At 38.8% G+C, this 60,948-nt stretch overlaps 2 protein-coding genes across 4 annotated transcripts in view; both read left to right on the forward strand.

Moving 5' to 3' along the window:
- Positions 1 to 3,894, forward strand: part of vwa1 (von Willebrand factor A domain containing 1) — a 27,025-nt gene extending 23,131 nt beyond the window's left edge. For all 3 annotated transcript variants that reach the window (XM_077614221.1, XM_077614211.1, XM_077614227.1), the window contains 3 exons: positions 1 to 102; positions 1,895 to 2,164; positions 3,264 to 3,894. The exon at positions 1 to 102 is cut by the window's left edge and continues 174 nt beyond it. In XM_077614221.1, coding sequence (XP_077470347.1) covers positions 1 to 102; positions 1,895 to 2,164; positions 3,264 to 3,292 — 401 coding nt within the window. In that variant the 3' untranslated portion in view covers positions 3,293 to 3,894. The remainder of the gene's footprint in view (positions 103 to 1,894; positions 2,165 to 3,263) is intronic.
- A 16,836-nt stretch (positions 3,895 to 20,730) lies between these two features.
- ctnnbl1 (catenin, beta like 1) lies at positions 20,731 to 60,231 on the forward strand. Its single transcript, XM_077614200.1, has 16 exons — positions 20,731 to 20,898; positions 21,732 to 21,938; positions 25,533 to 25,639; positions 25,764 to 25,903; positions 26,338 to 26,435; positions 29,251 to 29,344; positions 33,742 to 33,833; positions 34,148 to 34,220; positions 35,627 to 35,685; positions 35,823 to 35,971; positions 37,860 to 38,041; positions 43,659 to 43,756; positions 45,056 to 45,136; positions 54,040 to 54,177; positions 54,847 to 54,919; positions 59,590 to 60,231. Exons 1-16 carry the CDS (start codon positions 20,773 to 20,775, stop codon positions 59,685 to 59,687), a joined length of 1,815 nt encoding a protein of 604 aa, XP_077470326.1. The 5' UTR covers positions 20,731 to 20,772; the 3' UTR covers positions 59,688 to 60,231.
- Positions 60,232 to 60,948: the final 717 nt, after the last annotated feature.

The following is a 60,948-nucleotide window of genomic DNA, read 5'->3' on the forward strand; positions in this document are numbered from 1 at the left end:
TCAAGAACCTTCAGGCAGATAGCACCTACTTGGTCACCGTTACCGCCAGGCATTCGTCGGGGAAAGAGAAAGCCATGTCGGTCAAAGTCTGCACGCAGGAAGGTGGGCAACCATTTACTCCCTCTTCATTATGCATTTTCTGGCTGGTGTGACTTAAAGTGCGAAAAATACACTAATAGAATTTAGGTTTTAAACGTAAATCAGTACTCCAGAATATGTTTATGGATCCTCCTTCCACTGTTAGCTAATCAATCACATACCTGTCAACCTCAGCCAATTGCGCCCCTTATTAATGATTGCAATTCCCTGGTATTAAGCGATAATAAAGCATACAAACGCATCATGGCACATATTTACTCATATAGGGCTTAAAAGTCTAAAATTTCCCCCGAAGTGGAGGGGATGCCCAATCAGTCGGTGCGCCTTTTGTATGCACTACATTGAATATTCTGTAGATGTCGCTGTATGACGCTGACAGCCTGACTGTCTGGGCACATTGCTTGCTGACACGCTATATTTATATATAAATGATTGCATACCTGTCAACTTAAACGTTTTTTTCGTATTTTATACGTTTTTGATCCTTTCAAATTGTGTACGCCGTATAACAACTTTTGTAAGGGATTTTTTAGTACATTTTCTGTAAAACCCATCTCGTTTTACCCATTTCGGCTCTAATCCGGATCGTCTCGATCACTGGTAGCAGACAAAAACATTGACTACGGATATTGTCATGCTTTAAGCATGTTACCTCAGTCACTTTTCACTATATAAATATAGCGTGTCAGCAAGCAATGTACCCAGTCAGTCAAGCTGTCAGTGTCATACAGCGACATCTACAGAATATTTAATGTAGTGCATACAAAAGGCGCACCGACTGATTGGGCGCCCCGTCCACTTTAGGGGAAATTTTAGACTTTTAAGCCCTAAATGAGTAAATATGTGCCATGATGTGTTTGTACGCTTTACAATCGCTTAATACCAGGGAATTGCAATCATTAATAAGGGGCGCAATTGGCCGAGGTTGACAGGTATGTGATTGATTAGCTAACAGTGGAAGGAGGATCCATAAACATATTCTGGAGTACTGATTTACATTTAAAACCTAAATTCTATTAGTGTATTTTTCGCACTTTAGGTCACACCAGCCAGAAAATGCATAATGAAGTCGCACATTTGGGAAAGCAGTTTTTATTTAATCATAAACCAAGAACAAAGATATGTTAAAGTAACAATATAAACATGGAGAACAACAGGCTAAATAAGCACTTTTTTTAAAAACATAACAGTCACTGGTCTGAGTGAAAAAAAGTCGAAGTTGAGTATTAGTCACAGGCCCAGCCAAGTTATGAAAAAGTGAAAAAATACTGTATTTTTTAGAAATTGCTTTCATTTATTCTGAATATTAATATTCAGAATACACAGCATTTTTCGTTGGTGCACTCAAGTGGTGTTTTTGTCCATTCAGATTACAGCCGATTTGTTGGTCCAGTGGAAATTTGATTTCCCTGCCATTTTCAATTATTTAAATAAATAAATCATACATAAAGATAGTGGGCAACAGCCCATTGATTAAAAAAAACGACTTCAGAGCTCAGATTAGCAATTGTTAGAGAAGCCAATGGCCTCAAATTAAAATCAATATGTGAACATATGTTATCTTGCCAAGAAACTTTAGCATCTTAATATACAGTATGCATTTTGCAAAGGATAAGTGAACTTCCCTAATTGTGTCAGACAGATATGCACCAGTTAGATCATCTGATTGACAGGCTTTCGAGCTGCAAATATTATTTGTGTGTGTTCATAATGTTGAGGCCGAGGGGGCGAGACAAAGTGTATTAAAGTCAGCTGTAAATGCATTTTTTGGTCAAATTTGATGTGTTTTTTGCAGCAACTCCTGCCTTGGCTGACCTGCAGCTGACGACAGTGGACAGCCACTCGGTGCAGGTGGACTGGAAGGGCGGCTTTGACGGCTTAAAGGGATACTGGCTCACCTGGGAGGGGCGACAAAGAGCGGACCAGCGTTCATCTTTCTACTTGCCGCCCAGTTCTCTGTCGACACGGCTCGCTGACCTCCCCCCTTCGGCGAGGGTGTGTGTGTCACCCATTTATAAGACGGCGCGGGGAGAAGGATTGTGCTGCACGGCCACATTTTCCTCAGGTGAGCCACATCAGTACCGGACTTAAATTAGATTAGATTCGATTAGAGAATTTTATTCGTCCAGTATTCGGCTAATTTCATTGTCACAGTAGCAAGAGGGTGAGAATACAGACAGACATTTTAGACATAAATGGATAGGTAATAAATACGTTAATAAATAAATAAATACATCAATAAATACACAAATAAATATATAAATGATTTAATTAATAAATAAATAAATATATAAATAAATGAATATATAAAACATTTAATACAAATAAATAAATATATAAATAAATGAATATATAAATAATTTAATACAAATAAATAAATATATAAATAAATGTATATATATATATAATTTAATACCAATAAATAAATATATAAATAATTTATCACTGAATATATAAATAATTTATTCCAAATAAATCAATATAAAAAATAATAAATAAACATATGAATAAATATATAAATAATTTATTACAAAGAAATAAATATACAAATTAATTAATACATAAATATATTATTTATTTTTTACTTTTATATTTTTTATTTGATGAATATTGTATTTTTATTATTTATTTATATATTAAATGTTGATTTATTTATTTAAAATAAAAATTACACTAGATACTTCGATATCCCCTAGGGCAAGTTTATTTTATTTTTTATTTTTTTAGTAGAGTCGTGATATAAGGCAGGGGTCCCCAAACACCGAGCCGAGGCCCGGTACCGGTTCGAGAGCCACGTGGTGCTGGTCCGTCAGAGAAATAAAAATGAACATTTTCAATTTTGCCCTCCTACTTGAAATTAGAAAAGCTGTTAAAATAATATAAAATAATTGCTATCATGCATTGGACTTGTTTTTTGCCGCGGTGGACGTCGTGCGTGGAAAATATCGGCGGGTTGTGGGATAGGCTCCAGCACCCCCCACGACACTTGTGAGGATAAAGCGGTTCAGAAAATGAATGAATATTATAATTGAGAATGCAGGAGGCAGGACGACTTCAAAAAGGAGCATTTTTTTTTGCTTGTTTGTTTTTTTGTTGCTGCTCTTATGTTTGCACTCCATTCTTTGTTTTATTGTTAATGTTGTTTGTTTTATTGTGTTCTCTAGACGCAGCCACATACGGCTACCAATCATAGCGCCGCAGAAGAGTCGGTACACCCAACAAGAAGGAACAATGCTGACTTTTCTTTCATAGTAATTCTTTCCTATGATTTTCCTCCCTATGTGGATATCATCCAGGAATTACATTCGCGTTACTCGGCATTCTGAGCGCTAGTGTGGAAACCTCAGACATTCAAGAGTGGTTTGCTACAATGCGGCTTTATGCTCTCTGCCAAAATTTGGAAAACAAAAATACCATAGTACTTGGGTTACTAATTGCACTTGTTTGACCAGTTGAAATGCAGAGATTCAGTTTTATGATGTTTATTGAAGCCTGTAGACTTCTCAGAAATGGTTTTTTTCTTAATAAATCCATAAAATAGTCTAAAACTCTCTACTACAGTGGTACCTTGACATATGATCTTAATCCGTTCCGGGACTGAGATCGTATGTCGAGCTTTTCGTAACTCGAGCGGACGGTTCCCATTGAAATTAATTGAAAACAAATTAATTCGTTCCAACCCTCTGAAAAAACACCAAAAACAGGATATTGGATTGGAAAAAAATGTTTTATTTCTTCTAATTCGCCATCTATTAACAAAGTAACACATAACTAGTGGTTTAATAGTAATAAAATGTGTTTAATAGAAGTAAAATGAGCCGCATTTCGCGGAGGGTAGAGCGACATACACGGAAGTGGAGGGGGGGGGGGTGTTGGGGGGGGGCTTTATCCACGGCACTCGTAAACGAACAAACAAATTTAAATTAACTTGGATTAATATATACAGACACACTCAAACATACGTTTAATGTAACTTTACACAAAACCGAATTCTAGTTTTGTCTTAATCTTTTGTTACCTTTGTTTTCCGTGTTAGCGGTTTGCCACGCCTCCACCCTCACGTTCGCTATCGATTTGTTGTTGTATTTCCTTCAAAATATTCCGAAAATGATGCACACAAATGTCCTCACAATAGGATAACGCACGACCACTTGCCAACGAGAAGTAGTCTTGAATGAGCGATCGCGGGAGCTAACAGGCTAAGGAAGGAATAACAGCCTACCCACGTATTGATTGTGGGTAATGAAGTTTTATTCTGAGAAAGGGTGCCATTGGCTATCGGTGTTGTGTGCACGAGTATACTTCATTACCCAGAAAGCCCTCTTTTTGCGCATTGTGCGTTTCCTGGTCGAAACTCATCTGAATAAATCGTTCAGTGCTCGTAGATATCTGTTATACACGAAAGAGATGCGGCAAAAAAAGACAGTGCGCTACAATGATAAACAGCCTCTCATGTCATGGCCACCTGGCTTGGTCGCATCTCGAAATTTTGACCGTATCGCGGGCGAATTATTCGATCAAAATTTTCATCGTCCCTCGAGCATGTTGTGGTAGAGCTGATCGTAGGTCGAGGTACCACTGTATTTTGGAGTTTGAACATTGCCAAACAGGATTACGGGTGACCTCGAGCCTATCCGGTTAAAAGTTATTATCATTTCAAATTCACATAGGAGTTCATTAAAATTGATATTATAAAATAACAATTTTTTAAAGGTCATGTGCAAATGTTTTATTGTATTTTAAAATGTAGATATGATTGAATTATAGATTGACAGGTGGTAATTTACATATTGCCACACCAAGAATTTTTCTTTTTAGTGGTACATTATAATCTCTGGTCATTTTTATTTTATTTTTTTTGGCTTGTTTAGGAGATTCTCAAACCCAAAACTGTTCTTATAAAGAAAAATGTATGCCACAAGAGAAAACTTCTGTCCAATCTTTATAACTACTACTACAAAAAACATAATATTTAGTCATTTTTAAATGGCAATGTTTTGTAATATGAGTCAATTGACCAATCCAATATACTACAAATGTGGCAAATAATGTTAGAATATCATCATACATATGTATTCATCTAATATAATGAGCTTGATTAATAGTGTATGTACAATAGTACACTTTTTATATTTCAAGGCTGTTACTGACCTCGTCTTTGTCGCCATCTACCGGCAGAATCTATATTTTTAGTATGAGCGTATTATACAGGCTGAAGGTTGTGATGGAGAGCACGGCTGCCCTCTGCTGGCTAACTAAATATACATCCGCAATTAATTTATCAATTTATCGCTAAAATAATGGCAATATGAACCGATGCGTAAAATATACCTGACAATTTGACAAGTAATAATCCTACCAAAATCTAATTTGTATCAATTTGCAATAAACTCATTTGATGGTTTTGTTACCAAATAGTCCGTTTCTTTTGTTTATTCCTCATTTTCAGTGCCTCTTTTATATGCCAAAACAATTTTCTCATCTAATTTTCTGAACTGCTTTATCCTCACTAGGATTGCGGGGGTGCTGGAGCCTACCCCATCTGACAGAGGCGGGGGGACACCCTGAATTTTGGTGGCCAGCCAATCGCAAGGGACAAGGAGACCATTCATGCTCACATTCATACCTAGGATGGGTCCTAATCTGGATTTGAACCCTTCCAATGTGAAGCGACAACCACTTTTTCTCCTCGTTTATATATAGGCGTGCAGCGCTAGTGTTGTCCACTTGGGGTCACTGTCGTCGCAGAAAGAACGTTGTATCCTTCATGGCTGACCAACCAGATTTTTTTTTTCGTGTATTAAACCTCTCCCGCACTCAGAATGGCCTCGTCGGCCGATTTGAGCCAAGTTTGGAATACGTAATGCGACTAAACTCATCTAACAGTCGCTATGTGGATTAAAAATGTCGAATTTGACCCTGTCTGAGACAGTGATCAGCATCTCACCACTATTCCAAAGTTGACACTTTAACCTTTGATAGAGCAAGTGATTACTGTTGGTAATTCAAAATAAAATAAACCTAAATATTGCCAATTATTTTAGATTCAAATAAAAATATTCATTGTTATTGTTTTTTGTTTTTTTAATCATGATAACAGTTGAGTGAGTGGTTAGTGCGCTGGCTTCACATTTCTGGGGTCGAGGGTTTGATCCCACCCCAGGTGGGTCCCCACTGTGTAGAGATTTCATGTTCTCTCTTGGCTCGTGTGGGTTTTCTCTGGGTACAGTTTCCTCCCACATTCCAAAAACGTGTATGCTAGGCTAGTTGATCACTCTAAATTAACCCCTAGGTATCATTGGTTGTCCGTCTTCCTGTGCCTTGTGATTGGCTGCATGTCCCCCGCCTGGTGCCTGTAGTTAGCTGGGATAGACTCCGGCACCCCCTGCGACCTTTGTGAGGATAAAGCATTTCAGAAAATACTTGAACGAATGACAAACGCTCGCATTCATTTTCTATGATGCTTATGCTTACAATGGTTACGGGGGTGCTGGAGCCTGTACCAGCTAACACGAGCAATAGAAATTAGCTGCCAAGCTTTCCCATTTGAGATGGATTGGATATCGATTGGGTGACCCGGTGGATGAGTGGGTAGCTCGTCGGCCTCACAGTTCTTGGGCCCTGGGTTCAAATCCAGGTCGGTCCACCTGTATGGAGTTAACATGTTCTCCCCGGGCCTGCATGGGTATTCTCCAGGTACTCCGGTTCCCTCCCACATTCCAAAACAATGCATGCTAGGCTAATTGGATGCTATTTTTTTCCTCGCTATGAGTGATTGGTTGTTTGTCTCCTTGTGCCCCGCGATTGACTAGCCACCAATTCAGGGTGTCCTCCACCTCGTGCACAAAGTCCACTGGGATAGGCTCCGGCACCCCCCGCACCCCAATGCCAATATAACATTAACTGCCAGCCACCTTGATACCTATTAACCCGTGTGCGGTCGATTGGTCGCCGGTCTTTTGGTCGCCGTCTTTTGGTCGCGGTCTTTTGGTCGCCCGGACCGCGATAACGGGCGACCAAAAGACCGGCGACCAAAAGACCGGCGACCAAAAGACCGACGACCAAAAAAACGGCGACAAAACAAGGTAAAACAACACGGTCTACGCATCAATAAAAGCCAACAATGGCCATGTGCAGTTTCACTGAGCTGACGTGTGAGTGTAGAAGAGTGTATGTACATGCGTTGTCCCTTTAAGAAGCGACGTCAGTCAGGGTCTTAACAAGTTCTCCAACAAAAAACAATAAAAGTCCGGGAAATTTTGAGCTTTTCTTTAGCCTAATAATTACTAGGGCATTAAGTATGACTAAATAGTCATTCACAGTTTGTATTTAGGGAATTTGAGCAACGATTTAAATGGTATTAATCAATAACCTTCCGGGCGACCAAAAGACCAGCGACCAAAAGATCGGTGACCAAAAGACCGGCGACCAATCGACCGTGTACCCTATTAACCACTCTTAATGGCGGCCTGCGACTAAGTAGAAGTGGTGACCAATCCAAGGTATGATCAACTTTTTGGCTGTTAAGTGGTGGCGGAAGCAGTCAAAAGAACGTGCGCACACCTCATTGTATTCTACTCATAGGGCGTTTTAGCGGGTGGATGATTTCCAGGCACGAATGTCGATGCGAACAGCTTGCGATGTCACCTGAGTGTCAGGCCAACGCGGGCGATAATCAGACTGCACGCTCGCTGATTTTCAGACAAATTAAACGTCAGGGAAAAGCAGCTAGCGCGACCACAGAGAACGCTTTGAAAAGCTAAGCCCATCATAAATTATTAATAGACTCCTCCTCCCCCAGCACACACATACACAAGCACACGTCATCCATCTTTTCTGCCCAACCAATGTTAATTACACTTCTTATTCTCTTCAGCCACTTTCGCTTGGATTGGTGAAAAATCTTCTTCAATTCTCTTCCATGTCAATCACCCCCCAATTTTCTGGCCCCTCTCTTATCACACACATTATCTTATACTTGTTTTCCCTTGTTGGCTTCACCTTCCATCACCCCTCCTTTGAAACTGTCACGTTTTGTTGGTTTTTTTGGGGTGGATGTGTGCGGTTTTTTACCTTGTGTGTACTGTCCGTCTGATTGTGTGCTTTTCGCCTCCTGTGTCCCTCCAGGCTCCCCTTATGTGGTCAGGTGTGTGTGATTGGTAATCAGCCCTTGTGTGTGTATTTAAACCCCTGTGTCTGTTTCGTTTGATCTCGTTCATGTAAGTCATGTTTTTGCCTCTTCTTCGGTGTGTCCCACAGTCTAGTCGCCATTTTGGTCACTGATCATCAGTGGTCATGGGGGTGCTGGAGCCTATCCCAGCTAACGACCAGCACGAGGTGGTGGACACCCTGAATCGGTGGCCAGCCAATTGCGGTACTCGGACATTTCGTCGAAAGACGTTTGGTCCCCGGACGTTTGGTCGACCGGACGTTTGGTCGACCGGACGTTTGGTCGACCGGACGTTTGGTCGACCGGACGTTTGGTCGACCGGACGTTTGGTTGACCGGACGTTTGGTCGACCGGACGTTTGGTCGACCGGACGTTTGGTCGACCGGACGTTTGGTCGACCGGACGTTTGGTCGACCGGACGTTTGGTCGACCGGACGTTTGGTCGACCGGACGTTTGGTCGACCGGACGTTTGGTCGACCGGACGTTTGGTCGACCGGACGTTTGGTCGACCGGACGTTTGGTCGACCGGACGTTTGGTCGACCGGACGTTTGGTCGACCGGACGTTTGGTCGACCGGACGTTTGGTCGACCGGACGTTTGGTCGACCGGACGTTTGGTCGACCGGACGTTTGGTCGACCGGACGTCCGGACGTTTGGTCGACCGGACGTTTGGTCGACCGGACGTTTGGTCGACCGGACGTCCGGACGTTTGGTCGACCGGACGTTTGGTCGACCGGACGTTTGGTCGACCGGACGTTTGGTCGACCGGACGTTTGGTCGACCGGACGTTTGGTCGACCGGACGTTTGGTCGACCGGACGTTTGGTCGACCGGACGTTTGGTCGACCGGACGTTTGGTCGACCGGACGTTTGGTCGACCGGACGTTTGGTCGACCGGACGTTTGGTCGACCGGACGTTTGGTCGACCGGACGTTTGGTCGACCGGACGTTTGGTCGACCGGACGTTTGGTCGAACGGACGTTTGGTACAACGGACGTTTGGTAGAACGGACGTTTGGTAGAACGGACGTTTGGTACAACGGACGTTTGGTAGAACGGACGTTTGGTAGAACGGACGTTTGGTAGAACGGACGTTTGGTAGAACGGACGTTTGGTAGAACGGACGTTTGGTAGAACGGACGTTTGGTAGAACGGACGCTTGGTCGCCGGGTTGTTACTGTTGAAACCAGCTCTCAAAATTATAATCATGAGAGAGAGTGAGTTTAATATCTAAATATCTAATATCAAAATATCAACAGTAAACTCTCTGTCATAATTTGACAGCGAGCGAACCTGGTGACCAAACGTCCGTTCTACCAAACGTCCGCTCGACCAAATGTCCGATCGACCAAACGTCCGGGGACCAAACGTCCGGGGACCAAACGTCTTTCGACGAAACGTCCGGTCACGACCAATCGCAGCGTACAGGAAGACAAACGAAAACCAATAATATATATATAGGGGCAATTTCGAGTAGGAAGTCTGCTCCAGCGCCTCGCAACCCTGCGCTGTTGAAATTGACTGTTCACTCGCCCGACGGCTGAGTGGTTAGCATGTCGGTCTCACAGTTCTGGGGTCCCGGGTTCGAATCCAGGTTGCTCCACCTGTGTAGAGTTTGCATGTTCTCCCCGGGCCTGCGTGGGTTTTCTCCGGGTACTCCGGTTTCCTCCTACATTCCAAAAAACATGCATGGTAGGCTGATTGGACACTCTAAATTGCTCCTAAGTACGAGTGAGGGATTCAATGGCTGTCTGTCTCCTCGTGCCCTGTGATTGGCTGACCCGAAGACCAGCTGGGATGGGCTCCAGCACCCACCGTGACCCTAGTGGGGACAAACTGGTTCATAAAATTGAATGAATAAATTGCTTAACTCATTCACTCAGTATTTCCTGGAAATTGATATTGAAAACACCCATTAACACGTCCAATTCATTTGAAGAGGGAGGAGCTAACGCGCACAAAAGCTACATTTTCTTTACTCTACTATGATATTTTTGGACGATCGTTTGGACATGTGTGCATTTCATCCTCCTCAAAGGAGTTTGGTCGGTATCCCACAACACTGCTCACTCACTTCCTGAACAATTTGGCTCTTTCCCATATTTCTAGAAATGATTTCCAAACACTATTCATGATTACCAGTGCCCCCAAAAGATAAAGTATGCCCTTAATGTCCTCATCATTAGTCTGTCCCCCCTCGACCGCAAACCACTTTATGGAGCGATCATTTTCCAAAGGGCAGCGGCCAAACAAGATGCACTGTGAATCTCTATTGGCGTTACCATGGCAACGTGTCTACTGCAGAGCGTGCATCGCCCGTGCCCGTATTTACGTCTACGTGCATATGACGGCCATTAATGACATCTTAAATCTTTATTACAAGACTGAGAGATCACTACAAATAATTTTGTAATGAAGTCGGGCCTAAATATGATATCTAAATATATATTTTTTTGTTTTTTGTGTGGTTTGTGTGTCCTCAAATGTCAACATTTAACTTGGTTTTTATCAAATTAAAGGATGCAGATGACGACGTATGGCTCATCATGAATACACACTATAGTACTGTTTTGTAAAATAACATGCTTTTTTCACTTGAATATAGTGTTATAATCACTTGTTTTAGATGGACTGTAATTATTTTCTGTTTAAAAATTGAATTTGCTGTTCAAAAAGTCTTTTGTCGTTCTTGACTCTTTAAAAAAAGGGTGTCGTCTTATATTCGGGCCAATACGGTAGATTGGTGTATACGCATTGGAGATGCAAAAATGTATTCCTAATCCTATTTCCGCATTAAATTCCTATTCTTTTTTAAATTGGCCTTCCATACATCAAAAGATGGTGGACCGCATCATTATTGTGAATTATATGATGGTGCTTTTTGCTAATTTCAGGTTATCGGTCGTTAAGAAATGACCAAATTAAAAAGTAAAAAACAAATATAGGAGTTGTTAATGCATTTTCAGACACAAATTATTGTGGAATAATTATCGTTCATCTGATTGACGTCCTCGTTTGAGAGAATGCGGCGCACTCTTTTGTTCCCCTTTATGTTCTATTGTTTTGTATTCTGTGGCTTTATTTGTCTTTCGTTCTTTTCCCAGTGGGCCTCCACGAAAGCACTCTATTGTTTTGGAATCAGGGGAGCTTTGATTCCTGCCGCTACTGTAGGTTTAGGCAGAAAATTAAACACTTTTTTTCACTCATTTTTCTTGTTGCTCGTGGTAACAAAATGCATGTAGCGTGAAATTAAAGCTAACCACTCCCCAATGATGATGAAGTTGGAGTTTGTTTGTTTTTTACTTTAATGAAAAACAAAAACAAACAATCTGAAATGAAGACTTGGCTGAATAAAATGTTATTTTTATTCTCTAGGAAATGTAACTAAGAGAGAGACAAAAATTGGCCATTTGATTGGTGGGTTGTTACATCCCTTAAATATGAATTTTAGCTAACATATTGCCCCATTTTATAACTTTTTCAAGGTTTCCTCGGGTCAGAATTTGGAGACGCGTCTCATTACCGACAGAGGGTGCCGAAATGAAGCTGTTCAACATCAAAGTAAGCACTTAACAAGCAGCTGTGACGGGTCATTTATATTAGCCGAGGCTTTCGGCACCACGCTTGGAGCTTGACCTTAACGATTGTTAAACGAGATATCTCATCTCATTTTCTGAACCGCTTTATCCTCATTAGGGTCGCGGGGGGTGCTGGAGCCAATCCCAGGTGTCTCTGGGCCAGAGGCAGGGGACACAAGGAGACAAAGGACAACCATGCACACTCACACCCATATCTAGGGGCAATATAGAGTGTCCAATCAGCCTACCATGCATGTTTTTGGAAATGTGGGCGGAAACTGGAGTACCCAGAGGAAACCCACGCAGGCCCGAGGAGAACATGCAAACTCCACACAGGTGCACCAACCCTGGATTTGAACCCAGGACCCCAGAGCTGTGAGGCCGACTCGATAACCACTCACGCCACCGGGCCGCCCGTTAAACGAGATATGCAAGTTAAAAAAATAAGTAAGTATTGCGATGTTGAGCTTCCCTTCCTCTTGTAAACAGCTGCTTGTGATTTGGTAATCAGCCCTTGTCTGTCTATTTAAACCCGTGTGTTTGTTAGTCATTGTCAGATCGTCTACTTTGTTTGATTCATGCCAAGTTCCTCGTTACCCCATGTCTTTCCACGTCAGGTTGGATTTTGTTATTTGATGCTCAGCCCTTGTTATTTTCAGGATACCCTTGCCACGTTTTAAAAGTTTTGTGAGAGGACTTGGGTCCAACTACGTTCCACGTTAGACGCCACACTTGCGTAACGTGTATTGTACTGCCCTGACAATTTATTTAAAATCTTGGACTTATTAGTATTTAATCCCCAGCACCTTTCTTATCTGCAGTTTTCACACGGTGACTATAAAATTTTAAGCGCAGTGATTGTCTCCATCACTGCAAGTTAAAAACAGTGCTGTTGCTTTTCGGCATCGAAGCCCACAGTGTTTTGTCAAGGGCAGTTTCGGCATTCTAGCCTTCGCCACTGACTTCTTCAAATCATCGACTTTAACGCCACTTCAATCTTTGCCCATGAGAATTCTCAGCTCAGTAACTCCACCGGAAATTAGCCATTCATCGGCCCGTTGGTCCCTTTAGCCGAGGTGCCTTTCCAGTCCACTCATATTCATCCAGCGCCGCTCTAATTGCCCGATTAAAGTCGCGAGCCAACGCGGCTGACGGAATCGTTAAGCTGCGACACGGTCGTGTCGCAAAATGGCCGAATGCACTTTGACGCATTCTGAAATCGTTGTATTGGGCGGCTAATTAATTGCCGAGATGTCTGTCTATCGATCTTTTTGACCTTATCGCTATTTCATACCAGACTGATGAATAGGAATAACGATAACGCCATAACAATCTGTTGGGGGAAAAAACGTTAAGCAAAGATGGAAGTAAGGCTCACAGAAATGTGTATAAAATTAATAAATGGTTCATGAAAAATGGTAATAAATACTGGGCAAAATGAACTGTATTTTGTCATAGTGAATCCTTAAAAATAGGAGTTCATTGAAAAATAATGCTTTTGAAAAATTCAACTCTCTTGTTTTGCTGTCCAGAAACTGTTCTTGCTCGCGTAATATATTGGGGTGCTGGAGCCTTTCCCAGCTAACTAGGTGGAAGACACCTTGAATCGGTAGCCAGCCAATCACGAGGCACGAGGAGAGAAATGACAACCAATCATACCTAGGAGCAATTTCAGGTGCTCAGTTTGCCTAGCATGCATGTTCTTGGGATGTGGGAGGAAACTGGAGCACCCAGAGAAAACCCATGCAAGCTTGGGGAGGACATATGAACTCCACACAGTCAGGACCTACCTGGGATTGAACCCTCGACCCCAGAACTGCGAGACCGAAGCACTAACCACTCGTACACCGGACGCCTAACTGCGTTATTTTTTTCCATTCATTTTCTGAACCGCTTTATCCTCACTAGGGTTATTATGAAAAATGTTTCTCATTGAACGTCCCTTCGCCCGCCAAGCAGTTACTAGTTATCTGTGTACCCAACTCCCAAGGGAACCCCCACAGATGGTGAGGGGTCCCTCATTTCCTTTCCAGGCAGTGGTCCCATGGGCGCAAGATGAGCCAGAAGACGCAAGACAACATCCTCCACTTCTGAGCTAAATTTGCTAACTTGCAATCTGTGAAATAATTTATTGGATTGGATGTAGAAAGATGTTAAATTTGAATCAAATCTCGCTGAATTCTAGTGAAAAGTGGCCTCGTTCATCTCACAAATTCACTATTAACTTTTTATTCATTCATTTTCTGAGCTGCTTTATCCTCACAATGGTCGCGGGGGGTGCTGGAGCCTATCCCAGCTGATTTTGGACACCCTGAATTGGCCAGCCAATCGCAGAGCACAAGGAGACCAAGGACAACCAATCACAGCGAGTGTCCAATCAGCCTACCATGCATGTTTTTGCATTGTGGGAGGAAACCGGAGCACCCGGAAAAAACCCATGCAGGCCCAGAGGGGATATGCAAACTTCCCACAGGTGGACTGACCTGGATTCAAACCCTGTGAGGTCGACGCTCTAACCCACGTGTCAAAGTGGCGGCCCGGGGGCCAAATCTAGCCCGCCGTATCATTTTGTGTGGCCCGGGAAAGTAAATCATGAGTGCCGACTTTCTGTTTTAGGATCAAATTCAAATGAAGAGTATAGATGTATATTAAATTTCCTGATTTTCCCCCTTTTTAAATCAATAATTGTAATTTTCAATCCATTTTTTCTGTGTTTTTAGTTCAAAAATCATTTTGTAAAATCTAAAAATATTTTAAAAAGCTAAAATAAACATTATTTTAGATCTATACAAAATGGAATATTCAGGGCTTTTAATCCAGTTCTTTTAATCCATTTATTAAAAAAAATCTAAATACTATATCTAAAATGGTCCGGCCCTCATGAAATCGAGTTGACGTTAACGCGGCCCGCGAACCAACCAGAGTCTGACACCCCTGTTCTAGGCAATCCCTTCTAGGGCACATGTGTCAAAGTGGCGGCCCGGGGGCCATATCTGGCCCGTCGCATCATTTTGTGTGGCCCGGGAAAGTAAATCATGAGTGCCAACTTTCTGTTTTAGGATCAAATTAAAATGAAGAGTATAGATGTATATTAAATTTCCTGATTTTCCCCCTTTTAAATAAATAATTTGAATTTTTTAATCAATTTTTTCTGTGTTTTTAGTTCAAAAATCATTTTGTAAAATCTAAAAATATGTGAAAAAAAGCTAAAATAAACATTGTTTTAGATCTATAAAATACTGAATATTCAAGGCTTTTAATCCAGTTCTTTTAATCCATTTATTTAAAAAAATCTAAATATTATATCTAAAATTGTCCGGCCCACGTGGAATCAAGTGGACGTTAAAGCGGCCCACGAACCAACCCAAGTCTGACACCCCTGTTCTAACCACTCATCCACCGGACCGCTAGTATTAGCTTTTTTATTTATCTATTTTTTTTTTTTTTAACTTTGGGCTCAGCAGGTAGCTGTGTTCATTGAGATAAATTATATTTAGCGAGGGAGGCGTTGTTCGTCAGACCCTTTCTGCATGCAAAGTAAGAAAAAAATATGCAGGAGGCAAAAGGGGATGAGAAAAAAAAGGAAATTGTGAGAGACAGAGAGTGTTGCGGATATTGGTTACCATGCCAACAGCCTTATAAAGTGGTAACGCTACCTCTCTCCTTGTGCGCAGTGATTTAATCAGCTTACCCAGCCAGCAATGCATCATCATCAGGCTGAGTTAGAAAACACCTTCCTAACAATGCAATCCACATCCTGCTTGTCCAATACATTTGTGTTCACATTTTAGCCTTTATTAGCGTTTGTTGTTAAATGGAAATTGAATGCCACTTTATCCACTGAGTAGTAGTGAATAAAATACACATACCAATATGAATACTTCAACTTTTTGGCATGTTTTTTTAAAATTATATTTTAGTTGACTCTTATATTTGCTTTGGAAGCGTCACCGTAGTTCACAAAATCTTCCAACACAAAGCTCCTCCTCCCACTGCAAGATTTTGTACAAAAATATTCCTACACATCAACAAGGGCTGGCTCTATAGGTGACTGTGTAATTCCCTTCAAAAACTTGGAACGCAATACCAATTAGCTCTTGGCCAATCATCTTAAAGCCTGGATGTTAGACGAACAAAATTGTGATCACAATGCTTAAAATTTGCTACGTGCTAGATGTATATTAAATTTCCTGATTACCCCCCTTTTAAATCAATAATTGTAATTTTTTAATCATTTTTTTCTGTTTTTAGTTCAAAAATCCTTTTGGAAAATCTAAAAATATATAAGAAAGCTAAAATAAACATTGTTTTAGATCTATAAAAATTGAATATTCAGGGCTTTTAATCCAGTTCTTTTAATCCATTTATTTAAAAAAAACTAAATATTATATCTAAAATCCTCCCCTGCAAGATTTTGAACAAAATTGCGATCACAATGCTTAAAACTTTGCTACGTGTGTGTGTGTGGGTGTGTGTGCGTGTGTGTGTGGGTGGGTGTGTGGGTATGTGTCATCGTTTACCTTCAACCTGCACAAGGGGCAAAAGATGGAAATTAGCCTTCGGCTACAATCTTACATATTTATGTTCATTAACATCAATAGGAATATGTTCATTAATGTTATGTCCCGTATTAAATAAATCAAACTCATTGTTTTCACCAAAATTCAGTGTCTCCTAACGTTAGCCATTACATGCTAATGCTAATTTGGGGAAATTATTTCAATGTAGAAGCCACCATGTAATACACAGGTGTCAAAGTGGCGGCCCGGGGGCCAAATCTGGCCCGCCGCATCATTTTGTGCGGCCCGAGAAAGTAAATCATGAGCGCCGGCTTTCTGTTTTAGGATCAAATTCAAATGAAGATTATAGATGTATATTATATTTCCTGATTTTCCCCTTTTTAATCATTAATTGCCATTCTTTATCCATTTTTTTTCTTATGGTGTTTTTAGGTCAAAAATCATTTTGTAAAATCTAAAAATAAATATATAAAAATATTTTCGGTTTTTGACATATTTGGTTTCCATTTGAAATAAAAAATATGATTAAAAGACATTTTCCATTACAAAGAAAAAAAAAGCTCAAATAAACATTGCTTTAGATCTATAAAAACAGACTATTTAGGGCTTTTGATCCAGTTCTTTTAATCCAATTTTTTTTAAAAATTAAAAAACTAGATATTAGATCTAAAATCATCCAGCCCAAATGAGATGGAGTTGACGTTAATGTGGCCCGTGAACCAACCCAAGTTTGAAATACATAATTTTAAGATACAATTCTGTGAATTGAGAGGCAGTAATGACAAATCTGTTACCAAATTACTATTAATATTTAAACAATGCACCAAGGTCTTATTCATCCATTTTATCCGGAAATAATTTAGTAGCCTGAGAAGACTGGCCATGAGGTCCACTAAAACCATGATAAATTCTGATCTATTTCTTTAATATCTATTCAGTTGAACTTTATATATTAATAGAAATAATGTCTTTTTCTGACTTGTGCAGCTAAATAACATCAACTTGTATTATTTCATATTCCTGCTTCTAAAGGAACGGCCTTCAAACTCCCCCTGAGCAAGACAGATGGCTCCTGTGTGAAGACACACACACCCGCACAAACACTCGGGTAGGTGGTCCGAAGCCGTCGGCCTTATCCGCTCGGCCCAGCTGTTTTTCCAGACACTGGTCGCCCATCTTCTCCGTCTGACTTGCGGTGTTAAAGTGGGCTGTTTAAAATTAGATCTGACATCCATCATTTCCTCAACTTCGTTGGGGGTACAAAGTCAGAGGCTGGCAAGGGCGATACCTCCTCGCCCGTTGTCCATCTGCCTCACCTGGGTACACGGTCGATTGGTCGCCGGTCTTTTGGTCGCCGGTCTTTTGGTCGCCCGGAAGGTAAGTGATAATTACCATTTAAATTGTTGCTCAAATTCCCTAAATACAAACTGCGAATGACTTTTTAGTCATACTTAATGCCCTAGTAATTATTAGGCTAAAGAAAAGCTCAAAATTTCCTGGACTTTTATTGTTTTTTGTTGGAGAACTTGTTAAGACACTGACTGACGTAGCTTCTTAAAGGGACAACGCATGTACATACAAACTGTTCTACACTCACACGTGGGCTCAGTGAAACTGCTCATGGCCATTGTTGGCTTTTATTGATGCGTAGACCGTGTTGTTTTACCTTGTTTTGTCGCCGGTCTTTTGGTCGCCTGTTGTCGCGGTCGGGGCGACCAAAAGACCGGCGACAAAAAGACGGCAACCAAAAGACCGGCGACCAATCGACCGCACACGCCTCAGCACTCCGTCGCTCCGCCTTGAACGGAGGGCGACCATTCTTATAGATTCAAATTGAATTCAAAACTTTATTGTCACTCACAATGTTTGCATTATTACGCCGACTTGACGCCAGACTGTACTTTCTTTTAAGAGGCCCAAACCAATGTTTATGTACTGCATAGGTACTGACTCCACACACTGGTAGAAATACTGCCTAACCCTGCTCTTTCCTGCCCTCCCATGTCTTTTGTTTTTGCTGTTGTTGTTTTTTTGTAGAATCAGCCAATGTGTACATTTCCTTCACAGACATATCTGTCAACTTGTACTTTTTCCCCGTATTTTGATCGTTTCAAATTGTGTACGCCGTATCCCAACTTTTGCACGGGATTTTTTTAAGTACGTTTTTGTAAAACCGATCTCTTTTGACCCATTTTGGCTCTAATCCAGATCGTCTCGGTCACTGGTAGCAGACCAAAATGTCATCGTCGACTGCTAATGTTGTCATGCTTTAAGCATGATATGCACAAATGCATTCCCATTTCACTCTTTTCATTATATAAATATAGCGTGTCAGCAAGCAATGTACTTAAACAGTCACGCTGTCTGCGTCATACAGCGTCATCTACAGAATGTTTAATTTGGCGCATATTGATTGGGCACCCTATCCACTGTGGATTTTTTTTAGACTTTTAAGTGTGCCCTATGTGCGTAAATAATTACCGCGTTGAATTTGTATGTTTTTTTTAATCGCTTAATAAGGGGAATTTAATCATTAATAAGGGGAGCAATTGGCCGAGGTTGCCAGGTATGTTCACAGATAAATCTTTTATCAAACTTTAAGACAAATTTGGCTCACGATGACTTTATGTTCTCCCCGGGCTTGCGTGGGTTTTCTCCTAGTACTACAATTTCCTCCCATATCCCAAAAACATGCATAGTAAGCTGGTTGATGAGTTGAAATTGCCCAAGCTAGGAGTGAATGATTGTCCTTTGTCTCCTTGTGCCTTGCGATTGGCTGACCATCTTGAACTTGCTTTATAAAAATTCATAGGCCAAACTATTTTCTACAGAACAGAAATGACATATTTTTTGTGTTTTTCTGGATTTTTTTCAGGCAAAATGTTGTTTTTATGTTGTTTTAATTTGAACTTTACAAAAAAAATCGACATTAAAGTGCAAAATCTAGTTTTATAATATTGCCCAGTCCTCTTAAGATAGGTATATATTGACAATTTTCTTTTTTCCTCTTAATCAAGTAACATTTATCATGATTTTCCCACTTACATCACTCATATCATATCTAAGACAGTACTTATACCTGAGCAATCATTCTATTTCTCTCATACCATTGTCATCTTCCCCTTCAAAGCTGAAATATCTCTCCATTCTTAACGTTCGAGGGGCATGCTCATTTCACAGGTCAATTAAATGTAATCACAGCATGTCAATTTAATGTAAGTTCAAGCCATGAGATAGACCTCTGGTGAAAATCTCATTAACCTTCTCACTATGCAATCTAATCTCTCTACCAGCAGGCCAAAGCTGCCACTCTGTCAATCCGGATGTCGATTGGGTTTGAAGTTGACAAACACCACTATTTTGAATTTTTGTCCTCAGGTTTGAATGACAAATATACCAGCATACTTAACATTTTTTAAGATAAGGTCCTCTAGAGGGCCCTTGGTTACTTCAGGGGAAGACTGTAGCATGTAGGAGGGTGATTTATCTTAGTTGAAATCATCTGGTGTATCAGAAAGGGAAGGAAGCAGTGTACCCTCAACACTATGGGGGCAGGTAGCCCCCTAAATTGGAAGATGATAAATGGATGATGGATGGTGACTTGTCATGATCTGGTACAGCTTTACATTGCTTGCAGTAAAACAAGTCCGCCCGTGGTACACCGATGATGCCACTGCAATGTAACTCCAATTTTACCTTTAATACTGCATCGTAATAACTTTGAAGGGAGGGCAAATAGGGGTCCAGGCTAAGTGTCATATTTAAAAAAAAAGATTTTTTTCCTAGATGTGCACTTTCAAGTATTTAGACAGGGTCAAGGTAAGTTAGGGAACTTGATAAAAAGTTAGCATTATTATTATTGTTATTATTAATAATATTATTATTAATATTATTATTATTATTATCATTATCATTATTATTATTATAATAATTATCATTATTATTATCATCATTATTATTATTATTAATTATTATTATCATCATTATCATTATTATTATACTTATTATAATTATTATTATCATTATGTATTATTATAGTCATTATTATTATCATAATTATTATTACTATTATTATCATAATTATTATTACTATTATTATCATAATTATTATTACTATTATTATCATAATTATTATTACTATTATTATTATCATAATTATTATTACTATTATTATTATCATTATTATTATATTTCCTGTGATTATTACATTAAATTTATTGGTATTATTATTATTTAAATTTTCAACTTTGGTACATTGACACAAAAATAACCTAACTTCACAGCCGGGACAAACAACGCCATTTGGGCTCATTCGATTTTATTTCCATCAATAGTGGCTTTTACGACAATGCCATCGCTCAACGACACATCTAAACTCATTTACGGCATACGTGTGTAACTCGCGCATGCTCACCGTCAACAGGGTAAAAATACACATTGGGAATCACTTGTTTCTTTTAAATTTATATCGTCCGACGTTGCGGTTTTCACATCAGAAAAAAATGGATGTTGGTGAGCTGTTAAACTATCAGGTATGAAATCGGATCCATCAGACGTTTACTCTATTTGATACACTATTTATTTTTGAGAGTCCATTGAATTGCACACGGCGCTTCCGTGTCTGTCTTTTGTATGCGCATGCTTCCATTTAATTATACATAAATTACATACAAATATATTGTTTTCGAATGTCTTTGTGGATCGCGTAGCCGTCTTATTTTGCTTGTGCTTTTACATAGATTTTTCCTGTTTGTTGCTAACGTGCTAGCTACGGAAAACGAGTCGAATGCCCATTTATTGCAGAAGGGTAGTATTTTACCATTATCCTTTTCAATAATGAGCTATTGCAGATTTTTCATAATCTAAAGTCACCCACGGGGAACATTGATCTCACGATTTACCCTTTTTTATTGTCACGGTATATTGTTTTTGAATTGAATGCTTTTATTGTCGCTTTACAAGTCGCATAATGAGATTTAAAGCTTCACCGTAAAGTGCAAAAACAAATAATCAATAAATAATCAATAAATCATCAAGGAATAACTATAAATAAACAAGTAGTCACGATCCTGAGTAGTCAGCATTGATAAGCAGTCAACAAAAAGTGACTACAGTAATCCCTCAAATATCGCGGTTATTGTCGACCAGACATGGCCGCGATCATCGAAAAATCGCGAAGTAGGCTCACCCCTATTATAACTACCTTTTTGTTCCCTTCAGTGCTGAGTCCTAGTAGCCAGTAAGCAAGTATTTTTACTTCTATTGCTACTAGAATGACAAATGTCAAATATTTTAATTTCACAAGACACACCTTTCAAGTAGATTTATGATTAGTCACATCAACACATCACCTCTCACTTTGCAGCCTGATAGAGGAGCATCACGTGCCAGGGAAGATGATGCTGGAGAGGACGACCAGAGAAGCGCAAAGCATCCGAAACTTTCAAGTGGCAGACACAGAGATGGAGCGGGAGCTGGAAGTGACGGACCCACAAAGGACAGTGACGACTTGGTTGTGGATCGGAAGAAGATCCTGGAGAAACTGATGGACCAGGATGAAGATGATCCTGAGGTAGAGGCTCTTTTATTTATACACTAAGAAACAACAATTTTGAATGTAAAAAATCTTGCTGCAATGTGTTGGGAAAATAAGTTAGTAGTTGTAAAAGAATCACGAGGGACGTCACCGTACAAGCGTACGTATATGAAAAATGACTGCACAGTTGGATTAAAAAAGGAAAATTTTATCAAGTTTATTAATATAGCGCTATAACAAGCGTTGAAACTATACCAAATCAGTCTATAGAGCGCACGGCATGACAAAAAAACGCTATTACGTTTCCCATTATGATGGCCGCGGACGGAATTATTTCAATGGCACAGGGAACATTTTCACCGACATTTTTGGCCAGTTTATTCATTTATACATTAATAAATAATTTTCTTATAATTTGACCTCATTTTTGTGTGTTTCTCACATCTTTTATACAAAATTGGGACACTTTGACCGATTTTAAAGGGTTTATTTGGCAGTTGTGTGAGGACTGCGGAACAAATTAGAGAATTTACATCTAAAGTACTGCTCTACTTACCAAATTTTCAAGTTACGAAAAAAGTTCTGGAACCAATTAATTTTGTAAGTAGAGGTACTACATATTATGCACCCATATTTCAAATGCAATTGTTCGGAAGCATAAATCATCCCAGCATCGAGCAATACAGACACAGAGAAAGATATTGTAGTCATAAATAGAAAGGTAATAAGTTAATAAATATATAAATAAATAAATAAATAAATAAATTAATTAATTAATAAACAAAAAATAAATAAATATGTAAATAAATTAAGAAACAAATAAATAAATAAATATATAAATAAATTAATAAACAATAAATAAATATAGAAATAAATCAAGAAACAAAAAATAAATAAATATATAAATAAATCAAGAAACAAAAAATAAATACATATATAAATAAATTAATGGATAAATATATAGATAAATAAATATATAAATAAATCAAGAAACAAAAAATAAATACATATATAAATCAATTAATGGATAAATATATAGATAAATAAATATATAAATAAATCAAGAAACAAAAAATAAATACATATATAAATAAATTAATGGATAAATATATAGATAAATAAATATATAAATAAATGCACTGCAAAATGATGTGGCTGACTGGATTTGAGCCCAAGAGTTGTTGACTTTGTCACCTTGCTTTAATCAGCCTGTATTTTGTGGACATCTGTTCGCAAGAGCACCATCAGCATGACACCGCTGCGTAGGGCCATTGTGATTCTGGCATGTATTACAATGTGTGTGTTCGTAGTATGTCGGAATTTGTCCAGCCACAGCGGGGTAGAAAAAACAAACAAAAAAATTGGCGCTCAAAAGCTGGAATTTTGTGAAGAAAATACTATGCTTTTTTGATGTTTTTAGGAGTGGCTGTAAATTGTTTGAAACTATGGCACGTTGTAGTATTTATTAGTGTACAGCAAAATGATGTCTGCATGTTACCACTTCCTGATTATTAACCAAGCTGCACCAGTATGAACAGTAAATGAAGCTCTTTTAAAATGTATGCATGTGCATTTGCTTTGGTTTAGCACAATTCATTTTTCAAACGATTAGTTCCTGTTTGTGTCCCTTTTTTTTCTCGCGATCTCCAACCTCGTCGTCGTTTGCCATCTGGCTCAGAGGCACATTTCTTGGCTTAGCAGGTTGGCAAAATGCTTCATCCTCGCCTGGTTTTCTAATTGCGTTTTTTTCCCCTGTGTTGTGTGTCACTTAAGTGCAAAGTAAAAAAAAACTATTAAGTGGAATGGAAAATTACATTCTGGGCTTTTGACGAAAATGAACATGGACACTTGGTAAAATAGAAGCCTATTTTATATATAAAATAGGAAAACACATGAAAACATACCATATTTTCTCGCATATAAGCCGTATTTGTCGCTCAAAATAATGATGACGGAATCCAGGGTGCGGCTTATATGCGCACAAATTAGACTTGACATGTACGGGAACTGCAAGGTGACAAAGACGAACCGCCATAACGCAAGGCAAAGCGGCAGATAAGGTCATTCATTTCAAAATAGAGAAGATAAATACATAAAATGCTAAACAAAATTTATTTTGATGTTTATGAATGAAATTCAAGAAAAAAATAAACGGCATCTTGCATAAAACGTGAAATAACTCACTTACTTGTGCCTCCCATTGCTCGCTGAGGGAACCGCCATCTTACCTAGGAATGGAGGTGAAAATTGAGAATCAGGGGGTGTGTTATACGAGAGAAATTGTAAAATGTAATGATTTTCAAGGCAAGTTTAAGGGTGAGGCTTATACACGGGGGCGGCTAATTTGCGAGAAAATACAGTAAATCATGCTTTTTTATAAAAGAAACAAAGATGAAAATATGTTAGCTAGCTGATTACAGTGGTACCTCGATATACGATCGTAATCCGTTCCGAGATCGTATGTCGAGGTTTTCGTAGCTCGAGGGAACGTTTCCCATTGAAATGAACTGAAAACAAATTAATTCGTTCCACCTCTCTGAAAAAACACCAAAAACAGGATATTGGATTGGAAAATATGTTTTATTTCTTCTAATTCGCCATATATTGACAAAGTAATAAATGACGAGTGGTTTAATAGTAATAAAATGTGTTTAATAGATGTAAAATTAGACGCATTTCGCGGACGGGAGAGACAACGACACACGGAGGCGGAGGGGGAGGCGGAGTGGGGGGTTGTTCGTGGGGCGACTTTATCCACAGCACTCGTAAACGAACAAACAAATTTAAATGAACTTGGATAAATATATACAGACACACTCAAACATACGTTTAATGTAACTTTACACTAAACTGAATTCTATTTTTGTCTTAATCTTTTGTTACATTCGTTTTCCGGGTTAGCGGTTTGCCACTCTCCACCCTCACGTTCGCTATCGATGGACTGTTTGCTGTTGTATTAACTTCAAAATATTCCGAAAATGATGCACACAAATGTCCTCACAATAGGATAACGCACGACCACTTGCCAATGAGAAATAGTCTTTAAAGAACAATCGCGGGACCTTCTTTCCTTCGAAAGAATAACAGCAAATGCAAAAGCTGAGCTTCCCACGTATTGATTGTGGGTAATGAAGTTTTATTCTGAGAAAGGGTGCCATTGCCTATGGGTGTTGTGTGCACGAGTATACTTCATTACCCAGAAAGCCCTCTTTTTGCCTGCGCATGCGCGTTGTGTGCTTCCTGGTCGAAACTCGTCTGAATAAATCGTTCAGTCCTCGTAGATATAGTAGTTATACACGAAAGAGATGCGGATGAAATTAAGCATCTGCAACACCATTTGCCTTCATTTTATGCTATAGTTGTAATGTTAAAACGAAGAAGGGTTTTCATATTTTACTCTATTTAATATGTAACTTTGTCTAATATCCTAACCTGTCATTATGTGGACACCATCACGGTGCTTTCAAGCTTTTAGCAAGCTAGAAGTCATTCCCTATTCCTTTTAAAATTACCCAAAGATGGTGCACTCACATAATTAGGGTGTCTTTTTGTCCTGCGATTTAGCCCCGTGTCGCCTCGGCAAAAAGACTTCTTATGTTTCTTTCATCTTTACCCTTTTCTCTCAAATAGGCAGAGCCGGTGGACGAGAGCTCGGTGAAAAAAATGATCCTGACCTTTGAAAAACGATCCTACAAAAATCAGGAACTCAGGATTAAATTCCCCGACAATCCAGAAAAGTAAGACTGCCCACTCCATCTCTCTTTGCGTTCTCTTTTACCAGGAAATGTCATTTTTTTTCTATCAAACCGTAAGACACAAGCCTTTTTTTCTTCTAATTTCATATTTTATTCTTTCGTGCAGGTTCATGGAGTCGGAATTGGACCTGAACGACATTATCCAGGAAATGCATGTGATTGCTACCATGCCCGATCTCTATCACCTGCTTGTGGAGCTCAACTCTGTTCACTCACTGATGAGCCTTCTCAGTCACGAAAACACAGATATCCTTTTTGGCATTCCTTACATGCTTACCATATTTTTTGCATCTTGACTGCCTCGGCGTATAAGCCGTACCCTTAAAATTGCCTTCAAGTCCTAGCCAATTGGATTTTTTTTAAAACACCAAATCAGTATGCCAACACCGAACCGTATAACTTCACCTTTCAGAAAATTCCTATTAATTCCAGACCTTTTAGCTGGTTGGATGTCCACAAATCCTGTTTAATCATGTCTTTGGACACTCTAATACACTGTTTGCAGTTCATTTCGGTTAGATTCTCCCATGTGATTTTTCCATCCGCAATTAAAAAAAATACATTTATTAGTGGAATATGATGGATCGATCACCCAGGCCTAAATAGTATAATCAGAGTTCACGGAATTTAAGTAAAAATACAGGAACAAATAAAGTGCTGTTGTCCTTAGCCTTGTCTACATGTTGCCATAGCAGTGGTTGACCTGCTTCAAGAGCTGACAGACATTGACACTCTCAATGAGAGCGAAGAGGGTGCCGAGGTCCTAATAGATGCTCTGGTAAGCTAGTTCATATTATACAGCAGAGATCCAATGTATAAAATAAATAAAGAAATATTTAAAAAAAATAAAAAATATATACATATATATACATGTATAAATATACATGTATACATAAATATTATATACTAGTTCATATTATAAAGCACAGATCCAATTTATAGAAAAATACATATATATAGTGTTTTAAAAAATTAAAAATAATTACAAAAAAAAAAAAATATATATATATATAAATACACATATATATATATATATATATATATATATATATATATATATATATATATATATATATATGTGTATTTATATATATATATATTTTTTTTTGTAATTATTTTTAATTTTTTTGGGGGGGGTGTAAATCCGATAGATAGATAGAAGAAGGTACTGGTGTTATTGTATTGGATTGGATTGGATAACTTTATTCATCCCGTATTCGGGAAATTTCATTGTGACAGTAGCAAAAAGGGGGGAATGCAGATACAAAAAACAAAAAAAATTGTCTTGTTTTTCTGACCGTGGTTGGACCGCCATTTTTAGATGTTTTCTTATTGTTGAAATAAGAATAAGATTCGAGACCAGATTATATAAAATGCTATAAAGAACTTCCTCCAGGAATGACGAATTTTGTATATAAGCACAGTTTGGCCCAAATTCAGAGAAACTATGTTATATTATGTGCAGGTTATTGATATGTTTTTTTTACTTGCTTTTATTTGGCTTAATATAACTCAATAGTTTGTAGCCACTTGATATTGAAAATGACAATTTCAGTTGTCTTTCATGGAATAAAGGCAAAATGATTACGTGCAAATGCAGAATCCCCGACCTTCCCTCCCCCAAAAATCAAGAGTAAAATGGAAAAAACCCCCGAAAGGAACACTGCTCCGTCACAATATTGACAGTGTCACACACACGCTTTGTTTCATAGTTGTAGAATTTCTACGTGATCGTTTGAGAACTGTACTAAATCTAATGTGGGTATTTTGGCACTTTATGCCGAACTGAAAAATCTCTTGCTCCATTCCTAACCCATTTGTGAATAAAACCTTATTTATGTTGTTAAACTCCTGAACCCCTATCCCAAAAAACGGCTCTTTTATGACTACGAACCACAGCTGCAGATCTGTGACATTGCAAACATGATGTCTATTCTCTGACTATTTCCTTAACATGATGAGGCTAAATAGCAGAAATGACAAGGTGTTTTTTATGGCTATAAATTGGCTTGTTAGCTTGATGCTTTTCAACACTCAAAAGGGAGGGAAAAACTATGACATAAAAATGCAGTCCATTTACTGGGCAATGGAGCGATATAGACCCCGCTCGTCTTTACAGCATCCTTCAGGCGAGACTGTTTCAGAACAGCAAGGGTTGGTTGGACCCATTTGTCTCTTCACTTGCTGTTATGCCTCCAAGTCCTCTGTCCTTGTTACTCGAAGGCCAGGTGCTAGCCTTGATAAGATGAATCAAAAAGATCCCTGACCGTCTCCGGTGGCTTATAAATCAGTGCTGACTGTCTGTCTCCTTTGTGTGTAAGAGTACTTTTATCCAGATAGACGGCAGCCTGAGAGCTTTGTTTGATTAGCAGTCTTGACTGATGACACTTGTGTGCTTCCCATAAGTTCTGACCTTTACTGTTTTTTTCCCAAATATGTGCGGGATATGCTACAACTTGCATTGGATTACTCGTTCTTTACGGTAGTCTAATGCTCTACAGCGTGTCAAAGTGGCGGCCCGGGGGCTAAATCTGGCCCGCCACATCATTTTGTGTGGCCTGGGAAAGTCAATCATGAGTGCCGACTTTCTGTTTTAGGATCAAATTCAAATGAAGAGTATAGATGTATATTAAATTTCCTGATTTTCCCCCTTTTAAATCAATAATTGTAATTTTTTTAATCATTTTTTTCTGTGTTTTTAATTCAAAAATCATTTTGCAGAATCTAAAAATATATTAAAAAAAGCTCAAATAAACATTGTTTTAGATCTATAAAAAAACAGAATATTCAGGGTTTTTAATCCATTTATAAAAAAAATCTAAAAATTATATCTAAAATGGTCTGGCCCACATGAAATCGAGTTGACGTTAACGCCGCCCGCGAACCAACCCGAGTCTGACACCCCTGCTCTACAGTTTTCATGTATATATTTGATGATCTAACCTTAATTCTAATTTAGTTTTAAATTTTGATTGGCTCTATTTGCCCCCGCCTCCACCCTGACTTTCAGATGCAAACTATCGAGGGTTGTTTGCTTTTGTTCTCTCTTCAAAATATTCCCAAAATGATGCACACAAATGTCCTCACAATAGGATAACGCACGACCACTTGCCAACGAAAAGTAGTGTATACTCTCGTAACTCTCGTATTAGCGATAGCTACGCCATTCGCACTGACTAACGGGGAAAAGAAAACACTGAAAAAATGCAACGCTCCGCCCAGTGCTCGTAGAGACATTACACGAGGGAGTTGTGGGGAGAGAGACAGTGCCCATGATGTTTTTTTATGAGCAGCCCGCTTGTATATCAAAATTTGTCTCGTATCTCAAGATAAATATTTGCCCGAAATTTTACTCGTATCTCAAATTGCTCGTATGTCGGGGCACTCGTATGCCGAGGTACCACTGAATATGTAAATATGTAAGATTGTAGCCGAGGGATAATTTCCATCTTTGGTCCCTTGTGGAGGTTGAAGATAAACTAAGGTGGCATCTGCATATTTATCAGTATTGTTCCAGTTCAGGCGTTTTTTTTTACAAAAATACCTTAAGTTTATTTTCAATTCTTGAAATGTTTTTTTCTTCCCCTTTGTAGTTGGAGGGCCAGGTGGTTGCGTTGCTTGTACAGAATATGGAGCGATTGGATGAACAGGTTAAAGAAGAAGCTGATGGTGTCTTCAACACATTGGGTGAGCACTTTGTCTTAAGAAGATATTCGGCCAATTAAATGTCTAAAACTTTGCCACAGACATGTAATGAATTTCAAATGTGCATTGCCACCATTGCCAAAAGCAAATGTCTTTTCAGCATGTATTTAAAAAAACATACTGATTTCTATTACTAACTGATTGCAATTTTTTAATTTTTTTTTTTTGCGTTTTTAGTTCAAAAAGCATTTTGTAAAATATAAAAATATGTAAAAATATTTCCTCTTTTCTACTTAAACATTGAACATAATATTTTGTTTCCTTTTGAAATGAAAAACAAATGATTAAAAGACATTTTCCCTTTATCAAAAAAAATCTCAAATAAACATTGTTTTAATCAATTTAAAAAAAATGATTATGTAGGAATTGATAGGTTCACCATTAGGCATTCCCAAATGCACAAACAAATAAAACTGACATCTGACTCATAACCGGTGTCTTGCAAGAGAGAATCAATCCTTACTCGCCTTCGTCCTAGATCATTCTCCCGAATTGATGCCTCTCTTGCTCATTTATTACATAAGATTTTACAACAGTTATCACAGAAGTCAAAACAATTGAGAGTCCTCCGGATCCCAAGGGAGCTCGATGTTTCGGTGTGAACAATAGTTTTGAGAAGTCCAGCTGCAGAAGGGGAGTGACCTTCACGTTGTTTAGGTTCACTCAGGAGCGAGCATTACACGGTTGCAAGCAGATGTATTAAAATGACTTTTTTAATGTTAATAACCCTCTAAGTAAAGCAAAGCGTTCTTCATTGCCGTGTGCGGTCGTCTGGTCGCCGGTCTTTTGGTCGCCGGTCTTTTGGTCGCCAGTCTTTTGGTCGCCAGTCTTTTGGTCGCCGGTCTTTTGGTCGCCCGTTGTTTGGGTCCGGGCAAAACAAGGTAAAACAACACGGTCTACGCATCAATAAAAGCCAACAATGGCGGACGTGTGAGTGTATAAGAGTCTGTATATACATGCGTTGTCCCTTTAAGAAGCTACGTCAGTCAAGTCTTAACAATTTCTCCAACAAAACACAATAAAAGTACGGGAAATTTGGAGCTTTTCTTTAGCCTAATAATTAATAGGGGATTAAGTATGACTAAATAATAATTTGCAGTTTGTATTTAGGGAATTTGAGCAACGATTTAAATGGTAATTATCAATAACCCTCTGGGCGACCAAATGACCGGCGACCAAACCACCAAGTACCCTTCATTGCAAGCAAATATATAATAATGTAAGATTAATAACCCTAACAGGATTTTGATCCAGTTCTTTTAATCCGATTTTTTTTTTAAATATCTAAAATGCTCCGGCCCACATAAAATCGGCCCGCGAACTAACCCTTAATTTAGTATTCAACCAGCTACCTTAGCATGCATGTTTTTGGTATGTGGGAGGAAACCGAAGTACCCGGAGAAACCCCACGCAAGCCCAGGGAGAACATCCAAACACCCCAGAGTGAGAACCGAACCCTCGATCCTAGAAATGTGATGCCGACGCGCTAACCACTCTTCCACAAAGCTGCCCATATCCTGACATTACTCAAAACTTTTCTGCCTCTCAACTTTTTTGTTGCTCCGGATGACTCCACTGAGATGATTCTTTTCTTTGCCGCTAGATTGAGGCCGAGTCACAGGAGAGCTCTTGAGGTGTGTGTGTCTGTGTGTGTGTGTGTGTGTGTGTGTGTGTTTGGCTCCAGATGCGTGTATAGGGACCGCCGCCTGTGTATATTCCATTCAAGTGTGTGCCTCTGTCTGCACGCATGTGTTATGGAGGGAGCTCTTCTAGCTTCAATAAACCCTTTGTCTGCTCTCTGCTCTGAGCCTGGCGTCCTTCAGGAGGCTGTTTGTCAGCTTCTATCCAATCCCCGATAAAGGCCGTTGCCTCTCGACACTTTCTCAGTCGCTAGCAGACACCCCCCACCCCACCCCCTTCTTACCGTTTGTTTTCTCTTCCATGTATCTCTAATTTTCAGTTTCATTTGTTTGGCCCTCATTTCTTCATTCACCATATTCTGGGGTGTGTTCATGTCCCTCATCCCCTTCGCTTCCCACCCTTCATCTTTCCCTTGTGTTCTACCTCCACCGCCTTCCCTTTCTTACTTTTGTTCGCTCGTATTCCCTTCCCTCATCACAATTCTACATTATCGCTCACTGTCAGTCCCTTCTGCGGCAGTTGGCCCTGATGAAGATATCATGTGGCAGAAGCTTCTTTCTAATCATAGTCTAAGAGGGGAGCAGGGACCAAAGCCCAGACAGACATTTTGATATCAACGCAAACTTTTGTATCCCTTCATTACTATCCCTCAAAATTTGGGTGGCCTCACATAATCAGAAATACAGTGCCGTCATTTCTGTGTTTTTTTGCATATTCATACCTGGCAACCTCGTCCAATTGCTCCCCTTATTAATGATTGCAATTCCCTTTATTAAGCGATAAAAAACGTACACATGCAACGCAGCACACATTTACTCACATGGGCACACTTAAAAGTCTAAAATTATCTTCAAAGTGGACGGGGTGCCCAATCAGTATAGACGCTCCTTAAATACAAACTGCGAATTACTATTTAGTCATACTTAATGCCCTAGTAATTATTAGGCTAAAGAAAAGCTCAGAATTTCCCGGACTTTTATTGTTTTTTGTTAGGAGAACTTGTTAAGACCTTGACTGACGTCGCTTCTTAAAGGGACAACGCATGTACATACTAACTCTTATACACTCGCACGTCGGCTCAGTGAAACTGCTCATGGCCATTGTTGGTTTTTATTTATGCGTAGACCGTGTTGTTTTACCTTGTTTTGTCGCTGGTCTTTTGGTCGTTGGTCTTTTGGTCGCCTGGACCGCGACAACGGGCGACCAAAAGACCGGCGACCAAAAGACCGGCGACCAAAAGACCGGCGACCAATCGACCACAAACACGCTGTATGACGACGCTGAAGCTTAACCGTCTGGGTACATTGCTTGCTGACACGCTATATTTATATAATGAAAAGGGTGAAATGGGAATGTCCGTGTGCATATCATGCTTAAAGAATGACGACATTAGCAGTCAATGATGACATTGTCGTCTGCTACCAGTGCCTGAGACTACGCGGATTAGAGCCGAAATGGGTAAAACGAGATCCATTTTACAAAAAAAAATGTTAAAACATTTCCGGACCAAGTTGTTATACGGCATACATAATTTGAAATGATCACAAAAATCTATAAAATACGGGAAAAACTTATAAGTTGACAGGTATGCATATTTATCTCACACACAGGTTTCAGACCATCAATTTTTGACTCAAAGACAACCCAAGTCAAGACAAAAATGCAGTTTGTAAATGTTGATTTTATTTACCAAGGCAGAAAAAATTACAAACATGTCTGGCCCTCTGTGAAAAAGTAATTGCCCCCCTTTGTTATATCACAAAATAACTGTCACTAATCGCAATTGTAGGAAAGCTGAGTTCAATTTCACAGGCCACACCTGATTACCACCACGTATTGACATTTTTTTCCTAGCTTAAAATCATCATTTAGAAACTGCATTTTATATTTCTTTGGGTTGTTTCTGCGTCATACTAAAATTGGTTTGATGATCTGAAACCTTTGTGTGATAAATATGCAAAAAACAGAAATCAGGAAGGGGGAAAATACATTTTTACGACATTGTACATCACCCTAAGACTGCCGGACACTTGTTGCCGCCGCTTCTAAGAAGGAGACTCCATCGTTTCTGACAGATGTGAGACACATAGAGGACAGATATGTTTCTTTGACACATTATGAGAGCATATCACACTATGGCAGATCATTTCTAGCATTTTTTGTGAGGCCGCAGTAAAGAAGTCCTGACCGTTGCTAGATATTTTTTATATGACCAGTATCGTATAAATCCAGAGCTTTAAATAAGCAGTTCTTTGACAGATCTGCTAAGAAATCCACCAATTGCTGGTTTTTCTACCAGCGAGATCCAGGACCAAAACTAAGTATATCCAGTAAAGCCTTGCTGGATTCTTTTTGATTTGGGGAAAATGGGCTTTTCATCTATTTAATATGATATTATGTACATGGTTAGAACGTGAGCTGCAGCAGTAAGAAAAATACACCGCTGTTTTGTTGCTGAATCTCTTCAGACATTTGAATCTTTTTAACGAAACAGAATTGGTAAATGTTTAGCATTTCGATTCGATTTTCCTAGATGAATCAATTCATCAATCCAGATCTGTTCGTTATATCCCAAATGTCATAAGAAAAACTGAGATTATACTTATTTTTAATAGTAGCAAAACCTGTCACTGCAAGCCACTTTTTTTCGACTTGTTACATTTAGTTGATTTTTTTCGGGTATCTCAAAGAACAGCAGTTTGATATAATTTATGCATTTTTAAATAAAAATCTTTCAGCCATTATTGAAAACATGGCAGAGTTTAAACCAGGCCTGTGCACCGAAGCATCTCAGCAGGGACTCATGCAGTGGCTTCTCAAAAGAGTCAAGGTAAGAACCCCACTTTTATTCAGTGACTGTAATCTTAAAGTAATACTCCAGCTGTTTTATATGCACTCGTAAACGAACAAACAAATTTAAATTAACTTGGATTAATATATACAGACGCAAAAAAAGACAGTGCACTACAATGATAAACAGCCTCTCATGTCATGGCCACCTGGCTTGGTCGCATCTCGAAATTTTGATCGTATTGCGGGCGAATTATTCGATCGAAATTTTCGTCGTACCACGAGCTGATCGTAGGTTGAGGTACCACTGTATATGAATAAACAAATTGAAATGTTCTTCCTGTGTCGTATTAGGCAAAGATGCCTTTTGATGCCAACAAGCTGTACTGCAGTGAAATTCTGGCCATCTTGTTGCAAAACAATGACAGTAAGTGTGCCGTGGTGAATCGGACGGACTGTGTGTAGCTTACAAATGATATTTCGGGGCTCCTCATCTCTTTTTAATTACATCTTCTGACAGTCTCATGCCCTTTTGAAAATTATTCATGTTTTCACTTTTTATCATATTTCCCATCACTTCTTGATTTTATTTGCTTCACTATTCTTCTATTAGTCTCACAGTCCCATTAAATTTCTTCATTAATTTTCTCACAGTGTCAACACTGTTTTCCATTTTATTACTTTCGCTTGCAAAGTGTGAGGCCAGTGAAGAGGTTTCACTAATACTACAAGATGACGCATATTTTGTTTTTTTTAAGCTGTTTCTGATTTTTGACTGAATATTCCGCTAAGAGATAAATTAGTTGATTAAAAAAAAAATATATATATATATATAAATATATATGTATATCTATATATATGTGTGTATATATATATATATATGTATATATATGTATGTATATAGATGTGTATATATACATACACGTATATATACATATATATGTATATATATGTATATATACATATATATACATGTATATCTATATATATGTATATATACATATATATATATATAGATATACATATACATACATATATATATGTATATATATGTGAATATATGTACATACATATATATATATATATATGTATATATATACTGTTGACAGCATTTTATTTATAGTTTTTATACATTTTATCATGAAATTCATTTTGTAGGGTCCACATAAAAATTAATTTAAGAAAAAAATATGTAATAGGTAAAATAATAATAAAAAAATACAACTATCCAATTTAGCAAAACTCCACAAAAAAATATGTGGTTTTGAACTCCTTTTCAAGGAATACTGAATTACAATGGAACCAACAGTGCTTCCATGAACATTTAAAATACCAACTTTTAACTGGATTATTTTGAATACAAGTTTTTACAGAAAAAAACCCACACATTTTGTTTTTATTAAAACTGCGCTGGCTAAACTATGAATGCAATGTCAATTGTGTTTATTGTAATCACAATGGCTAGTCTTTAATATGATGTATTGTTTTAATATATGGAAATCTGCAATATCACGTAATACCCTGGAATATTATTCCCAAGGCGGACGGTGGAAAAGTGGCTAGGACATCCGCCTCACAGTTCTGAGATCAAGGGCCCAAAAACCAAATGGTTGACCACTCTAATTTGCCTTTAGCTTTTAGCGTGAATCGCTGATCGTTATCGTCAGGCCAAATAATTTATAGACCCACAATTCGTTCTTCCCACATTTCACTATTTCTATACTGACCCTCCCCTACTTGGTTAGTTATTAACGAGGCTTTGTCAATGGCAATGAATGGCCATTCCCTAAAAACTAAAAATACTTTATTTTATTTTCCTCCTATTTTCCACAGGCACGAGAGAACTCTTGGGGGAACTGGATGGCATCGATGTGTTACTGCAGCAACTCTCTGTAAGACTCTTTTCAAGTGTTATGTGGAAGAAAAAAACATTAGCAAGATCAGTGGAAAGACACATTGAATTAAATGCACAAAAGCGCTGATATTTTTCATGGTCGTTTAAGATCCGTCCCTATGAATTGCCTTTCAGGTGTTTAAACGTCATAACCCGTCCACAGCTGAGGAGCAGGAGATGATGGAGAATCTTTTCGATGCACTGTGTTCGTGCCTGATGTTGCCAGCTAATCGGGACCGTTTCCTCAAGGGAGAGGGTCTTCAACTAATGAATCTCATGCTTCGGTAAGAGCGAGTTGGACTAATTCCACTGTGTAAACAACCTACACCAACTGCATCGTGCTGCAAGATTTGTAATCGAGGACAAACACTCTAAAAGTTGTCATAACAAATACAGATTTAAGGTCTTCACACACTGTTTTTGTCTTACCGTATTTTCTCGCATATACACCGTCTTTGTGACCCAAAAATTATGATTGAATCGAGCCTACGGCCTATATGCGCACAAATTAGACTTGACATGAACGAAACGCCATAACGCAAGACAATGTGGCCGATACGGTCATTTATTTCAAAATAGAGACTAGATGAACAGATAAAACGCTAAACAAAATGTATTTTGACACCTATGAATGAAATTCAAGAAAAAAATAAACTTTAAAGCTTAAAGCAATCCACAATGAAGTAACAACACCACCAAACGAAATGAAACTACTGGATTTTCGCGCATATATTTGTCACTCAAAAAAATGATGGCTGAATCAAGGGTATGGCTTATATGCGCATAAATTAGACTTGACATGCACGAAACGCCATAACGCAAAACAATGCGGCCGGTACGGTCATTTTTTTCAAAATAGAGAAAAGATAAACAAATAAAACGCTAAACAAAATTTATTTGAACGTCTATGAATGCGGTATCTTGCATATAAATGTGAAAAACTCACTTATGCCTGCCATTTGCCAAATAAATTGAATTGAATTGAATTGAATTGCTCACTCAGGGTGCCGCCATCTTACCTAGGGATGACAAACTAGATCACTACAGACACACTTCCTGGTTGTATTGCTCACATGACTTCCTTGTCTAATTTGTCTACGTGCAGGCAACACCCTTTCGGAATTTGCAATCCAGCAGACGATCCTTTCGCTTCATAAAGTATCTCAGAAATACCACGTGCAATGATTTTACTTAAGATTTTCCTATCAAAGTAACACATTTGTACTCCCTATTAAAACAATGAATATGGGGGTGGAAATTGTGAGTCAGGGGGCGTCTTATCCGAGAGAAATCGTAAAATTCAACGATTTTAAGGCAACTTCCAGGGTACGTCTTATACGTAGAGGTGGTCAATGTGTGAGAAAATACGGTACTTAGTATCGGCGCATGTAAATGGGGACACATTTGAAAACTGAATCTCATTTTGGATGTTTAAATTGCTGGTGGTATTTTTGTGGAGATCTTCCTACCGAACCGCAGAAGTGGATATGCAAATAATCACAAATGTTAGATAAAGTATTGCACTGTTTCCTGTGAGTTAATCATTCCTTACTGGGTACTCGGTTCCATCAATTTTGGAAGGCATTTCTCTCGAAATTAGACCATTAATACAGTAATATGTACCCCAAATGGGTCTGTATGTGTTTGATTTAAAAGGGAGGCTTAACATGGCTTTTCACCTCAGCTTCTTCTACAATTGTGTTGTGTGTTGAATACAGTCCATACAGTCAATTTCAGGCTCGTAAGTATATTGTTGTTGACACCCGGAGGTTTTATGTCAAGTGTCGAGCAAGTGAATAGGCTACTTCCCCTTGGGATAATGCGCCGTATATAGCTCCACCCCTGGCCTCTACAGCCGTCCATCACACCTAATGTTTCTGTCTGGAGAACCATACTCAACTGCCTGAAATATGTCCCCCTACTCCAAGATAAATACTGTCATCTGTCATTTGTGGCAACGCAGGAGGACAAATGACTACATTTACTGTGAGGAGGTGTACATTGAAAAGAGAAACAGTGAACGGTCATATCTCGGCATGTATTATGATAATATCATTCAATGTCTTTGTTTGAATTATTTTGCCACGCGTAATGCTGTTTAGGGAAATTTATTTTCTCCATGACAATTTCAACAACTGCCGTTGATGCCATTTTGTTTTGTTCTTGATGCAGAGAAAAGAAAATGTCTCGGACCAGCTCTCTCAAAGTTCTGGATCATGGGATGATCGGACAAGAGGGAGGCGAAAACTGTCATAAGTTTGTGGACATTCTTGGATTGAGAACCATTTTTCCACTTTTTATGAAAACTCCCAAAAAAATGAGGAGCTCCGGCACTTCTGAGAAAGAACACGAAGGTCAGTCACTCATCTCAATAAGATTTGTTTAGTTAGCTTTTGTTCCTTGATAATTATATAGAGGGTTGCAAAGATCTCGGATGATCATGCAATGGAGGTTCATCTAAAGGAGGCGCTAGCGCTCGTGTCAAAGAGGCGGCCGGGGGCCAAATGTGGCCCGCCGCATCATTTTGTGTGGCCCGGGAAAATCAATCATGAGTGCCGACTTTCTGTTTTAGGATCAAATTAAAATGAAGAGTATAGATGTATATTACATTTTCTGATTTTCCCCCTTTAAATCAATAATTGTAATTTTTTAATCCGTTTTTTCTGTGTTTTTAGTTCAAAAATCATTTTGTAAAATCTAAAAATATATAAAAAAGGCTAAAATAAACATTGTTTTAGATCTGTAAAAAACTGAATATTCAGGGCTTTTGATCCAGTTCTTTGAATCCATTTATAAAAAAATTCTAAATATTATATCTAAAATGGTCCGGCCCACATGAAATCTAGTTGGCATTAACGCGGCCCGCGAACCAACCCGGGTCTGACACCCCTGCGCTAGCGGATCAATTGTTTTGAAAAAAAGCCACGTAAACACACACACAAGTAGCACCGTTTTAGACAGCATTGTGATCGCAATTTTGTTCATCGAACAGCCAGGCTTTAAGACACTGGTGTCAAAGTGGCGGCCCGGGGGCCAAATCTGGCCCGCTGCATCATTTTGTGCGGCCCGAGTAAGTAAATTATGAGTGTCAACTTTCAGTTTTAGGATCAAATTAAAATGAAGAGTATAGATGTATATTACATTTCCTGATTTTCCCCCTTTTAAAATCAATAATTGTCATTTTTTAAATCATTTTTTTCTGTGTTTTTAGTTCAAAAATCATTTTGTAAAATCTAAAAAATTATAAAAAAAAACCTAAAGTAAACATTGTTTTATTCTATAAATAACTGAATATTCAGGGCTTTTGATCCAGTTCTTTCAATCCATTTATTAAAAAAAATCTAAATATTATATCTAAAATGGTCCGGCCCACATGAAATCGAGTTGACGTTAATGCGGCCCGTGAACCAACCCGAGTCTGACACCCTTGGCCTAGGTCATCCACCACGTCAGTCAAAAATACTTAGGGAGGTCCTCTCGCTCTCTTCTTTCTTACCTACATTTATTGCCTCAGCTTCACAAACCATGGTGCAATATTGATCCCCGTAAAATCCTCTGAAATTGACAGCGCAAATGAACACACAGACTGGACACGGATTGTGACGATCTTAAAGACAGGAGGGGAAAAATATGTGGCAGTGCAGTTGTTCTATTTAGATGGCTAGTGGCCTATGTGCGTGCACGGGAAGGTAAACAAACAATTTAGGTTTGTAGATTCGATCGTCTTAGCTCAGACACGGAAAATTGGTGTTCCTCAAAGACACGGTCTGAGAGCAACAAAAGATTTCTTCACTCTTTCTTCGTAAGAAAGGCCAAAAAATCCATCTTAAATTCACCCTCACATTCCAATAATAATTTACAAAACAGTTTTGGGTCTTATGGAACTCTAGAATCTGGCTAGATTGAATCGCCGGATGTGGAAAATAGCGTAGGATGCCCCTCAATACTGGAGAAAAACGATTCGGTTATTTTTATTTGCTTATCCTTTTTATCTCATCTTTGTTATTCGCCGGCATTGCTTTATCAAACCGCAGCGACAAAAGCAGACGGGACTTAGACATTATCTGGATTCAATCGTGAATCTTTAGTCACACATCTCGACTAAAAGCACACAGTCAAGTCAAGCCTCCCTTTTATCATCGCCGCCGTTGTCCCTTGGTATAGATAGCATTTTGAACGCTGCCAGTCTGATTGCTATCCGTGTTGTCAAAGCTGAGATTGCTGCCTAATCCTGTTACAGTAGTATATCCAACATGCAGAAGGATTTGCAGAAAATCCTTGTGTTCAGACATTTAATTACGGTTGTTCCTTTTCCCGATGGGAACTGATTATATTATGTAGGTAATCTCGTACTCTAATAATGAAATAGACCTTCATAAAGCTTGTAAATGAAAAGTTCAACATGGATAGATTTTTAAAGGCTTCGTCATAGCATTCTTTTGAGTTTTATTTTTCTCCAAAATGGTGCTTTTGAATTTGTCCTTTTCTTGGTGATTTTTGCGATCTTTGTTTTACTCGCATATTAGCCGCCTCTGCGTATAAGCCGTACCCTTAAATTTGCCAAAAAATCGTTGTATTTTACTATTTCTCTCGTATAAGACGCCCTTTGATTCACAATTTTCACCTTCATATTCATGGTTTTGATAGGGAGTACAAATGTGTTACTTTGAAGGAAAAATCATCGTACGTGGTATTTCTGAGATACTCGGTGAATCGAAAAGGATCGTCTGCTGGATTTTTTGAAAGGGTGTTGCCTGCACGTAGACATTAAAAAAGGAAGTCACGTGAGCAGTACAACCAGGAAGTGTGTCTGTAGGGATCTAGTTTGTCATCCCTAGGTAAAATGGCGGCGCCCTGAGCGAGCAATGGTAGGCATTAGTGAGTTTTTTTCAAGTTTTATGCAAGATACCGCATTCATAGACGTTCAAATACATTTAGTTTGGCGTTTATTTGTTTATATTTTCTCTATTTTGAAATAAATGACCGTACCGGCCGCATTGTTATGCGTTATGGCGTTTTGTGCATGTCAAGTCTAATTTATGCGCATATAAGCCATACCCTTGATTCAGCCATCATTTTTTAAAATGACAAATATGGCGTATATGCGCGAAAATCCGTGTCCGGTCGATTGGTCGCCGGTCTTTTGGTCGCCGTCTTTTGGTCGCCCTGACCGCGACAACGGGCGGCCAAAAGACCGGCGACCAAAAGACCGACGACCAAAAGACCGGCGACAAAGCAAGGTAAAACAACACGGTCTACGCATCAATAAAAGCCAACAATGGCCATGAGCAGTTTCACTGAGCCGACGTGTGAGTGTATAGAGAGAGTTTGTATGTACATGCGTTGTCCCTTTAAGAAGCTACGTCAGTCAGGGTCTTAACAAGTTCTCCAACAAAAAACAATAAAAGTCCGGGAAATTTGGAGCTTTTCTTTAGCCTAATAATTACTAGGGCATTAAGTATGACTAAATAGTCATTCGCAGTTTGTATTTAAGGAATTTGAGCAACGATTTAAATGGTAATTATCACTTACCTTCCGGGCGACCAAAAGACCGGCGACCAATCGACCGTGTACCTAGGATAACACACGACCACTTGCCAACGATATTTTATGCGCGTATAAGCCATACACTTGATTCAGCCATCATTTTTTTAATGACAAATATGGCGTATATGCGCGAAAATCTGGTAGTTTCATTTCGTTTGGTGGTGTTGTCCCTTACTTCTTTGTGGATTGCTTTTAGCAATTGAATCTTGACATTAATTGAAAGAAAGTATCAAGGCTTGACTGTTGGACATTTTTTGGGGGGGTTAGCGGGGATTGGATTGGATTAAATTGGATAACTTTATTCATCCCGTATTCGGGACATTTCATTGTGACAGTAGCAGAGGGTGATTAGACAGAACAACAAAGCAAAAGCACAAAGTACAAAGCAAATCAAAGTAAATGGGATCATTAAGAATGACCAAATCAAATCATTAAGACAGAAAAGCAGCAAAAACACAAAACGAGCAAGAGTGGACGGAGCTACCGCCGCCGCTAAGACGGATACAGACTCAAAAAGAAGTTGTAAAGTTGGACAAAAACTGGAACCACACACAGGAAGTCTTCCACAAGATGGGGGAACTTCTGCAGACTGTGACCGAGGTGGGCGTTGTTGGCGTTGAGGTTGGACTGAGATGTGGTCTGGAAAAGAAGTCGGAATATGAAGCGTGAAGTGAAGCCAACTGGATACTCGAGAATTCAACCATACTTTCTGGATGTTTAAGAATACTCGATAAAGATACAGTTTTATTCAGACTTGCAACAAGATTGCACACTTAATTCGCTTCACTGCTGCCAATCTCAGAAGGTCATCGTTTAGTTTAAAACTTTCTCCCGGTTTTGATCAATAGCACAGCCTTTTAGGCTATGAAGGTGACCAAAGCACTTAACCACGCTAAATAAAACCATCGACTTGTTTTTCCTTCTTTGAAATGACACTTGACCAAGTCCTCAGGGTTTAAAGGATTTCCCAAGCCATATTTGGTCATCAAATATCAGTCATTTTTTTGGTTCCAAGTTCAAACGATCACAGTGCAGCCCTTCTTATATTCATTTTCCTTCATAAATACAAACATGTCAATGTGTACTTGGTGATAAGTGCCAGCTGTTTCCGCCGGGTAGGTCTCATGGGCAGGCCGGCTGCAGGTCATGAAGGGAACTGACCAAAAAAAACCACACAAACACAACCTCTTTAAAGGCAGAAATGGTATTGATTCATCTGCTCTTGTTGCTTGGCAACAGAAAAGCCTGGTTGAGTGAGAATATTGGCCTCTTGTTGAAAAAAGTCCAATTAAATTTTTCTCCCCGCTCACAGGATATCTAGAGATTTTACGGTGTCATGTACGATGATGGCACCTTGGTGTACAATACGTGGTTCATTCAATATCATAAAACTAATAATATGATTGTCAGCTCCCTGTACAACCTGTTAGTAAAAGGCAGTCAGTCTTGGGTCAAAACAGGTGTGTGTTTTGGCTACTTGTTGCGAAGGAAAATTCAGTTGAATTGTCAATTTTTACCCTTTTTCAATTTCTGTATATTCAGTTATTTTTGTGGAAAAATAATCTAAAATGGCAGTAGTTGGTATTTCTACTTGATTTGGAGGTTTGTTGAAGGTTTTAAAATATATTTTAAGGCACTTTTCCATTGTTTTTATGAATTTAGTGTTTTGAAAATTGACTAATCGCATTTAACGCCGTATTTGTCGCTAAAAAAATGATGGCTGAATCAAGGGTATGGCTTATATGCGCATAAATTAGACTTGACATGCACGAAACGCTATAATGCAAAACAATGCAGCCGGTACGGTCATTTATTTCAAAATAGAGAAAAGATAAAGAGATAAAACGATCAACTAAATTTATTTGAACGTCTATAAATGCGGTATCTTGCATAAAACGTGAAAAAAACTCATTTTTGCCTACCATTGCTTGCTCAGGGCGCCGCCATCGGATTAAAAGAACTGGATTAAAATATCTGAATATTCAGTTTTTTATAGATCTAAAACAATGTTTATTTTAGCTTTTTTTATATATATTTTTAGATTTTACAAAATTATTTTTGAACTAAAAACACAGAAAAAAATGGATTAAAAAATTACAATTATTGATTTAAAAGGGGGAAAATCAGGAAATTTAATATACATCTATACTCTTCATTTTAATTTGAGTCGGCACTCATGATTTACTTTCCCTGGCCACACAAAATGATGTGACGGGCCAGATTTGGCCCCCGGGCCGCCACTTTGACACATGCGACTTAGAGTAATGTAAATCTGATTTACATTAAAAAATAAAAATATTCATTTGATTGGTACGTATTTTTTCTCAACCCACGTTATACAATAATTTTATCATTTGGATTTTCGGTGGATTATGTTTTGAATATAAAAAAAAACATTTTGCATTTTTACCTTTATTTTTATAGAGCACGTCTGTTCAATTATTGCATCCATGCTGAGAAATCTCAAGTCTCAACAAAGAAGCAGACTCCTGAATAAATTCACAGAGAACGACTGCGAGAAGGTTTGTACTCCATTTTTGACGCATTTCTTTTGTCCTTCACGCAGTCTTAGCTGATGCAAATGTGTTTAAAATTGGTTTTCTGTTCAATGTCCAAATTGAGGTATTTTTGCGCCTTCGTTGGGAAAATTGGCGTGTTTAAGAGCATATTCGCACCTGTAGTATTTGGACTAAACCCAAAAGGTTCATGGCGTGTACCCATACCTGTCAACTTATACGTTTTTCCCTTATTTTATACGTTTTTCGATCATTTCAAATTGTGTACGCCGTATAACAACTTTTCTACAGGATTTTTTACAAGTACGTTTCTTTTAAAACCGATCTCGTTTTACCCATCTTGGCTCTAATCCGGATCGTCTTAATCACTGGTAGCAGACGGAAACGTCATCGTCAATTGCTAATGTTTTCATGCTATTAGCATGATATGCGCTAGTGCGCCAGTCACTTAAGCCCTTTTCACAATATAAATATAGCGCGTCAGCAAGCAATGTACCCAGACAATCAAGCTGTCAGCGTCATACAGCGACATTTAGATAATCTTAAATTTAGTGCGTACAAAAGGCGCACCGACTGATTGGGCGCCCCGTTCACTTTGGGGAAAATTTTAGGCTTTTCAGTGCGCCCAATGTGAGTAAATATGTGCCGCGTTGCATTTGTATGTTTTTTTTAAATCGCTTATTAAGGGGAATTGAAATCATTAATAAGGGGAGCGATTGGCTGAGGTTGACAGGTATGTGTACCTTTAAGGATGGTGTAAATACTGGTGCGGAACAAACAGCCGGTCCCAGTGCTCGCAAGAGGGGTGGTCTTGGTTCGTGAATCGCTTCTGCACATAGCATGCTTCTGTACCCACAGGGATTATGGGAAATGTTATTTGGTCAGCGTCACAGCTCAGAGATTTGTTGTCGTTATTGGGTAAGTTGTCAAGTCGTGGGTTACATGCGAGAATTGTTATTGAAACGAATCACACCAAACAAAAATTGGTCAGTTGGATTTTGGTCAAGACCAAAGATTATGGAATTTCTTGTTGTAAGTGACAAAGAGCAAATAAATGCATTTTGTCTACAAAATAAATTAAATGTTTTTGTTTCGGTCTGAAACACTTTCCAAGGACTGAATCAGAAAATATAAAAGCAGGATAAACCTAGCTATTTCTCTGTGTTGCTATATTTCCCAGGTTTATTTGCTCTTTTCCTTATCCTTCCCCTCATATGGCTCCATTTTTTTCTTCCGCTCTGCTTTTGTATGCTGCCACACTCTCTTTTTTTCTCCCCCAGCTTCAATTACTTTTTCCCTCGCCAGGTTGATCGACTGATGGAGTTGCATTTTAAGTACCTAGAGGCTGTTCAACAGGCTGACAAGAGGATCGAAGGGGAGAAGCATGTAAGCATTTCTCCTTTCACCTTCCATCAATCTCTTTTACCACTCCAAGAATCTCTTTCTTTGTAACCGGCTCACTACTTACAAAACTATCTCATCGTGCGCCCAAGAAATACCGATCAATTTAGTTTTTTTAATGAAAATTTCACATCGTACCAGTACAGATGGCAATAAAAACCACAACAAAAATGCGATTAGGGGGGTGAATCTTTTGTTAAGGTTCTGCTGTCAGGAAAAAGCAGATGGTCTTTCTGATAATAGTCGGACCCATTGGAAGAAACACTATGAGGCTCTGTTCATGTTTTTTTACAAGCAACACCTTAAGATACAAGCTTAATGCGTTAAAGGACTGAGCTCGTATGTCAATTTACTCGTATCTCAAATCAATTTTTCCCACAGAAATGAACTAAATCCCAATTCAGCCGTTCCTACCCTCTGAAAAAACACCAAAAACAGGATATTACAATGGGAAACCATCTTTTTATTTGTTCTAATTCACTACCTACTCACTACGTAACAAATAGCTATCTATTGGTTAAGATATTAAATACTAAAATGGGACATTACTCAGTACAGACAGACGGAAACAGAGTGCGTGGACGAGAGAGAGCGAATGGACAGGAGAGAGACTTGACGGCAACGCGCTCGTAACATAACATAAACTTTAAATTTAGCTTAAATGAACTTAGATTCCTATACACACACACTTTAAAAAAAGTTTTAATCTTACGTTACACTAAATCTAAACCTTCTTTTGCAATAACCGAGGCAAAGATGTTCATATATTCCGGTATTCGGACGTTTCGTCGAAAGACGTTTGGTCCCCGGACGTTTGGTCGACCGGACGTTTGGTCCCCGGACGTTTGGTCGACCGGACGTTTGGTCGACCGGACGTTTGGTCGAACGGACGTTTGGTCGACCGGACATTTCGTCGAAAGACGTTTGGTCGGCCGGACGTTTGGTCGGCCGGACGTTTGGTCGGCCGGACGTTTGGTCGGCCGGACGTTTGGTCGGCCGGACGTTTGGTCGGCCGGACGTTTGGTCGACCGGACGTTTGGTCGCCGGGTTCGCTCGTTGTCAAATTATGATAGAGTTTACTGTTGATATTTAGATATTAGATATTTAGATATTAAACTCACTCTCTCTCTCATGATTATAATTTTGAGAGCTGGTTTCAACAGTAACAACCCGGCGACCAAACGTCCGTTCCACCGAACGTCCGTTCCACCGAACGTCCGTTCCACCGAACGTCCGGTCGACCGAACGTCCGGTCACGATATATTCCACTGCGGCTTTTAGTCAGAACTTCCTGCTTCTCCGTGCCTCACAACCGTGTATTCCCAGTTTTTTTTTTAATTATCGAACTAGCCACGACTCGCTTTGAAGGCTTTCGCTGGTGCCTTTTTCAGATGCTTGCTTCGCTTTCAAGTCCATGTACATTCTGCTGGCTTTTTCGCCGATTCACGACTCGGTCACGCTACATCCAGTAAAAAGAAAATGCAACCTGTATGGCCGGGTACTCGTAGATATCTTTACGTGAGGGAGATGCGGCGAGAAAGTCAGAGCCATGCTGTTCTCGTAAGCAGCCTCTCGGATACTCGGCCACCTTCGGGAACCATCTAGTATGCTCATATTTTAAATTTGTCTCGTATCTCAGGGCAAAAATTTGCTTTGAAATTTCCTCGTATCTCAAATTTCTCATATGTTGGGACACTCGTATGTCAAGGTATTACTGTATGTTGAGCTGTGGATGATACATACCGACGGAGACATGTTTACGATAAGGTCATAGTCATGAATAAATAGAGAGAATATGCATTCAACGGAGCGCAGTGAATTTAAGCGGAGAGGCAATTTTGTGTTCACGTGTTAGAGCTGTCCACGTTACGATGACGGGAAGATTAATTTGTCTGTCAGACCGAGGTTGCCTGCAAAAGCCAGAGAGGTTGACATTTTATCTCCCTTCTCTTTCACGTTTTTCTCTCCTTTTGTTCCTCTGTCTCGCTCCTGCTTCTCACCCCAGAAATGGCAAATGATGATGTGGGTGATAAAAAAAACTATTTTGCATGTGTACCATTATCATTCAAGTCACAAAGCCCTTCCTCCGTGCTATATGACTCGCACATCTGCGGGTCTGTGGTGTTAAAGATTATTAGGTTAGTTTAATTTTGAATCCCCAATTTTACAATTTTAGAATTCTATCTGTTTTTTGTTTGCTGCGTGGTTAGCGGTGGATAACAATGGTCAGTTAAATCTTTAAGGACATATTTATTGGCAGTTTTTGTGGTTGCCAAAAATCGATAAATCCCTACCGTAGTATTTGAGAGCAACAAGATAAATGGATGGAAATTTCGGTCCAATGTTTGGCCCAGCAACATTTTAAAAACATTGTGATGGACCAATGTAAACGGAGAGTGATATGCTTTTTCGATATGCCTGAAAAAGTTACCGTATTTTCCCGACTATACGGCGCATCGTATTTTTAGCCGCAGTGTCAGTAACAAGTGCTATTTCTGTATTTTACACATACAAAGGGCGCACCGTTTTTATAGACGCACCCAGGCATGGCAAAACATACACCAGCTTAAACATACGGACACACGCTAAAAACAGGTTTTTGAAAAGGCAACGCAAGCAAAACTGAGTTTGGTTGTACTTTAGCCATTTTACAACGTACTCATGTCATCATCACCCACAAATCCATCACAGTGCTCATTTTCTGTGTCCGAATCGAACAATTGTCCAAATGAGTCATCGAAAACGCTGAGTTTTATACGTTCGTCCTGGCGGCCACAATCCATTCGCAAATAGTAGCTAGCTAGCAGCTAGCGTAACTATTCCAACGCTGTCTTGCATGCTTCGTCAAGCTGTGTTGATGTCGATGTCCAGGCCACAATCCATTGGGTGTATTGACAAAAGAACTATATATCCCAGCAGTCACTGCGCAGTACTTTTTCTACGGGAAAATAGTAGAGTCGGGGGCTGCTTGCCGTAGTTGTGAGAGCTGTAGATGATGGTGTACCCTATCGACTGATTTATTTTATTTTATCGTGATAACAATTTTAGTATTGGTCCATATATAAAGCGCACTGGATTATAAGGCGCCATGTCTATTTTGGAGAAAATGTAAGTCTTTTATGTGCGCCTTATAGTCGTGAAAATACGGTACCTACCATCATGACTATTTTTTAACAAATTGAGTTCAATTAAATCCGATTAAATCCACTCTTCAAATGAATTGGAAAAAAAACTGGTGAAGAAATCCTGACATCTCTCTGACTTCCAAAAAAGTATTAAAGCCACCATCCCAGCTTGGTCCATCATAAGAACTAAATTGCGAGGCTTCCACCGCTCCATTTTATCTCTCTGATGCACCTTCACCCCCCTGAGTCAAAATGGATTTTTAGCAGCATGACGTCCACCGATTTGTTGCAGGATAGCAAAGAAAAAGTCACTTCTAGGCAACAGTTCCAATAGCAGTCTCCAATGGCATCTTTCAACTCTCCTTGTCCTACACTTTGATTCCACTAATATTCGTTTATGCGGTTGGATTGGATTGGATAACTTAATACCGTATTCGGGAAATTTCATTGTGACAGTAGCAAGAAAAGGCATAGTTATAATAATAATAATAATAATCGGACATAGGCCCTGTCGTCATCATCAACAACAAAAGCCTACTTGTCATCACACCCAGAAACTGTGTATGACAAAATTGGCAGTGCTTCTCCATAAGCTGCGTTTACTCGGCAAAAGACCTAAATAAGTGATAGTTACGGACTTGTAATTTGGCATTCTGCTGTTATGGATACAGGTACAGTCGCAAAGGCCGCACAACAACAAAGCAAAAGCAAAAAGTACAAAGCAAATCAAAGTAAATGGAAACTGGAAAATGGAAACAAAAACTGGAACCACACACAGGAAGTCTTCCACAAGATGGGGAACTTCTGCAGACTGTGACCGAGGTAGAGAATATGCAGAGTCACTTCCAAACTTATCCGCACAGTTCCTCAGTAGTCTGGAGCTGAAGACAACAGTAGCAGAGTAGAGCCCCTCAACTCCATTGCTGGTAAGCGCCGACAGCTCTTCCATCTTATCCCACGATGGAATGGTTGGTCAAGAGCGTTGCCTCTTCTCCCGGCACTTTTGTCCAGCTCCGAATCCTCTGCGGCACCGAGGTGTTGCTCCTTCCGCTGCGTATTGTAACAGTTAGTCCCATGTGTGTGACAGCATTGGCATGGCTGAATGGTTCCAAAAAAGAAGTAGCCGAAAGAAGCCAGGCTAACAGAACAAGGAAAGTTGTAAAAAAAATGAAAGTAAAAAGTATAAAGTACAAAGTAAAGTAAAAAGGAATGTATTAAGAAATATTAAAATGTAATTAGAAAAAAGATAGAAGGGCTGTAAATCACGAAAACATAAGAGGATACAGAGCTACTTCCACTGGCTCCCGCGTGAACGGCGCCATCTTGGAATTATATTATAAAGGTTATAAAGACTTTTATTTTGGTGAGTGGTACAGGTCCATTTGCAAATTTGCTCTGACAAAACATGCTGTCATTCAGAAAAGTGAGATATTTTTAAACCAGCATCAATGTTTTCAGAGCATTTGTTAATCCTTCAAAAATACGTTTTGTCCTTTTCTTACATTGAACAAAATCCTAGACATGATCAAGCATGTTTTTTCACACTTATTTGTTTTTACGTTTTTGGTGTCGTATGGTAGAAGAGTTCCTTCCTGTTGCGGGATCAGGTTGACACTAGAATTTGTAATTATTAGAGGCATGACAAAAGCAACACACTGTGCTGACATCTATTTGCCTTGAAAGGATTGTCTCTGTCGACCTGACACTGCAACCCGCGTAATTATTTTTCCGGGGTTAGTCGCCGCGTCGCATTCACAAATGGCAACGTCAAGCTTTGATGAGTTCTTTTTGTGAGGTCTGTAAATAATTTACAGTTCTACACTTATCTCTTTGATGAGAATTTCCTTGAAGGGCAGTGTCAGAACGTCTGAAATATTTTAATCAGGTTCCGTGTCTGTTTCTTTAATGAGGTTATGTAACCTCTCTGTTTTTCTCAAGAGCACCGCTTGCCGCGCACTCGTTGTCAAAATTGGATATTGCAAAATACTGACACTAACATATTAATGTAGCTCGGGGTTATGACAAAAGATGAAATAGCGCAGGATTAGTACTTGAAATTAGGACACTGGAAGTTTACAGACACGAAATAGTGGCTTTTGTCATGTACGGAAAAGTTTCCATGCTGCACGTCATAGCGACCGTCAATGTTCCCTCTAAGCTGCGCGCGTGCGCAATTGTGCACTACTCTCGTCTTGTGCGCAATTGCGCACTACTCTCGTCTTGTGCGCACACAGCAAATCATATGGAGCGCACAAAATAAAATCCTTTTTTTCCCATGATGGCGGCAGCCAGTGGCAGTAGCTCTGTCCACTCTTGTTTTTCATGTTTTACAGCCCTTCTATCTTTTTTAAATTACATTTTAATATTTCTTAATACATTCCTTTTTACTTTACTGTGCAAATAGAAGAACAAGCGGTGAAATCGGGTGAGAACTGTCTAAATCTGCTGTGTGTGGTTGTGTGCGTGCGTGTGTGTCTAGTATGTGTGATCGTTTGTCTTCAACCTACACATTGAACTATAGTAAATGGAAATTAGCCCTCGGCTACAATCTTACATATGGTACCATGAAGATTGCATGACGATAGGATGTCAACACACTACATGGGGCCACTCGGAAGGAAACTGATGACAACATGGTCGGAGCCATTGAATTTGGCAATTGTCTTGAGTGTCAAGACAACAACAATATTTGTACAAGAAAAATGTGTCTCGAATGTTTTTTAAATTATTTTAATCAAGCGTAGAGGACCTATTTTCACTGAGTATAGTACTTGATGTATTTACTTTTTTAAATAGATTATATTTAGATATTAATACATTACAGTCTTCTCCTATCCCTGTAACTGTGATATTTAATCAATACACTTCTTGATAATTGTACTTGTATTTTTTTGTATAGGTGCGAAAAAAGATTAATAATAGCTGTGATCCTACTTTGCGGTTTTGCAATTAGCGCGGCCATGTCTGGTCTACATTATCCGCAAAAAAACAGGGATTAGTGATATTCCGGTCCGACCTATGGTTAGAAAAATACAGTAATTATAATGGAACACACACTTGGCCTTGAATGATCTGTCACCCTTTTTGCAATTGTTGGCATTGAATGATTGAATGCAAATGAGCAAGAATGAGTCCAACTTTTACATTTAGTAGCTTAAGGAGTCTCCACCCACCCGTTATAAGGTTATAGCAAAGCTTGAAAATAGAAATAATAGCTAAAATGATGCATTGCTTATAGCATGTGTCAAAGTGGCGGCCCGGGGGACAAATCTGGCCCGCTGCATCATTTTGTGTGGCCCGGGAAAGTAAATCATGAGTGCCGACTTTCTGTTTTAGGATCAAATTAAAATGAAGAGTATAGATGTATATTAAATTTCCTGATTTTCCCCCTTTTAAATCAATAATTGTAATTTTTTTAATCCATTTTTTTCTGTGTTTTTAGTTCAAAAATCATTTTGTAAAATCTAAAAATATATTTAAAAAATAGCTAAAATAAACATTGTTTTAGATCTATTAAAAAACTGAATATTCAGGGCTTTTAATCCATTTATTAAAAAAAAATCTAAATATATCTAAAATGGTCCGGCCCACGTGAAATCAAGTTGACGTTAAAGTCTGACACCCTTGGCTTATAGGATGTAATGTTGACACAGTAGATATACGGTATTATTTTTCATGCTCGCATGTGCATTCTATGAAAATCTCTCTTGAGCTTTGGCCAATGGATAGAGTTGTGTTAATGAGCTGAACTGCAAATCCATAATTGGGTTCTGCACCGCCATCGATCTTTAAGGACAAGGCCGATTAAATCCGAGGAATGCAAATGTCACAGGCGGCGCTATTAAGTTCCTCGCTGGAGGCTATTTGTTTTCATGAAGAAAACGCATTGAAAAGCCATCTTTTCCTCATTTACCGTGTTTGCCTTGCTCATGGAAAAAGACATCTTCAGTCGGAGGAAGTATAGGAAGATCACGATTGCTGGCCGGCTACCGTTTTTCAACGTCTTTGACATTTATCTCTAATGTGGATAGCAATCAATCTGTTTTGCACTTCTAGAAAGACACCGCCGTCATCTTTTCACGCGCTTGGTTTAAACGAATTGTTGATGTGGCGCTTCAACGCCTTCAATTCTTCTCTCCGCGTCACATCTGCTGCTTATTCGCTAATAGTGATTAATGCAGCCGCCGTGCATATTGGCAGCACCGTGTTATTGGCAAACTGACGGGGTTGTTAAGATGGATAACTATGCAAGCGTGCCAATGTCGGAGTGTGGACTGGATGTGTGGAGTTGAGCGGGGAAATCGATTGATTAGTGTGTCTGGTCAGTGGCGCCAATGGATTTGTGAAAAGGCTGCAAAACAACACTTGAATTAAAACACTGCAGGCTTTCTGGGCGTCTCTTTGTTTTCAGTGGCTTGCCGGTGTTTAGAGAAGAGACGAAACGTGGGTGAATTGTAATTTATTTGCCTTCTCCAGATCCCCCGTGGATCTTAGCGAGTGTTCACGCTGACTGGTTTGTCAGGAAAAAAAACACAAACTTTTTGTTTCGTGTGGGGAATTTAGTTTTGTTGGATGTAGTTTAAGTACCACGTTAAGGAGAACATCATGGTGATGGTTGTTGAAATTATTTCTTGCCTGCCTGGTGCCCGTAGATGCCTGGGAAAGACTGCAGCACCCCCGGCGCCTGTGAGGTTAGGCGGTTCGGAAAATGGATGAAAAAAAAGATTAATGCCGTTGTAATACCTGAATATAAGACGACCTCTTTTTCGAGACTCGTGTTTAAAAAAAAACCCACCAAGTTTCATATTTATACAGAAAATAATTACAATACATCTGAAACAAATGATTATAACAATATATTCGAGAGAGAAAAGCATGTAATTTTACCTCATTGAAATCGTGTAAAAACTCAATCACATCGTAATATTTGAACATTTAAATATGGAAACTAAGGTGATGTGAAAGTGATGGTTGTTGTGATCTGATATCGTTTTGTAGTAGAAAACTATTTCTTGCCTGCCTGGTGCCCAAAGATGCCTGGGATAGACTTCAACACCCCCGCCACCCTTGTGATTATAAGCGGTTTGGAAAATGGATGATTTTTTTTTTGCCGTTGTAATACCTGATTATAAGACGACTCCCTCTTTTTTGGGACTCATATTTAAAAAAAAAGGACTTTTTGAACACCAAGTTTCATATTTATACAGAAAATAATTACATTACATCTGAAACAAATGATAATAACAATATATTCGAGAAATAAAATCATGTTATTTTGCCTCATTCAAATCATGCAAAAACTGTCGATCACGTCAATATCTGAACATTTAAATATGGAAACAAAGGTGATGGTTGTTGATTGTTGGATGTCGTGATCTGATATTATTTGGTAGTAGGAAACTATTTTTGCCTGTCTGGTGCCCATAGATGCCTGGGATAGACTCCAGCACCCCCGCCACCCTAGTGGTGGTTCGGAAAATGAATGAAAAAAAAAATTTATGCCGTCGTAATACCTGATTATAAGACGACCTCTTTTTCGAAACTCACGTAAAAAAAAAAAAAAGACTTTTTACCGAAAATAATTACAGTACATCTGAAACAATTGTTTATAACAATATATTTGAGAAAGAAAAGCATGTTATTTTGCCTCATTCAAATCGTGCAAAAACTGTCTATCATATCTTAATGTCTGAACATTTAAATATGGAAACTAAGGTGATGTGAATGTGATGATTGTTGATTTTTTTTTCCGTGTACATACAGGAGATGGTTCGCCGCGGTGAAATCTTGGATGACCACATGGAGGATGAGTTTTACCTCCGTCGACTGGATGCTGGTCTCTTTGTTCTTCAGTCCATCTGTTACATAATGGTGGAGATCAGCAACTCCGGGCAGACACAGGTACAAACCGCTTCCAAAGGACTTTTTTGCATTGTTTTTCACTGTAGAAAAATGCATACATAACTATTTTATAGATACGTTAAAGCAGTGGTGTCGGACTCGGGTTGGTTCGTGGGCCGCGTTAACGTCAACTCGATTTCATGTGGGCCGGACCATTTTAGATGTAATATTTAGATTTTTTTAAATAAATGGATTAAAAGAACTAGATTAAAATCCCTGAATATTCAGTTTTTTATAGATCTAAAACCATGTTTATTTGAGCTTTTTTTCATATATTTTTAGATTTTACAAAATGATTTTTGAACTAAAAACACAGAAAAAAATGATTCAAAAAATTACAATTATTGATTTAAAAGGGGGAAAATCAGGAAATTTAATATACATCTATATTCTTCATTTTAATTTGATCCTAAAACAGAGAGTCGGGACTCATCATTTACTTTCCCGGGCCACACAAAATGATGCGGCGGGCCAGATTTGGCCCCCGGGCCGCCACTTTGACACGTGTGTTAAAGTAATCAAAACAGCACAGACTACAAGACTAAAAATGAGTAATTTTGCTCTTGATGGCTGATTTTAATATTTGAACTTCAATGCCACTTTTTAAGCTGTCATTTTATTCTTTCCTATTTTTTGGATTGTAAAGTTTACACCTCTTTCTACATTTAGCTGCAGCAGAGAGTTCAACAAATTCTTAACTTAAGAGGAGGATCAGTCAAAACTGTGCGCCACATCATGAGAGGTGAGTTCATAAATTGAAAAGTCATCATAACAATAATGAATAATCATTATTAACGACAGTTCTTGTATCTTTTAAGTCATTTGGCAAAGTTTATTGTTTGCCTGTTTTCCATGGTCTTAAATTTAGCATAGCTAAATGAATAAATCACATTTAAAGAAGCTCAAGGAAGCTTTAATTTTGCATTTTCAAACAATTGGGACATTCTGAATCGGTGGGCAGCCAATCGCAGGGCACAAGAAGACGGATAAACAATCATATCTATGGGCCATTTAGAGCGTTCAACCAGTTAACCTAGCATGCATGTTTTTGGGATGTGGGAGGAAACCGGAGTACCCGGAGATAACCCATGCAAGCCCGGGGAGAACATGCAAACTCCAAATACTGACAACCCACTTGGGATCGAACCCTTGACCCATAACTGTGAGGCCGACGCCCTAACCCAGGGGTGTCAAACTGGGGTTGGTTCACGTCAACTTGATTTCATGTGGGCCGCCGGACCATTTTAGATGGAATACTATTTTTTTTTTAAATCGGATTAAAAGAAAGGGATAAAAAGTCCTAAATATTCATTTTTTTAAAGATCTAAAACAATGTTTATGTAACCTTTTTTTTCTTAGTAAGGGTAAACTTTGAATCATTTGTTTTCATTTCAAAAGTAAACCAAATATTTTTTGATGTCCAATATTAATGTGGAAAACAGAAAACATATTATATATTTTTTAGATTTTACAAAATGCTTTTTGAACTAAAAACACAAAAAAACATAAAAAATTGCAATTATTGATTAAAAAAATCTGAAAATATAATATACATCTATAATCTTCATTTGAATTTGGTCCTAAAACCGAAAGTCAATTGACTTTCTCGGGCCACACAAAATCATTTGGCGGACCAGATTTGTCCCCCCGGCCCGCTACTTTGACACATGTACCCTAACCACTTGTCCGCTGGGACGCCAACATAAGAACAATAAAAAAATAAATCAAAAGAAGTTATAAAATTCCCAATTTTCATCCGCCACCAGGACAAAAAAAACATTTTTTGTGTTGCTTAGAATACCAATTAGTTCGATATTTCAAGCGGTTCAAGTACCAAGACACCAGCGTACTTCCCGTTCACCAATCAAGCCGGCGACCGGCGTGTGTGAAATGGAAACAGGCCCGAAGCCAACAGCTACGTTTGTTTTTCAGTGTCATCTGTCGTTCCTATATCATTGTGTGATAAAAGCTGAAGAGGCTCCACTCACACCCCCTCTGGCCCTCCAGCATGTAGCTGTGTAGATAGAGCCATCCGTCACGCGTGTCGGCGCCAACAGGGTGGCGACGCGCCAACCGTCATTGTGTGCGCAAATGTGTCGCATTCTCCTTTTTGATTGCATCTTTGCATCAACTTGCTGTGTGTGTGCGTGCGGATTTGCGAGGGCAGGGGCGGCGTATCTGCATACTATATTTATATGCCCACACTTTTTTGATTATTTACGCACTTGAGGTTCAGTTCGCATTATTAAGGCTGTCAGGAAATGTCTTTTTTAGGTATACACTGAAATGTTTTATTCATGGACACTTGAGAGTAATGCAAAATATACAGCAATGCCTTGAGATACGAGCTTAATGCGGTCCAGGTCCCGAGCTCGTGTCTCAAATCACTCATATACTTAATGAATTTTTACATACAAATTAATTCGTTCCCACCCTTTGAAAAAGCACCAAAAACCGGATATTACAATGGAAAAATATATTTTTCTTTGTTCTAATTCACCACCCATTCACAAAGTAACAAATACAGTGGTACCTCGAGATACGAGCTTAATTCGTTCCGGGACTGAGCTAGTATGTCGATTTTTCTCATAACTCAAAAGAACGTTTCCCATAGAAATGAACTAAAAACAAATGAATTCGTTCCAACCCTCTGAAAAAACACCCAAAACAGGATATTGGATTGGAAAAACATTTTTATTTGTTCTAATTCGCCATCTATTAACAAAGTAATCAATAACTAGTGGTTTAATAGCACTAAAATGTGTTTAATTTTATTAAAATAAGACGGATTTCGCGGCGGGGAGAGAGAATTTATGCACGGCAACGCGCTCGTAACATAACATAAACAAATTTACTAAACTTGGATTACAGTGCAGACACTCAAAAATAAATTTAATCGAACCTAACACTAAACTTAATTCTAATTTTGTTTTAAATTTTGATACCTTTCTTCTCCCGGGTTGGCTCTAATTGCCCCGCCTCCACCCTGACTTTCAGATGCAACCTATCGAGGGTTGCTTTTGTCTTCCCTTAAAATTATTCCAATTGTCATCAAATGCTTTTTCTCAAATTTGTCTCGTATCTCGGGGCAAAAATTTGCTCAGATTTTCCCTTGTATCTATAATTTGTCATATGTTGGGACTCTCATATGTCAAGGTATTGCTGTATATATACTATTTATGAGAAAACTTATGGGTGTTTGGGATTTCAATGTATCTTGAAGCTTGTGTTCGGCACCAATTCTTCATTGGCTTCATCCATTTTATTAAATAGTGCGAGGAAATGCAAGGACTCGCTGAATTTTATGGTTTTAGTTGACGGAATGAGAAGTGTAGTCATTCGAAGGCCGAAGCAAATTTGTGTTGCATAAACGATTTCCTCAGGGAAGGGTGTTGGGATGTCGATTCAATAAGAGATTCAAAGCTGGGAATAATCCTTACTCGAGACTCAAGGTCGAGCCCAATCAATTGTTAGAAGCGGCTTGATCGATAGAGTATTGGGTTTGCTTTATTTTATCCCGTAGGCTTTAATGGGCGAGGACCCTTTCCGAGCTCAGGTTACCACCTTTCAGAATTCAATCAGATGTTATATGTCAAATAAAAACTCACATTTGACTCATTCAAGCTATTCCAGCAAATCGGTTTAAAATTCAAAAACAGACCTGGAGATCTGATAACGTTTCGTAGTCGAAAACTATTTCTTCCCTGCCTGATGCGCATAGATGACTGAGATAGGTTCCAGCACCCCCGCGATCCTTGTGAGGATAAGCGGTTCAGAAAATGAATGAGGAAAAAAAGATTTATGCCGGTGGAATACCTTATTGGCCCAAATATAAGACGATCCTGATTATAAGACCGACACCTTTTCAGGCTTATTTCAATGCAAAAAACAAACAAAAAAACATCGTCTTATATTCGGGCCAATCGCTTTGTGTCATAGGTATTGTTGTTCAATGTTTTACAATGAACCAACATGGATTGGAATGTTAAATTTGCAGGCTGTTGTCATCTATAATCCTTATAAAGCGTGATTTATGGATGGATGGATGGATATATTAAGATTATCACGCTACGTTTGTCCAAACCGTGCATCGTAGAGAGTAGAATTTTTTTATGGTGGCCAGAAACGGCCGTCAGATCCTAATAGACGAGTGATTGAATTTCTTCACCTTCTCCAAGTGTGTAAACTCAAGCTTTGTATTTGTTAAAGCTGAAAGCAGAGTTGATGTATGGATCATTGTTTTTACATGATGTCCCTAAACGCACCGCGTGGCTGATTGGTCGGTGAGTTTCCAGGTGCGGGAAAACTGTTTTCTTTCCATGTTGACTCCACGTTACGGTAGATATGTTCGTGTTTGTGTGGACTTCATGTATAGCCTTGATTGTCCATGATTTGTTTGGATTTGGAGGTCTAGCTTTCATTTCTCATCTAACCCATTCTTCAAGAGAGAATATTTTTTATAACGCAAAGTCAAATTCCTCATGGATTGTTTTTAAAACAGGTAATCAGGAAAAAGAAAATTGTGATTGGTGCAACCCTACTCGCTATGTCATCATGAAATCCTTCTAAATGACAATGGTCTTATTCTCTTGCCAAAAAAGCTGCTGAGTTTCCAAGAAAAGTTTTTTTTTAATACTTTTATTTATTTTGTTCTTCCTGTTGCGTGAGATGTAATTCCCGACACAGATGATAGCAGAGACCCCACTGAGGCCGCAGCTGCTCCAATCTTTTTTTGGCTCGACAATCAGACACAGTAGACACCAAATTCTTCTTTTATAACACGCGATAAATAGTCTGTTTTGCATGAAAAAAATCACGGGAATGCAAAAAAAATCTTTACCAAGTTCAGTCACCACAAGAAGACTTTTGAGGGTGTTTTCAATCGTTCCTGTAGATCAAGGGTGTCAGACTCGGGTTGGTTCGGGGGCCGCTTTAACGTCCACTTGATTTCACGTGGGCCGGACCATTTTAGATATAATATTTAGATTTTTTTTTATATAAATGGATGAAAAGAACTGGATTAAAACACCTGAATATTCAGTTTTTTTATAGATCTAAAACAATGTTTATTTTAGCTTTTTTTATATATATATATTTTTAGATTTTACAAAATGATTTTTGAACTAAAAACACAGAAAAAAATGGATTAAAAATACAATTATTAATTTAAAAGGGGCAAAAGCAGGAAATTTAATATACATCTATACTCTTCATTTTAATTTGATCCTAAAACAGAAAGTCGGCACTCATGATTTACTTTCCCGGGCCGCACAAAATGATGCGGCGGGCCAGATTTGGCCCCCGGGCCGCCACTTTCACACATGTGCTGTAGATGTTGTGCGTAAATGCGTGAAATTTTCAAGCTTGAACTTTTGAAAAATGATTTTATTATTATTTTCTTTTTATCTGCAGAGTACGCCGAGAGCATCGGGGATGGCAAGAACGAAGAGTTTAAAGAGGCAGAGCGCAAAAGGATTATGGATCTGCTAGAAAACTTTGGAAAAAATTGATTTTTCAAAAAATCACTAGTAGGACACGCCCACCATTTTTTCATTTACAGCCATTGAAACATGATTTATTACCCAGGAGATTTTCGTTTATGTTTAAAGCTTAGCCACAATCCAAAATACTTTAGCTTTCTGCTCTATTTTGAAGAAAGCAATGCCGCTTTTTTTTCTTTTGTTTTTTCACGTCTGAGAAGAGAAATTCAGTTTGGATGGATGTATATGTTAATATTCTCACGCTACGTTTGTCCAAACCGTGCATCGTAGAGAGTTGAACATTTTTATGGTAGCCAGAAACAGTGGTCGGATCCTAATTGACGTGATTTAATTTCTTCACCTTGGATTGTTGTTTTTACATAATGTCTCTAAACGCACCGAACTGAATCGTTTTGTAGAATTTGCCTATTTTCGACAAGCCAAACCATTTAATTCCGAGTGAAAATGCTCCAATATCTTATCTCCTTTGTGTTTTGTTGTCACCGTTCCTTTTTTTTAGGAGTTTTAGGTTGGAAATGTTTTTTTAATAAATCATTTGCTAATTATACCCTCATCAAGCATTGATTTTTTTTTAAAAAAAGGCCACGGTGAGTTTGAGATTGTCAAGGATTCTCATTAAGTGTGCACACATGGGAACAACAAAATTTCAGCTGTGGCTCTTTTGCAAAAAAGAAAACAATGTTATTAAAAAGGCAGACATGCTGCTTTATTATTTCATTTTTTCAGCACTTTCATTGTTCCCAAATGGCTAGAAGACCTTGAAAACTTGGATTCACATGCACTACACCAAGTTGCAAATGTCTCGCATTTCTGTCTTAATAAGATGTTAAGGTCCACCCGAGCGAGACTGGTTGCCAGTCAATGTTAACCGCGATGTAAAATGACAAAGCGAAAGCCATTGGAATTTCACGCTCTTTTATCTTCAACCTGAAATTGCAATTCCTTCAAAATCGACTTGGGATGCTGTAGGGCAAACAGTAGTCTATGATATTTATTGAATGTTCACGCCATTTGTGGGGCTTTTCCTTGTTAGGGTCCATTTGTCATCGGGCTCAATGAGATGTGGACAAGATGAGCCCCCCACCACCATTCTACATGCACTCAAGATCAATGACGTGTGTACAACGAGGAAAGAGTAGCTCTATCGCCTCTGAACGGCTATAACACCAAATGTGTGTTTCAGTACCATGGACAGCCATGAATACAATATTGTGTGTTTCAGTGCCACGGACAGCCACGAATAGAATATTGTGTGTTTCAGGACCCTGGA

Source organism: Stigmatopora argus, chromosome 1 (genome assembly GCF_051989625.1).
Source record: "Stigmatopora argus isolate UIUO_Sarg chromosome 1, RoL_Sarg_1.0, whole genome shotgun sequence".
NCBI classification, from domain to species: domain Eukaryota; kingdom Metazoa; phylum Chordata; class Actinopteri; order Syngnathiformes; family Syngnathidae; genus Stigmatopora; species Stigmatopora argus.

Bases quoted from the DNA above. Each gene is read 5' to 3' on its own strand.
- ctnnbl1 (XM_077614200.1), top strand. From the start codon at position 20,773: ATGCTCACCGTCAACAGGGTAAAAATACACATTGGGAATCACTTGTTT. The intron at 21,939-25,532 runs GTAGAGGCTCTT...TCTCTCAAATAG, and splicing joins AGGATGAAGATGATCCTGAG to GCAGAGCCGGTGGACGAGAG. The intron at 33,834-34,147 runs GTAAGAACCCCA...GTGTCGTATTAG, and splicing joins GGCTTCTCAAAAGAGTCAAG to GCAAAGATGCCTTTTGATGC.